The 72,089-nt window shown below is 33.3% G+C and overlaps 1 protein-coding gene across 1 annotated transcript; it reads right to left on the bottom strand.

The window, feature by feature from the left end:
* Positions 1-49,035: 49,035 nt before the first annotated feature.
* On the bottom strand, positions 49,036-68,633 carry LOC126880715 (SAFB-like transcription modulator). The gene is made up of 2 exons (XM_050644761.1): positions 68,223-68,633; positions 49,036-49,143 (listed from the first exon to the last, which is right to left on the bottom strand). The coding sequence occupies exons 1-2, from the start codon at positions 68,514-68,516 to the stop codon at positions 49,036-49,038; spliced, it is 402 nt and encodes a 133-aa protein (XP_050500718.1). The 5' UTR covers positions 68,517-68,633.
* Positions 68,634-72,089: the final 3,456 nt, after the last annotated feature.

Raw genomic sequence — 72,089 nt, 5'->3', positions numbered from 1 at the left:
TCCGGGAAGATGATGAAACCCTGTACGGAAACTTTAAACAACCATCTTGGGTCACGAATGTCTGCCAAGTAACTTCACTTAGATGGATGAGATGTATATGGATGGAAATAAAACAAAAATTCCATTTTTATTCAGTTGCAATGCGAAGGCAAAACAATCTTATTTTTTACTTAGAATAGGGAGCGCAGACCTGCACTCTGAATCGACGATTTTCGACTCTTGTTGGAGTCATCATCGGAGAGCCGTAGGCCTGATGCTCTCTACTCGAAGTGACCAACCATGAAAGCTTATCCCCACATTGCAACTGACTTATATGGAGTAGGTGACTAGCGTCATCTGGCAACTGAAAGGTAAAGTTTTCAATCCTAATAGCAACATTAATAATAATTGAAAAATATTAAAAATATTACTAAGAGATTTTTAAATGAAATCTTTTTGGTCCATTTCCTTGGTAACACCTCCATGGGTCCATTTTCTGTTGGAATTTACCAGCTGAACAGACGGGGTCGTGAATTGTAAATTTTTGAATTCCCTCTCGTCTTCTTCGTTTCAGCACCCATCTTCCTTGCCAATTGTAGAAGCCATGGAGGTGTTACCAAGGAAATGGACCAAAAAGTTTTCATTTAAAAACCTTTTAGTAATATTTTTAATATTTTTCAATAAGTATTATTAATTTTTGCTATTAGGATGAAAACTTTACCTTACCATTTTTTTTTTGTATATGGATGATTTAAAATTAATGGCTTCCACTCGAAACATTCTAGATCGGATGCAAAAAACTATAGAAACTTTCTCTAATGATGCATACTATATAGTATGCGTCAGAGTCAGGGGACAGGTCCTTGGGATTCTATATATGCAAAATGGCCAGAACATCGAGGCCATGGGTGAAAATGACATGTATACCTAAATATCTCTGAGTAAAGCAAGCGCGGAAAATTGACCATAAACAAATAAAAAGCAAACTATCTTATCATCTGAGTTTGTACGAAGAATAAGACAGCTTAGTCGGTCAAATAGTATTAATTTGTTTATAGTCCAAGTAATGAAGCTTAAAATAGGACAAAACCAGTGGCGTAGCTGAAGATTGGGGGCCCCCCGCGACAATTTTTGAGAGCCCCCGTATTATAAACATAACGACACCAAATAACAGTATAATTACTAAAATATGTGTAAAGGACAATATTTTGCCTTTCTTTAATCAGCCTTCATCAGTTAGTGTTAATAGATTTTTTGGGAATAGACATGAATACATGTCTCTTAATCCGAAAAACCTACGAGTAAGTTGTTGCAATATTATATCTAAATTTACATTGAAAACATTAGCTTCAAAACTTTTTTGCTGTACCTTTTTTCGTTATTTTCCGTTATTTTTCATCGCAGCTGAACTCATCGTAAAATTTTTTTTATACTTTTATCCGTTTATTTTTAAATTCTGGTATAATACCTCACTATTCTGCTATTCCTGCTGCTTCTGCTAAAGTTTTTGAAAACGAATTTCTCAAAGATTATCACCAGTTTTTTCAAAAAGTTGAAGGGCGACCGTTAACTTTGCCTTTTCAGATTGCAAAACTTTTGATGTTAGATTAATAAAGTCGAGTATTTTAGATTGAATAGTACCTATCTAATGTTAACGACAAATTCAAAATTATTCATATGCTCTAATAATGCATTAGCTTCTAATTTTCATCGTTTTTTTTAGATAGCAATGAAATTTTCATTAAGATTTTATTACCTGTCGGAAAGCTCGACGCAAAGCCGTAACAGCATCATGTCTGGATGACCACCGGGTTTCACATAACTTTTTAAGTGTTGGCAAAGGCGATGAATCCAAAGTCATAATAATACATCCCATCTTATACATCGCTAAAAAACATATAATCTTTAAACCATATCGTAAAAAAAACAACTGTTAGGGATGGTCACAAGCTCGAGCTTAGCTCGGCTCGGCTCGTTTGACAAGCCGAGCTTCAAGCTAAAGCGGGTTTGTTTCTTGCGAGCCGAGCCGAGTTGAATTCGAAACGAGCCGAGCTTTCCTCAACGAGCTTGTCAATATTTTAGCTACTGCTTAAAACTTTTTATAATTCATTTATTTCTGCTACGACTGATACTTTTGTTTGAGAATAAGTAAGTAATTCAGACTACAAATATGTATTTTTAGTATACCTACATATGTGTCCGTAAAATATGAAATAAATTCCACCTGGCTCAAAATATCGAGTCGAGCCGACACGAGCCAAGAGCTTATCCGGCAGCTCGAAGTTCAAGCCTAGATTCTATCTCGAGTTCGGCTCGACATTCCGAGCCGAGGCGAGCTTTTGACAAGCTCGAGCTAAACTCATGTACACCAGCAACGGCATCATTCAACACTAGGTTCAGATTATGGGAAGCACAATGAACATAGGAAGCTGTTTTTTCAATGTCAGTTATGCGCCTTTGTACGCCTTAATATACACCACTCATAACGCTTGTCCCAGCATACCCCTTTGCTTTGCAGTTGTGTACGGAAAGGCGCTTTGATTGTATAAATTTTAAAAATTTATTTGCAAGACTTTGGTCCAAAATGCGAAAAAATTCCAAAAAACTTTCAACAACTTCTACTTTGGAAGGTAAATTATTTTCATCGCAAGTTAGTTTTACATAACGGAAAACAAAACTAAGTAAGCTGATCGTGTTTTGAAAAATCTTGAGTGGTATCAAGAATTACTGAATAAAATCAACTTTTTTTAATTAAATTGATCAATTTGTTTTCAGTTTCTTAAGCCAGCAAATTTATAATTTCGTTTTGTATTTGGGGGCTCAAGTAATTTGTTTTTAAGATATTGTTTTTATCGATTAATTTAGCTGAAACAGGATAATATTGAGCTAGTAAAAAAAACCACCGACAAAAAATTATGTTTTTGGGATTCACTTTCATCTAAACTACCAACATGTCCACGAGACGCTAAATTGCACCCGGAAGGGTAAGAATTACGTCAATTACCGCTTCATTACTTTCTTCCAAATTTCCTATTTTGATGCTTATTAGGAAAATATGTTTTGGTTCCTAATTTAAAGAAAGTAGAAGTATTAAGCTTGAAGGCTTTAAGGGGCCCCGACGTTAGGAGGGCAATTTTTACAGAATGGATCGATTTGCTTGAAAATTTAAGAATAAGTAGTGGATGGTCCAAGGATCAAAATCTATATAATGCCGAAAGGCGCTTTTACCATGGGGGTGGTTACCAACCCATCTCGGGGGTAGAAATTTTTTATTATATTTTGACCACAAAAGTTGGTAAAAACATTCATTCTAAGCAAAAAACGTTCTATACATTTTTTTGATAAAATTAATAGTTTTCGATTTATTCGCTATCGAAAGTATTAGTTTTATATCGATAAAATCAATGTTTTTAATCAGTTTTCTGCTAATAACTCAAAAAGTTTTCATTCTGTTAAAACAACTTTGCTTAACAAAAATGTATCTTTTGAAAAAATAAACAAAATAGTTGTTTCTAATTTTCTTTAAAAACCAATAGTAATCGAGCTATACTTTATTATTATGTAGCTCTTCTTCGTCAAATGCTAAATATTGTAGTTTCAAGTCAAAAGACGAGAAAACTATGCATTTTTCAAGGATAACATGTTTAAACCAATAAAATATCTATCTCCAGAAATAAAAAAAAATCTCTAGCTCAATAATTAAGTGACTTATAATGAAAAGAATGTCAATCCCTATTTTTTTCAGCGAAGAAGTGATCCGACAGAACCTTCTAATCACCACCATAATTTAAATTAGCCTTTCACCTTATTTGTTCTTCGTTATTTGTGTATGATTAATAGGTTCTAGAAGTTTGACCGGCTTAGAATGATAAGTTTAAAAAAAAATGGAGTTTAAAGCGAATAACGAATATGTAAAAAATGGCCTCTGGGAGATACGAAAAAATGTTTGAGCATGAAATTGTAGCTTATTTAATTTACAAGAAGACAGTTTGCAAAAAATTTTTCTACGGCAAAAATTGAGTGAGCTATTGACAATTAAAACTTGTAATAACATGCAAAAACCACCTTTACCAACTCTTTCAAAGTCACCTCTTTTTGCGACTGAGAACTTTAAAAGGATTTAATATTAATAGCCTTATATACCTTGTAAAAGCCTACAAAATTATTTTTTACCAAACTTTCTAAGACAAAAAATGAAAAAGTTACGGTTACAGAATCAATATATTTTTTTGAAAAAAAAAAGGAGAACTCCAATTGGAAACATAATAATCTAAGTTAGCGGTGTTTTTAGTCATTAGCCTTATTTATGCTTATTTATTTATGTATTATTAATAGATTCTGGAAGTTTGACTGGATTAGAATGATTAGTTTTTAAAAAAAACTGGAGTTAAAAACAAATAACGAATTTTTGTAGTTTGGTAAAAAATGCCACTTTCTTTAGAATAGAAAGATTAGCATCAGAGATTGTAGGTTATTTAATTTCCAAGAACTTGGTTCGAAAAAATCTTTTCTACGGCAAAAATTGAGTGAATCGTAAATGAGTATAATATTGAAAAGCATTGATTTTTTCGATATAAAACTAACACTTTCGACAGCGAATAAATCGAAAACTGTTGATTTTATCAAAAAATGTATAAAACATTTTTTGCTTAGAATGAACGTTTTTATCAACTTTTGCGGTCAAAATATAATAAAAAATTTCCACCCCCGAGATGGGGTGCCAACCACCCCCAATAGCGCCCTTCGGCATCATATAGATTTGATCCTTAGACTATCCACTACTTATTCTCAAATTTTCAAGCAAATCGATCCATTCTGTAAAAATTGCGAGGTGAAAAGCTTCAGTTCCTGTACTACTAAGGCATTAAATGCGTACGCCTTTTCCTTGCATCTAATTTTGTATTATAAAGTGTTCAAAAACGGATATAAAAAGTCCCCAGCGTAAAGCAAGAACACTTCTCACAAAGGCACAAAAACACGTCATCCACGCAGTGCAGTAGACAGAACAACAATACCGCGGTATCTAGGGGGAAGAGGACTAGAGTACTCATGGAGATAGGTTGCATAGGACGCAGACTGAGACATATATGTAGGTACTTTAGATCGTGCAATCTGCGCAGTTGTTGACTCAACGCCGCTTAAGCTGAGGGAACAAGGAATGTGTATAAACCACCTATATCTACAAGGAATAAAAAAATGCCCACCTCGATGGGCAAACCTTAGCATGAGCAGCATCTCAATGAGATCAACCATGAATAGGTCGACAATACAGCGTCGAACATTTTAAGCTTAAATATTATTCTTATTTGACCCAATATCACCCTGTTTTTTTATGAGCTTTCTGTTCTATATAGTAATGGTCTTTCGGAAAAGGCTATAATTTTCGGTTTGATGATGCAAATTTGGCTTTAAATAATTCGTTAAATGAGGAAGAAATAAAATAATCCCATAAATTGTCACTAAATTCATCCTAATTCATTACCACATATCGCGATTTTACCGAACTTCCCCTTGAAACGTAAAAAGGATATAAAAAATGCTCGTGTAGCCAATAAACCGTTTATTTTTATTGAAGCAAAGGCTTACGTCTGTGGAGTTAACGTCACCTTAGAACCTGTCTTATCTCAATGGATCTGAATCAGGACGTATTCGGAATCTGCATTTTAGTATTATTACGATTATTATGTTACAGCTAAGGGACATAAAATGGAAGTTGTATTAACCAATCCAAGGTCTTTAAATGAACACAATTATCGTTTAAGATAGTTGGGAGACTACATAGAGAGTTTTCATGTTATATTATACGTTATGTATAAAAAGTAGCGATTTGGAGATATTAAAACCTGTTTTATTTTTAATGTAAAGATAAATATAAAAGTAAACAAACTATTAGCAAACTTTTCGAATTTCAATCAACAATGAACATTGAACATATTTGAAACCACTTATTTTAATTTCTATATGCGATGTAGGTGCCTATTATTATACAGGGTGTTTGGTAAAGAATGGCCCATAGCTTAACCCAAGATTCCTGAGGTTAAAATAGGTCGATTTAAGCTAACTTACCTTAGTACAAAAGTTGATAATAACCGAAATACAGGGTGTCAAAGTTAAACTTTTATTTTATTTATTTATGAATATTTCCTGACAGGTATGGGACAACAACACGAAATTTGGTAAGTGGTGCTGGTATTGTACAGTCTACTAAATTATGTTAAACAAACGTTTCTGGCTACCACCAGAGGCGTACGACGGGGGAACGTGAATGGTTGACCCTTCTTAAATTCTACGCCACTGGCGGAATTTCTATTTTAGTGCAATTTTTTGATTCTTCAATACTTTTTATGTAAATAACATACTCTTTATTCGTAACGAAAAAGCCATTAGTTTTCGAGATATTTGAAGCTAAAAACGAAGGAGCATAATACATTAATCAAAATAAGTGTGCCTTTTCATTTTTAACTTCAAATATCTCGAAAACTGATGACTTTATCGTTACGAATGAAGAGTACATTATTTGCATAGAAAGTATTGGAGAATCTAAAAATTATGCTAAAATATCAGTTTCATCAGTGGCGTAGAATTTGGGAAGGGTCAATCATTCACTTTTCCCTGTCGTACGCCTCTGGTAGTAGCCAGAAACGATTATTTAACATAATTTAGTAGGGTGTACAGTGCCTACACTTTCTGTCAAGTATTACACGGATATGTCAAATTATTTTAAAAGTATCCTTTTTTTTAATAATTTATTATTTATTTAAAACTTTAAGAACTATGTGTGCCCGGTACTATAAAACTATTTCACATATCCTTATGGTACTTGACGGAAAGTGTAGGTACTGTACACCCTACTAAGTTATATTAAATAATCGTTTGTGGTTAATACCAGAGGCGTACGACAGGGGAAAGTGAATGGTTGACCCTTCCCAAATTCTACGCAACTGATAAAACTGCTATTTTAGCATAATTTTTAGATTCTCCAATACTTTCTATGCAAATAATATACTCTTCATTCGTAACGATAAAGTCATCAGTTTTCGAGATATTTGAAGTTAAAAATGAAAAGGCACACTTATTTTGATTAATGTATTATGCTCCTTCGTTTTTAGCTTCAAATATCTCGAAAACTAATGGCTTTATCGTTACGAATGAAGAATATGTTATTTACATAGAAAGTATTGGAGAATCAAAAAATTGTACTAAAATAGAAATTCCGCCAGTGGTGTAGAATTTGGGAAGGGTCAACTATTCACGTTCCCCCGTCGTACGCCTCTGGTGGTAGCCAGAAACGTTATTTAACATAATTTAGTAGGGTGTACAGTACCAGCACCATTTACCAAATTTCGTGTTGTTGTCCGACGCCTGTCAGGAAATATTCAAAAATAAATAAAATAAAAGTTAACTTTGACACCCTGTATTTCGGTTATTATCAACTTTTGTACTAAGGTAAGTCAGCTTATATCGACCTATTTTAACCTCAGGAATCTAGGGTTAAGCTATGGCCCATTATTTACCAAACACCCTGTATATGTATACAAAATTAAAATAGTGTATCCTTACGAATTAATAGAAATAATAATTGTTAGATCGTACTCAGATTCAACAATGATATCTTGTATTAGGAACATTTATTAGTACCTCATATAAAAAGTCGATAGTGTTTAAATCGATAAACATTTAATGAGACATTTTGCAACATTTTTCAGCAGTTTAAATCAAGTCAATTTACCTTTCAACCTCTGTCTTTCCTGCCAGTCAACATACCACTCGCTTCCTTCCATTTCGTCCATCCAACCCTAAGTCTGCTGCATGTATCTCTATTTATTTCCTCATTACTCTGTAATACCGATTCTATACTAAATTTACATTCAATATGCAGTCTTCTTCTTAAAGTTCCCTCTCCTATCAGAGGTTGGATATCATAATGGCTGTGGTCACTTTGTTGGCTGCTGCTCTGAATAGTTGTAATGAACTAAAGTTAAACCATTCTCTAAGGTTCCTCAGCTAGGAGATGCGTCTTCTTCCTATGCTTCTTCTTCCTTGGATCCTTCCTTGCATAATAATTCTCAACAACTCATATTTTTCTCCTCTGGTAATGTGACCCAAATATTCCAGTTTTCTAGTTTTTATACTTTTCATAATTTCTAACTCCATATTTAAACGTCGTAACACTTCAACATTGGTAATCCTTTGAACCCACTGGATTTTCAATATTCTTCTGTAACACCACATTACGAACGCTTCTATTCTTCTTATGTGTTGTCTCTTCAATGTCCAAGCTTCCATTCCGTATAGCAATATAGAAAATATGTAGCATCTGAGAGCCCTCAATCTGAGAGGCAACTGAAGGTCTTTGTTTGTAAGCATTGTCTTCATTTTTATAAATGCTTGCCTTGCAGTTTTAATTCGGACTTTCATTTCTTTGCTTTGGTCATTTTTGGCATCAAGCCAGGTTCCCAGATATTTGTATGTCTTAAATTTTTCTATTTGGGTTTGCTCTATCATTAACCTTTCATTTCCATGTTCTGTTTTTGAGACAATCATAAATTTAGTATTTTTCTTGTTTATTTTTAGTCCGTAGAAATAAACAAACCAAGACCAATTTACAATATATAAACTTTGGAAATCATGATTTGAGATTTACAATGAATATATTATTATGTACATTGTAAATTATAATTCGGGAGTGCTCCTAGTAGTATTTAACGTGTCTTGGTTTGTTTATTTCTACTGCATCTTGATTGTAAATTTAATATAGGTACCTACTTAAAACTATTACTTTTCACAATCAATTTACCATATTAAAATATAGTTTTATTCGTAGTAACTTCATCTTTCAATGAATATTCCAAATACTCTGTTTTTGTCCTACTAAGACCTTTTTTCTCACTGTTAAACCTTTTTTCTCAGGAGCTTGCCTTCACTGTTCCAGTTTTGTTCCAAATTGCTTTCACTATTTCTTACTACCAACAGATTATCAGCATACATGAAGCACTAGGGAATATAGTAGTTTGGTCGTTATCTGATCTGATCCAACACTAATGAGAATAAATAAGGACTAAGCACCGAACTTTGATGAAATCCTACTCTCACATGAAGTATATCAGTCTCCCATATCTGATCAACACTAGGACAGGGTCCTCATACATGTCTCTCAGAATCTTTACATATTCACCGGCGACTCCTTTCTTCATTGAGTACCCACCACAGAATTTCTCGAGAATCATATATGATTTCTCAAGATTAATGAATACTATCCGTGTTTTTCTTTATTTCTGTATTTTTCCATCAAATAACTTATATTGAATGCCTCTAACTTTTGGATTCTGTTTATTTCCTTTATTTTCGTTTGTGTGTTAATAGACGGAGAGGCAGCGCTGAAAAATCTCTTTGAATTTACTAAAGCTAAATTTTTCACAACTCTAGCACAACACACTAAACTACAGAGATTACGGTGGGCAGGGCACGTGGTCCGCATGCATGAGAATAGAATCCCCAGAAAATTGCTGAATGCAAGAATGCAGGGAAGAATACCGGTTGGAAGACCTAAAAAGAGATGGGAAGACGAAGTCGATGAGGATGCCAGGAACTTCCTGGGAACGCGTTCATGGAAAAGAACAGCGGTAAATCGAAATGATTAGAGAAGCTTATTGAAGGAGGCCAAGGCTCGATTTGGGCTGTAGTGCCATTGGATGGATGGAAATTTTTCACAGTTGATTACTATGATTGTGTAGAGAAACATACTGCGGTCGGTCAAGGGAAACGTAGAACAGGGCTTACTGAGAGGGTACCAAAGATGCTTTCCTACGAAGGTAATTAAATCCATTTACTAAAGCTGAAAATCCGTACACACATTCTAAATTGAATAAAAATAAAAGCTATTATAGTCGGTCAGCTGTATGACAGGACAGAGCCGGTCGGTCGGCCCCAGTGAATATACAGGTTTATTCACTATATTGTGTCCTCCTTGTAAACTGCTCTATTTAGAGAATTTGAAAAAAATGTAAAATACAAAAGTTATTCGATTTTTAAATTATGATTTTTTGACATATATATCGTACTAGTGACATCATCCATCTGGACGTGATGACATAATCGACTATTTTTTTAAATGAGAATAGGAGTCGTGTGCTAGCTCATTTGAAAGGTTATTCAATTCTCTATACAGTACTATAAACATTAAGCTCATTATTTATACACGGTGTCCAAAAATTTTTTTGAATTATTAATTAAACAATTAATTTAATTTAAAAAAATTTTTTGGACACCCTGTATAATTAATCATGTTAATGGTTATATTACTGAATAGGGAATTGAATAGCCTTTCAAATGAGCTAGCACTCGACCCCTATTCCCTTTTAAAAAATAGTCGATTACGTCATCACGCCCAAATGGATGACGTCACTAGTACGATATATATGTCAAAAAATCATAATTAAAAAATCGAATAACTTGTGTATTCTTGTTCTCATGATCATTTTTCAGTGCGTCACAGTTTTTCAATTTCTCTCTAATGCATTAAGTTAGATGAGACGGAAAAAGCGGTAGCTCCGTGATTAAACACAAAAATAATGCAGCATTACAATGGTTATACACATAAGATGTCTATTCCTAACCTACGTTTGATTCGTTGATATTTAGAATGCGCGTTTTTTCTAGCCAATCAAATACACGTATTACGAACATTTGACGAAAACTTCGTTCATTTTGGCCATTTTTTAGAAGTGTCAAAGAGTCAAGTGACGGTTATTATTCAGGTCAGTATTTTGTGTACCTGTCATTTTGAAATTTCGAATTCGACTTCCCTTGTGTTTCACAACGTCTTTGTGCATTTTTTGTGTTTTGGTATAGAATTTAGTTCGTTAAAAGTTAGTCATTGGCGTGAGGAGACTAGAGACATTTGAGATGTACCGAAGAGTGCTAAATATCTCATGAGTAGATAGAATAGCCAACGTGGAGGTAATGAGACTTACGCATAAGGAACGAGAAGAACTAACAAATAAGAAGAAAACTGAGATATATGGGACATGTGATGAGATATGTATATCTAATACTCCAGGTAATTATGCAATAAAAAGATCTATAGTAAGAAGACGTAACTCATGGCTGAAGAACCTTAGGAACTGGTTTGGATGTAATAGCAATGAATTATTTAGAGCCGCGGTTTCAGAAATAAAGATCGCTCTGATGACTGCCAACTTTTGAAGCGGAGACAGCACCTAGAGAAGGAGATAAAAACACAATTAATAGTTAGTTTTGTGTCATTTTTTAATGTTTCCATATTTATAAATTTAATTAACAATATTGTTTACTTTTTAATTTTATTCCCCTTTATAAAAAATACCTACATGTTAACATATTGTGTAAAAATCAAATATACTAAATTACTAATTAGTTTAATTCCACCAGCTTTTCACCTATGGCTAAGTACGATTCTAGCATCTGTCAGATTCGTCAATAATTACATGAAATAAGTCTCGACACACCCAATACAGTATATGACGTCATAATTAATGACGCACTGAAAAATGATCATGAGAACAAGAATATTTCACATTTTTTTCTTATTCTGTAAATAAAGCAGTTTACAAAGGGGACAAAATATAGTGAATAACCCTGTACATTCACTGGGGCCGACCGACCGGCTCTGTCTCGTCATTCAGCTGACCGACTATAATAACTTTTATTTTTATTCAATTTAGAATGTGTGTACGGATTTTCAGCCTTAGTAAATGGATTTAATTACCTTCGTAGGAAAGCAACTTTAATACCCTCTCAGTAACCCCTGTTCTACGTTTCGCTTGACCGACTGCAGTATGTTTCTCTACACAATCACAGTAATCAACTGTGAAAAATCTAGCTTTAGTAAATTCAAAGAGATTTTTCAGCGCTGCCTCTTGGATTATAATGTTTTTTATATCAGTTTATGATCACATAAAATTTTTACACAAATCATTTAAACAAACAAAACATTTATATGTCATTTTTATTATACCAATATATTTATAATTTTGTTTCAGTGGCTAAAACGTCAACCCAGCTAATCTCAAATTGGTAAGTTAATAACAGTACATACATTAAAATCATAAGATAATCAGGCCGTCGGAGCAACAGTGGCCTAAGCCACAAATTGAACATTTTTAGATTGATATATCAATAAAAGCAGCAACATTAAATCTTCGAATTAAGAGGGGCCTACACAACCTAGCTCTATATTTGGTAGATGGCGCTACATAATTTTTAGCGCCATCCATAAACATAATGGAAATACGAATTGGAAAGGAAATATTGCATTTATCTCAAAACTTCGTTTTTGAGCTTAGGCCACTGTTGCTCTGATAACCTCAATAGTAATAAACTTAAATTTGGTGCAGTATTTTATATTATTTACTTAAAAAGACTTTGAAATGTATTTACTTGCTTTAGTGCCTCATTGGTTTAAATTTTAATTTAGTTCTTCGCACAGCTTTTATTTTTATCACATTTGTCATACTAAGTAAATATTATGATATAAACTCATAAAGAACGTAAATTAGAGGATTGTCTTGCCAATATCGGTTGTAGGCATTAATTTGTAGTTTTTGAAATTTATTACCATAGTTTATTCCATGTAGGAAAGAGTAGATATATTTTCGTTAAATTTTGTGAACAATGAATGTAAGTACCAATAAGGCAGATCATCAATTTAATGAACGATATCAAGATAAACAGGACAGTAGGAAGTATGTTTTGAAGTTAGTAAACAAATTTCAGGAAACTGGGAATGCAGGTAATAAAGAACAAAAAACTGAAGGGTCTGTTGTTATTGTGGGATTAATTGTTATAACCTAGTGGGTTGGTAGTACATGTTCATCATCAAAATAATTCAAATTAAAAATATTAATCAAAAATGAATAACTATTTTCAATTTCATTGCAACACGAAACTACAGTCGCATCATTATTCCAGTTGAATCAGAGAGTGCAGCAAGCACCTCTACCGGTTTCGAAACTTATTAGTCTCTCATCAGGAGGCACATATGCTGCTCTCTCTGACCCAATTAGGACAAACCCCGGCGTGCAGTCACGGATTGCAACGAACGAAATAGCAGGGATGCCCTAGCGGCAACTGCTAGCAAAAAACTAAGTTTTCAATCTAATAGTACATAAAACAACATCCAAAAATGTTATTCTAGATCCTACCAGACTGAAAACAATGAGAACCTTCTCTGGTAACACCTCTGAGGCTTCTACAATTTGCAAGCCATAACGGATGCTGAGACTAAGGAAGATGAGGGAGGAAGTTTTTTTTAGTGTTTTTGAAATATTAATTTTAAAATCTTTTTTTTAATAAATCCAATAAAGTATTGGACCCAATTTAAAAATGTAAAGACTAATGTATAGGGAATTGCACGGGCTTCCAAACTATACATTATTTGACCCCCATTGATATTAAAAAATGTTGGGCAGATTCTTTCCCTGGCTTAGGGGTCAAAGTAAAATCGAAAATGTGCCCCCTCCAATAAAAAATTTACCAGTCACTAGGTTTTTCAGAAATATTGTCTCTGTTTAGTTTTCGTCCGACCACCTTCTCTTAAGTTTTAAATTAAGTTTAAAATTTTACATATAAAATATATTCTTAATAAGGCTGACTTATTTTTTCCTTTTAGTACTTGAAAAAAACGGATATTCGTTTGGTTTTGCATAACTGTTCTGTTGGAACGAAAAAGCATCGATTGAACAAACTTTGAACAATCGCAATTTTTTAAATTGTCTGAATTCGTAGTTCAATAAACGGAAGAAATCCCCTCTTTATACGTATGCAACAAAATCAGGTGTCTTTGATTTATGGGAATACTTTGAACTTTAATATGGTTTTCTGAAATATTAGGTTTGGTCCATATGTTATAGTCAAAGTCCGAATTTCAGGCACTCCTAGGTTTGACTAGGCAATCCTCAGGTCTGACTGACGGTCTTAGTCAAAGCCAGAAATAAATTACAGTTTCGGCCTTTGACTAGTCAAACCTAGGAGAAACTACGTTGCTCAGGCAAAGGTCGAAATTTACTTTTATGAAACCGAGGTTTGACTAGTCAAACCCCGATCAGCTATTAAAATGTCGTAATTTGTTAGATTAGGTTTAATAGAACGTCATTTTTTAATTGTAATGTTTATTATTTTTATATTGTCCTAATTAAAATAAAAAGATAGTGTTTATTCTCGCACGTTGAGGCATTATGGCATTTAGAGTTGGACAATACGTTAGACCTTTTACATTTACATGGTTTTGAAGAGCACTTCTTATTGCAGTGGTATTTTATAAATCATTGACCTGCAAATTTAGAATCTCTTGTACTAATTTCTCTTAGAGACAGCTTAACGTCTGGAACATCTTCGAAATTAGGAAAATTCTTTTTGCATTCTCTTATTTGATTTCTTGAAAAAAGTAATGTTTCGTATTTCGTACCAACTCTATATAAACCGTCGAATTATTATTTTATCTTGTATGATACCCAAAATATTTCGAGCATCTCCTTGGCACGCGTTCGAGCATGCGTTGTGCATAGACAGAAAAGATTAAAATAAATAAAGGAAATGCGATTGAAGGTCTTCATGCCCAGGCTAATGCTATGAAACAATTAAGTGAAAAAAAAATTTCCTCCAATTTCGATCGGAAAAACTGTAACAATACCTATCCCCAGCTTTGGTTGAGCCAAAGAGGATGCTCGAAATATTTTGAGTAGCATACAAGATAAAACAATTGACGGTTTATATAGAGTTGGTACGAAATACGGAACAATAAACACACTTTTTTCAAGAAATCAAATAAGAGAATACAAAGAGAAATTTCCTAATTTCGAAGATGTTCCAGACGTTAAGCTGTCTCTGTCTGTAAGAGAAATTAGTACAAAAGGTTCTAAATTTGGAGGACAAGGATTTATAAAATGCTACTGCAATAAGAAATGCTCTTTCAAATTACGTAAGTGTAAAAAGTCTAACGTATTGTGCAACTCTAAATGCCATAATGCCTCAAAATGTGAGAATAAACACAAATTTTTTATTTTAATTACAACAATATAAAAATAATAAACATTAAAATTAAAAAATGACGTTTTATTAAACCTTATCTAACAAATTACGACATGTTAATAGCTAATCGGGGTTTGACTAGTGACTAGTCAAACCCTGATTTCATAAAATTAAATTTCGACCTTTGCCTGACCAACTTATTCTCTCCTAGGTTTGACTAGTCAAAGGCCGAAACTGTAATTTATTTCGAGGTTTGACTAAGACCGTCAGTCAGACCTGAGGATTGCCTAGTCATACCTACGAGTGCCTGAAATTCGGCCTTTGACTATAACACATATACCATTTGTACAAATAAGCGCAATGTTAGACATGACTTTTTTCAAATCTGTTGTTTTTTCACCTTGGCAAATAGCTGTCTATGCAGAAAATATTCTCCTAGTCAGTTAAAATGTCCGTACTTAATAATTAAAGTTCTAAACTAAAGTTGAGAACTAAAAAACTCCTTAGTATTATTATTATGGTGTAAGTAGTTATTGTGCCTGTTTTTGAAGTTATACTTCTTTAGGCGCGATTGAGAGTAAAATTTCATAAGACTGCGCGCATGCGCACACAGACAGTATGGCGTTTAGTTGCTAAATCTTTCAAGTTATGTATAAATATATCAGTGCAAGAAAAGGTGTGAAAAGAATATATTAGTGTTTTTAGTAAATATATTTATTATAATTTTTGTGGCTTTGACCGATACAGACACAGTCCTCGTAGCGTATTTGGTTCAGCATTCGGCTAGAGATCGAGAGGTCTTGAGTTCGAATCCGGAGCAATCCTATACTTTTTTGTATTTTTTTGAAAGCGGTAAGAACAAAATTAGTTTGGTGTTTAAAAAAAATTAAAACAAACTGTTTAAAGTATATTTATTTTTAGGAAATCATAATAATAGAAGTATAACTTCTTACGTGCGTACAAAGTATACACACACATTCTTTTTTTCAATAGGGCTTTTCATTCAGTCATTTGTTTCAAACTTGTGTCATATGTCGTATAATCCGTGTATATTGATATTATACACAGATTATACAACATATGACAGAAGCTCGAAACAAATGACAATCGATGAAAAGCCCTATTGAAAATAATTTGCACGGGTAACAATAAACAGCTTTAACACTCCTCCTTGCCTCCATTGGGTTTTACTCAAGAGTTGCTTTCATTTAATCTTATATAATAAGTTTTGTCTCCAGCTTCATACATTTTTTTACAATTTTCTAAGGAATCGCTCTTTGGTTTAAAAGTTGTCACAGTTCTTATTTATCAGGCTATATCGAAATCAGACCATATCTAAAAATAAATCAAAGCATAAATCGGACCATATCGTAATCGCAGGTACTTCGTAGTCTTTTTCTCTATTTAAAAAATATGGTCCTCGATTATTTAGCGGACTTTAATTTGTTATTAATAAAAGGAAGGGTCTCTACGGGCCCCTGGGCGCCCGCCCCAAGCGCCCAATGGATAAAACTGCACTGAATATTGTATATTAGTTTTTGTTGTTGTAAAGACAGAGAAAAAACAAGTTTATAATTGTAGTGACTTTTTAAATAGTTTTTAAAAGCAACAGGTACGTAATTATTGCAGTGGTGTCATGGTGCGGTAACGCTTGGGAACGCCGTTCCGGCACTGGTTAAGAAAAGAAAGAAAATAAATAGAGAATTTAGGTTTTGTAAACAAAAATTAGCAGTGCGCTCCGACACTGCGTTCCGGCACTGCTAATTTTGCCATGACACCACTGAATTATTGTAAATGTTTCAGTATTGTAATAAAAAATTACATAGGTACTTACCTATTTGGAAAATGTATGTACCTACTAGCAGATAGGTAATGTTTGAAATACATAATTTGATTATTAACAAAATTTGTACCACTCTTCATATAATATACTTATTGTTTTCTTACTCTATGTTTTGTTGTTTTTTAATATTTTAATTCCCTTTGTGAACACACACACACACACACAAAAATCAAACTAATTTGATTAAATTCAGAATTTTCAAACAGTAAAACGTTCAGTTAGCCTACCTTCCCACAGGACAAATAAGTGTAAGTGGTCAAGTCGGGTGTCGGGTGTGTGTAAGTGGATTTCAAGTCTAAGCACGCGGGTTCGAATCCCAATGCAAGCTTTTATTTTTTTATTTTTTTTATACCTTTTATGATTGTGAATATATTTGTTATATAATTTTTTTTTGAAAAATACGTACCTATTTAGTTAAAATTTTTGCCAATAATAATTATTGTTCAGAAATCATTTCTTTAGTGCATTTTTCAATAATTTTGTGTGTGTTTTATTCTTTTATTTGTTTAATTTTTGGTATTGTCTTAATAAAAATGTTTGGAAAGTAGTAAGTATTAAAATTAGTTTAATATTTAAATAAAATATAAATAAACTGTTTAAAGTACCTGTATTAATTTCGTTGGAATCATATAATAGAAGTATAACTTCTTACGTGCGTACAAAGTACACACACATTCTTTTTGGAGATATAAATGTATTGATGTTTTTAAATCGCCATATAATTTACCAACAAACTAATAATACGTTCTTTAAAGGTAAAATATTGCAAAACCTTTAAATTTTAAAGAACCGCTTGGATTGACATGAAATTTGACATACACGTAGCTAACAAGTCAAAGAAAAAAGTGATATTGTGCCGATGTGTGCTTTTGCCATATTCATATTCGTTAAATTCCAAATCGAATATTTTAACGTGCCATAACCAAAAAACGAAGCACTGTTTTGGGGAAAACTCATTTTAACTTTTTTAAAGCTTTTAAAAAATGCTTATTTTTGTTTTAATAAAAAAATTTAGCATCAAAAGTAAACAAGTTACGCTCAAAATAAAGTTGGTTCCTTTTTTTGGTAATAAATCAGGAAAATCATCCCCTAATTAGCATTTCAAATGAACTTAATTGTTACTACTTCACAAGTTTTCTACTCGCGTATGTATTGATCATATGATCTGTTAAGTTTCATCGGTTCAAAGTCCTTATTTTTGAAATAGCTGTAGTTAAAAGGGCTTGAACGAGTCATTTATCACGAGTGTATGCAAATTTAGAAACACCGAATCTTAACCAATTTTTGTCCAATAGAAAAACAAAAAAATACAAAATATTCAGAAAAGTGAAGCCGACTTTTTTTATTGTTTAAGATTTTTGGTATCTCTAATTTTTAAGTTATTTTGAAAAAAGGCATTTTTTTTAAATTTTACTTTAAAACCAAATTTTTTCAAAAATAAGCACTTTAAATCAATGAAACTTACAGATCATAAAAACACAACATAAGTGAAGTAACTTGTGAAGCGGTAACGATTAATTTCATTTAAGTTGCTAATTGGGTAGTGATCTTCCTGATTTTTTTTGCCAAAACTAAAGGGACCATTTTTATTTTGAGCGAACTTGCTTATATTTGGTGCTAGAAATTTTTTTTATAGAAACATATATAAAGCTTTTGTAAACACTTTAAAAAAGTTGTAATGTGTTTTCCCCAAGAATGCTTCATTTTTTGGATATTTCACATCTAATTATTCTATTTGAAATTTTTCGAATATGAACCTATTTTTCATTAGCTATAAATCTGCTTTTGCTAGTTATAAAGACCTAGCATATACACCGTTTTTTTTTCACTTTTTTGTGGGCTATAGTTTTGCTAAAAATATTTTTTCGACAAAATGCTTACGTTTTGAGTTATTTGCGAAAAAACCGTCTAAAAACGTGGTTGTTTTGTTGAAAAATGGACATAGTCACTTGCAAATAACTCGAATATTGATTTGGTGAAAAAACTCTATAGAACAAAAGTTACTTAAAATTAGTCAGTTTATCCATTTTGGGACTTATCTTGGAGATATATTTTTTCACCCCCCGAGATGGGGTGAAAGTCACCCCCAGGGCAAGAGCACACATCGGCACCATATCACCTTTTTTCTTTGACATTTTAGCTATGCGTATGCCAAATTTCATGTCAATCCAAGCAGTTCTTTAAAATTTACAGCAAAAACCGTGAAAGAATGTATGTACTATAATCAAATTATCATTTTATTATTGAAGTTATACTTCTTTGGCGCGATTAGGAACAATGTTGGGATTGGGAGTAAATGTAAATATACACGAATTCATCAAAAAATTCTAGCCCTACGCGCAGATGAGCATTATACGTTTGCTCATTAAAGTATTTTGTTTTAATTAAATTTTTTTTGAAGTTATACTTCTTTAGGCGCGATTGGGAAAATTGTTGAGAGTGAATTTTTATAAAAACGATAGTATGAAGTTAATAATAAATCTTTCAATTTGGATGGGTGACCGACCTCTTGGGAAAGCCGCATGTTGTAGCCTTACTTTTTTTTTTTAATTTTTGGTATTATTTTAAGTATTAAAATTATTAGTTTAGTATTTAAATAGAAGTACAATTAAACTGTTTAAAATATACAGGGTGCGCCAAACCTCTGGTTTTCTTTGATTATGGCTAAATTATGAAATATACAAACAAGAATGTGTGTGTACTTTGTACGCACGTAAGAAGTTATACTTCTACTACATATGTGATTTTTAAGACAATACCAAAAATTTTAAAAAATAAAAGAATAAAACGCACACAAACACATTGAAAAATGCCACAAAGAAAAAATGATTTTTGAACGATAATAATTGTTGGCAAAAATTTTAAATACGCATTTTCTGAAAAAAAAAGTTATATAACAAATACACTTACAATCATAACATGCATAAAAAAATAAAAAAATAAAACCTGCATCGGGAATTGAACCCGTGAACTTCGTGGCACTTTGATTCGTAATCGAAGCGTAGACTCACTCGTCCAATCCCACATTATTTTTTATCGTGTGGAAAAATACAGTAACTTAACGTTTTACTGTTTGACAGTTGTTTGTAAATTAAATTATGTAATTCAAATTTTGTGGAAGAAGATATAAAAATATAAAAAAAACAGTAAGAAAACAATATATTAGATGAAGATTGGTAGAACTTTTGTTGGTAATCAAATTAAGTATGTAAATCAAAGCATTGCATACCTACTAGATAAATAAATCTACGCCAAAAAATCATAATTTAAAAATAAAAATCGAACCTAATTTGGGATTTCTCTCTAAAATCCGCATTATTGAGAAAATAAATGTATGTATTTCAACCTAATCCAAATGTATAATTACAATATGATTAAAATAAAAACTACTTACCAAATTAGAATGAGTTTTCCTTGTCCAAAATAGTCCAAAAGTCCAAAAATATAGGTATATGAAAACTATTTAAAAAGGCAGTATAACTATTAACTAACTTTTGTTTGTTGTTTATTTTCACACAAATTTTAAAACGCAACAACCATAAATAATCTAACTACAGCTGTGCCACAGCCGTCATATTGAATAATTTTTGACATGTCATTTGAAAATCCAATCAGAACAAAGTTATAATGCGCATGCGCCCGGTCGCTAGGTTTTACCATATAAAAAATTCACCCTCTATCGCCGGTAAAGAAGTATAACTTATTTTAGATTATACAGGGTGAGTCAGAACGACGGTAGGAACCAAAGTTGTGTTTTTTTAAACGGAACACCCTATACAGGGTGAGGCAGATAAAGGGCCTATTAGAAATATCTCGAGAACTAAAGAGAACCTTGAAAATTGGAATACAGGGGTTTTGAGGTATGAACTATTTAATGGAAATATTTTCTTCTCTTTGCTACTTCCGGTTATACCGGAAGTTGATTGTAACTTCGATTTTTTAAATGGGACAACCTGTATATTTTTACATTTTTGGATTCTAATCGATTTCTTCTTTCTTAAAATATAAGGTTTTGTAATATTATACAAGGTAGGTTCAAAGATAATTACGTTTTCTTATTATTTTCGTAGCAATATTAACACCCTGTAGGATTGTAGTAGATTGGTATAATAAACTCTATTAATGTTCAAATGATTTTTAATATAGTCTACTATTGTTAAGAGTTATTGGTATAGTTAAATTTTTCATTTTAGTATACAGGGTTGTTCGAAACTCGGAATGAGTATTTTCTGAGTTTTCTTAAATGGAGCACCCTGTATTTTAGTATTGTAATGAAAGGCTATTTTATGGTACTTTTTAATTTTTTAAGCATTCCCTATACCTAACTTCTTTAATTTGTCAGTTATTGGTGATTCAAACCAAACATTAATTGCAACACAAAATAGGTGAAATTGTATTAGGTTGGCCGTGAAAATATTCAGTCACAAATAATTTTTTGAAAATAAACACATATTAATCTATACTGACACTTAAAATTGCCAATAGTGGTTCAGGTTTCAAAATACCATCGAAGTTAAGATTGTTGGTGCGATTAACAATTAAGCACAAACTAAAGCAGTTAGGTATAGGGAATGCTTAAGAAAGTAAAAAGTACCATGAAATATCATTTCATTACAATACTAAAATATAGGGTGTTCCATTTAAGAAAACTCAGAAAATACTCATTCCGAGTTTCGACCCACCCTGTATACTAAAATTAAAAATTTAGCTACACTAATAATTGTTAACAATAGTAGACTATATTAAAAATCATTTGAACATAAATAGAGTTTATTATGTCAAACTACTACAATCCTACAGGGTGTGAATATTGCTACGAAATTAATAAGGAAACGTAATTATCTTTTAACCGACCCTGTATAATCTTACAAAACCTTATATTTTAAGAAAGAAGAAATCGAGGAGAATCCAAAAATGTAAAAATATATAGGGTGTCCCATTTAAAAAAACGAAGTTATAAGCAACTTCCAGTATAACCGGAAGTACCAAATAGATGAAAATATTTTCATTAAATAGATCAGTCTTCAAAACCTCCTTATTCCAATTTTCATAATTCAGCTGTTTTCAGTTCTCGACATATTTCTAATAGGCCCTTTATCTGCCTCACCCTATATATGAAATCACTTTTGAATATATTTTTTAAAAATATTAATAATTTATATAAGGTATTATAGGCCTAAAGTTAAACATTTTCGAAATATTAACACTTTTATTGAGAAAAATGGTAATATTCAAAGGGCTGTGAATTAGGCTTTCAAGGTAATAACATTTTTTATGACATGTCAAAGTTTTTTTAGTATACTGTTATTTTTAAATAAATTAACATATTTGACATATATCCATAAAATATACAGTGTGATCACTATTTGCAAATATAAGATTTTCTCATTTTTTTAAATAGGACACCCTGTATATTAGTATTGCCTTTTGTAGTAAATATTACAACCTTTCTTTTGGTATAAGGTTGTATGCACATAGCATGTCTCGTTTTGTAGATATTTAAAGAAAACTATAGACTTTACCTTTTTGGGGATTTTTTATTAAAAATTTTTTTGCAAAAAAAAATAATTATAATCTTGTTTTAGAAACATACATTAAAATATTAAATATGAAAATAAAAACGTTATTAAAGATTAAAATAAATCGTATACTAGTACAATTCAATTGAATTTAATATCTTAAAATTAATTTACAAAAAATATTTTACCATACTAATGAAAGCATAAATTAGTTACTAAATTAAACAACCAAATTTGATATCTAAACCTAGTAATTTTTCTACCACAGCAACTTTCTTGTACCAAATTAATTGTTAGTTGTATTGTATTTACGAGTAAGATCAGTTAAACTTTTAATTTACCTTTTAAATTTACTTACATCTTGAGAACATAATTATAAAGTATGCTTTGAAACAAATGAATGTTAAATGTATCAGCCAAATTATTAATATAAATAGTATTAACTGGTGTCACAAAAGCTGGTAATACTTTTGTAGTTGAAATTTTTGTAACAATTTTTTATATTTTCAATTTTAATTTTTCAACCGAACAATTGGTGAATGTGACATTTGTTTTGGGCGAAACCATTAGAAATTATTACCAGCTTTTGTGGCACGACTACAATGTAGATACTATTTACTTCATAATATTATACTTCTATAACGTTCATTTGTTTCAAAGCATACTTTATACGTTATCAAGATGTAGGTAAATTAAAAAGTTATTAACTGATCTTACTCGTAAATACAATTTAACTATCAAAATTGGGTACAATAAAGTTACTAGGGTAGAAGAATTTCTAGGGTAGATTTTAAAATTGGTTGTTTAATTTAATAATTAATTTATCCATATTAATTACTTATTAGTATGGTAAAATATTGTTTGTAACATAATTTTAAAGTTATTAAATTCAATTAAGTTGCACTTGCATACGTTTTATTTTAACCTTTAATTATGTTTTTATTTTCGTCTTTGATATTTTAGTGTATGTTTCTAAAATCAGATTATAATTTTTTTTTGCAAAAAAAATTTAATTAAAATTATCGCGGATATAAAATATCCGCGAAACGTAAAATCTATAGTTCTTTTTTAAATATTTACAAAACCAAACATGCTATGTACATAAAACCTTATACCAAAAGAAAGGTTGTAATACTTACTACAAAATGCAATACTAATATACAGGGTGTTCCATTTAAAAAAATGAGAAAATTTTGTATTTGCAAATAGTGATTACACTGTACATTTTATTTCTATAAGTAAAAGATATTAAATTATTTAAAAATGATACTATACTATAAAAACTTTGACCTACCACTTAAATTTTTATTACTTTGGAAACATAATCCACAGCCCTACAAATATTACCATTTTTCTCAATAAAAATGTAAATATTTCGAAAATTATTAACTTTAGGCCTATAAGACCTTATACAAATTTTTCATATTTTAAAAAAGTATATTCAAAAATCATTTAATATATAGGGTGTTCCATTTAAAAAAAATAAAACTTTGGTTCATACCGTCGTTTTGACTCACCCTGTATAATTAAAAATAATTTTAAATTATAGACGGTTTTGATATACATTAGTTTTGTTAAAAGCATTTTTTTGTAGATCCCATAGTTTAGTCGTAATCAAAGAAAACCAGAGGTTTGGCGCACCCTGTATGTATTTCGTTGAAATCATGTCTAATAATAGAAGTACAACTTCTTACGTGCGTACAAAATACACACACTCTTTTTTTATTTTGACATTAGAAAGACATTAAGTAGTATGTTAGCAGGTACAACTAAGCAGTTGCAACCTGTCATTATCCATGTTTAACTAAAAATTAAATAAAAGAATGTTAAATTTTATAGATTACGTCTTATCCAATAACAACAATATGTGACCTAAGAGTCCCATAAAGGTAAGACACAATCTTAAACGCATCCTCGTCTGTATCCCCTTTAAATCGGTCGTTCAATTTCCTCCGTGCCATTTATTTTGACAAAATGAAACCGTTGGATACACATGTGACAATGCCATTTCGAGAAATACAATTTTTCGAAACACGCACACGAAAACCAACAAGATATCTCTTGGGTTACTCTGCCGCCCCCCAAAGTCGTGTTTACGGAATAGTCACGGGGTATTTGTACGTCTGCTTATTTCCCAAGAGGTGAGAATAACCAGGAGTTGTGCATTGCCAGGGACATATAGATAAAAAACATCGGTGGTCAGGGCCGGATCCAAGATTCATAAAAAATGTTCAAGTCAAGATATAAATGTATAGTAGTCGTAATCTGAATTCTCTTATCGGCAAGTTTACAACATTTTTACGTTTTTTGACATGTAAACTACAGTATAATGAAATTTTAGTAGTAGTTATAGTAGTATTTGATAGTCCCATGTTTTAATAATTTTCTAAAAGTATGTCATTCATCTTCTTCTTCTTCTTTTTGTATAGATATGACTGTCTGTTTTTTTTTCAATGTGCCTCTAGTAAGTTGTCGTTCCACCGTTTTCGTGGTCTTCCCACTGATCGTCTTCCTATTGGGAAACCGTCTCTCGCTGTCCTGACTACCCTATTTGTTGTCATTCGGCTTATGTGGTCATTCCATTCTATTCTTCTGTTTCTTACCCAGTTATTAATGTTATACACCTTACATCTCCGTCGTATATCTGTACTTCTAGCTCTGTCCCATAGAGTCTTACCATCGATTTTTCGAAGGGTTTTCATCTCCGCTGTTTCGAGCAATCTTTTTGTCCTCTCGGTCGTGTTTCTGCCGCGTATGTCATTATTGGTCTGATGACTGTTTTGTAAATTCTGCCTTTCATTTCTTTTTCGATATTTTTATTTCTCCATATTGTGTCATTCAGGCAACCTGCGGCTCTGTTTGCTCTATTCACTTGATCTTCCACTTCTGTTTCGAGCCTTCCGTAGCTAGGTAGTCTGATGCCTACGTATTTAAACTCCATCACTTGTTCTATTATATGACCTTCCAGCTCCAATTTACATCTTATTGGATCTGCTGTTATAACCGTGCATTTTGTCTTTTGTGAGGAAATTAACATGTTAAATTTTCTGGCGATTATGTTGAATTGGTGCAGCATACGTTGTATATCATCTTCACTTTGAGAGATTAGTATTGCATCGTCCGCATAGCAGATTATTAAGTTGTTTTTCTCCCATTTGGTATCCTTTTTTAGTTCTTACTTTTTTTATTATTTCGTCCATAATCAGGTTGAACAATAAAGGACTCAAGGAATCCCCCTATCTTGTCCCATTGCCGGCTTCAATTGGGTCAGTTAATTAATCGCCCACTTTTACTTTTATTGTGGGACTAGCCAGCAAAAACGCAACTATCTGTGTCACAACGAAAGAGCTGAATAATTCATAGTAACACAAAATAAAATATTTTTCAATCAAGCAGCAAAACGAATGAAAATGTGCAGTCCATACCATGAGACGGAAGGGCGATAGATAAAACAAAATACATAAGATTACAATTCACAAAGAGAAAGGCCAGAATAGATGATGAGATAATAAACAACATGCTGGATCTAGGTAGAAGCAAATAGCCCAGGATAAATAACGAAGAAACAAAGCTTCAAAAATGATCGATTGGTATTTTTCTTTTGTTGTTGGTTTTTCTCGTTAAGCCGCGCCGCGCCGTTTCGGTTACGCCTTTTTGAATATTTTGTTACATTATTTAAGGGGATGGGTGCGTATTTTCGGCTGCAATGCTATTCAAATGTGGATTCATTTTTTTCGAATCCTGAGAAAACTAATAAGTATTTTTGAAAAATTTTAACGCAGAATGAAAGATTACGTTATTAACGAGGGCCGAAAGTCCCTGAGAACTTATATAATGTTTATTTTAATAAGTTACAGGGGTGAAAAACTAATAGAAAATTTAGTGTGATTTTTAATTTCAAATAACTCATTCAAAATAAACTTTTTATTTATTCTAAGGAACTTTCGGCCCTCGGTAATAATTTAGTCTTTCATTCTGCATTTAAATTTTTCAAAAATATTAATTGGTTTTTTCAGGATTTGAAAAAAATGAACACAATGTCCGTGGTAATATTTTCCAAATCTACCTTTGCCTTACAACGCACTCAGTCGAATAGAATATTATCAGCATATTGTCAGTCAGACAGTGACAATCAGTGACAATTTTAAATATTTGACATGGCATCGGGAATATTTTGAGTTGTTGATTAAATTATATTGATATATAGTGTATTTGATAAATAATTGATTTAAGACGTGAACTTAATAAAAAGTTATTTATTGTGTATTATTTGTGAAAGATCCAAACACAGAATACATCAGGATAATATACAGTGATGAGCGCGCTAATAACTAGCAAAATAGCGCAAAAGATGGAAAACGTATTAAGTTGTAAGATAAATAGAAACGAAACTAGTCGAGCTGGGAGAGTTAGCGATATTAACATATAAATTCACATTATATTGATTGTTTCCCACCTTTACACGTATCAGAGGAGTAGGTCAACTAAAACTGTCACTGTGACAGTGGCAGTTGCCAAACTCGTCCGATACGTCTAAAGATGGGAAACAATCAATATAATGTAAAATTTTTAGGTTAATATCGCTAAATATCCCAGCTCGACTAGTTGCATTTCTTTTTATCTCACAACTTAATACGTTTTTCATCTTTTGTGCTATTTTGCCGGTTATTAGCGCGCTCATCACTGTATTCTGTGATCCAAGTATTATGTTGTTAAAGATGTTCAAAATTGTAAGCGTTCCATAGTAACAATATATTATTAAAAAATCACTTTAACACTTTTCCTCTTTTCTCAATTGAGTATTAGTTTTTGTTGTACCTACATATAAATTATTACAATCACTGAATATATAGTTAGTGAAAAAATTATCAGTAGTAATTGCACAAGAGCTCTAAAATTATCAAATTTTTCCCGAGTGACACTTTGACAGTTTTAATTTCACGACCCGAAGGGGAGTGAAATTATGTCAAAGTGTCACGAGGGCAAAAATTCGATAATAATTTTAGAGATCGAGTGCAATTTGTTGCGATTATTTCATGAATAAAACTGTTCAAAACCAAAATTTTATTGTAATTTATTTATGTAAGTACAAATTAGTACAATTAAACACACAGTTATAAATATTTGACGGTTAAAAGTCATCACTTTTATAATTTTTAAAACATTAATTGTCATTAATGTCACTGAATGTATTTTTTCGTAGCAACGAAGGGCATCTTACGTAATATAAGTACTTGACGACGGGATATTATAAAAAAATTATCAGTTTAATTTTTATTTCTGTAGCTTTCTATTAGTCAGAATCTCCTATGAATGAAATAATCACATTTATTAACTGAATTAATAATTTGCAATTATACAAATAACAGTTATCCAAGAACATTCAAAAGCCATCTCTTTAAGTTAATGATGACATTTTCAAGTAGAGTGACATTCTAGTAATATTTACATATCCATACCAGTGTGAATTTTACTACAGGTAATTTGCCGTGTAAAGACAGAAAAAGTAGGGATAGCCGTAAAATATTTGCGAATTAGGTACCGATGGCCTTAACGAATCCTGCTTCCTGCAGTCGGTCCTGTTCATTAAGTCGTGTTTCATGTCATATCGCGATTACAAAAATGACAAAAGAAAGAAACGCCACGATAAGAAACTCGACCATGCAATTTTTCTTCCATTGTACACTTTTAATTTCTTCGTCAAACAGGTTATTCCATAAAAGCGGCCAGCTAGAGGCGGGGTGTGTCTGCTTAAAATAAGTAACTGCAGATTGGACCTATGTCAGCAATTGAAATGGAAAGTTAAAAGCAATATGTTTTGTAGTTAATGGCCAAATGCGATATAAAAATTATGCGAATGCATAATTTGTGGACGTTTCGGCCTCTAAAGAATTCCGATAACGTTATAAATTGTAATAATTTTACCATGTTGTTGCGTTGTTATTACGATTATGCTCGCTGTTTGATGGTTAGTTTAGAAATACATGCAATGATCATGGGAGTTTAAACATAAAATGTTTATTGCAAACATTGAATATGCTATTTTATAACAACCTATTAAATATAAAAAAGAAGAATAAAGTTTTCATAAATGGCATGTATTAAAAATGGAAATTAAACACTTTTCACGATCAGCTTTAATATTTAATTTGAGTAACCACTTTATTTGGGCAATATTTACATGAATACATGAAGTGAAATAATATTAGTTCAGAGAAATAAGGAAAAAATATCCTGTTGGTGACACAACCCCCTCCAGGCCGAAACCAAATTTTTTGAGTAGTATGGACATCTATATATTAATAACCTTTATGTTTTCTGCAGCCGGTTCTATACAAGAAAGGAAGACAACAACCAGAGGAACAGCTGACGGTACAGAACACCCCCATCGAGTGGAAAAACGAAGCTAAATACCTAGGAGTCATCATGGACAAAGGATTAACCTTCCAAAAACATGTAGAAGCCACAGTCCATAAGGCCAACATAGCAAAAGCAACATTAAGAGGACTTACAGGCAGAAAAAGTAAATTAAGACTAAAAACAAGGTTAAGATTGATAAACAGTATTATACTACCGGTATTAACATACGCATCTCTCGCATGGGGACAAGCATGTAACACCCACAAAAAGAAGATCCAAGCGGTCCACAACAGCAGCTTGAGAGAAGCCGCCAGAGTCCCAAGATACGTCGCAGAAAGATTCCTGTTCAGAGAACTCCAACAGGTGAGAGTCACCGAAATCATGACAGACAAAGCAAGGGTCAAATTCGCGGAACTGGAGCACCACCCAAGTCATATACTGCGAGAGATGCTAAGGTATGATGAGTTCCACCGATGGAAGCATAGAAGACCGAAACAGCAAATAGTGGAATAAAGTGATCAAAAGTGAAAAGTGATATAGTAGTCTGTTCGTAGCTCAAAACAAGTGCCGAAGATAGCGTTACATACGGAGATCCAACACCACGATCACCTCCAAGGTAAGACAATTTTAGAAAATTATAGAAGGGCGCAGGCCCCCAAAAAAATATATATAAAAAAATAAAAAGGCGTAAGCCCCCAAAAAAATATAAAAAACCATAAAAAACACATAAAAACTCGAGCAACAAGTCATTGGGCGGAGCCCAATAGGGCTCAGCACGATGACTTTTGTTTAAAATGCTTAGCTTTATGGTTATAGACGAAAAAAGCGAAAATTTACCGTTTTTGATCTTCATTTGTTTATAACTATGTAGGTATATCATCAAAATCGGCTGCAGGAAACATATAGGTTATTAATATAGATGTCCATACTACTCAAAAAATTTGGTTTCGGCCTGGAGGGGGAGTGTCACGAGAAAAATCTTATTTCTCTGGACTATATAGCCTGCTAGGAAAGAAGTTAAATATCTGGGTATCCACATAAACAATCACTTAAATTTGGGAAAACATGATAATGGTCGAACCGCAAACATACGAATTGGTCAGAACACCATGGAAGCAGTGAAAATACGATGTGGATCGAAGCAAGGGTGTATTTTATAGTAGTCCAGGGTAATAAGGTTTTTCCATGACACTTGAACAGCCAGGGTACTGAAGCGTTTTTTCGACAGGTAATACCTATAAGAGCAAATTGTAACTATTTCCTGCGTAGGATCTGGCAGCCATTTTTATTTATAAACAATTAAGTGTCAAAAAATGGCATTTTTCACATTTTTTCAAATCAATGGAAAACAGGGAAACTTATGGTTTTTGTAGTACAAATATCTTCGGGATTATGGAAAAAGCTTTAAAATGACGTATTACAAAGTTTGATATACTCATTTATTGTTAATATAATTGCGAAAAAAGTCGGAATTGCAAAAAAAATTATTTTCGCAATAACTGTTGAAAAAATTAGTGTGCAGCTTTGAAATTTTCAACAAATAAGGGTTCTTTGGTGGTTAACCTTTAACTACATGCGCTGGCGTATTTTGTACGCCAGATATAAAAATTCTACTGCAAATATATTTAAATAATTTTTGACCTTGTTTACCTCTCTAACCTATCACTGGAATGTGTTTTACAATTTGGTTTTAGTTTCGTTCTAATCGGCGTTCTGGGAAAATCGTAATTTGCACTTTATTATTTGTTGTTGCCGGTGGTGAACAATATATGCCACGATTATGTTAATATAAGTAGTAATATAAGTACATATTTCAATTGTTTTTTAGTTATTATGGCACAAAATATATTTTTCTTTTTATACAATACTTTTTTTCCTGTAAAAAATCACATTTCAAAAAATTTTTTATTAATAATTTTATTTATCATGGAATTTAGTTATTCCATGATTCCAGTTATAAATCCCAATTGGCTTACTGAGAAGGAACTCCAAGTATTCACTGATCCCAAATAAGGTTTATAAAAAACAACTAAGTGTATTTTTTCAAAAAAAAAATAAACAAATCTGCTGTTTTTAGTGTATTTTCTTGTGGCGTATAAAGTACGCCACGCGTGTAGTTATGTTATAACGTGATGCGCGGGTAGTTAAAAGTTAATATGTGATAAATTTTCAAAGCGATTTATTTAATTGTTTAAATTTTATTCAAATTGTTTATCCCAGAGAGCATTTTTTTGCAATAACATAAGTCAGAAAGAATGACGTTAGAACCATTCCACAGGTGTCAAATGAAAGAGCATGAGCTATATTTTCAACTTGGTTTAATAAGAGTGACTAAAAAATGCATTTATTAGTAATTAATAATTATGCAAAAGTGTCGTAAATCTTTCCTTATAAACTTTTTATTTTGTTATATAAGAAATTATACATATTTATTACAATTTTTTATCAATTATGATATAGATAACATTACTTGGTAGTTGTGCACTTAAAAGAGGGTAAAAAAGTTAATTTTTTTGGAAAAAGTTATTCAAACAGTTTATAAAGAAAAATTGACGAAACTTTTGCATAATTATTTATTACTAATAAATGCATTTTTTATTCACTTTTTTAAACCATGTTGAAAATGTAGCTCATGCTCTTTCATTTGCATTTGACACCTGTGGAATGGTTCTAAGGTCATTTTTTCTGACTTATGTTAATGCAAAAAAATGCTTTCTGGGATAAACAATTTAAATTAAATTTAAACAATTGAATGAATCGCTTTGAAATTTTTATCACGTATTAAGCACCAAAGAACCCTCATTTGACAAAAATTTCAAAGCTGTACACTTTTACAACAGTTATTGAAAAAATATTTTTTTTGCAATTCCGACCTTTTTTCGCAATTATATTAACAATAAATGAGTATATCAAACTTTGTAATACGTCATTTTAAAGCTTTTTCCATAATCTCGAAGATATTTTAACTAAAAAATCATAAGTTTCACTGTTTTCCGTTGATTTAAAAAAAAATGGGAAAATGCCATTTTTTGATAGTTAATTGTTTATAAATAAAAATAGCCGCCAGATCCTACGCAGGAAATAGTTATAATTTGTTCCTATATGTATTACCTGTCGAAAAAACGCTTCAGTACCCTGGCTGCTGAAGTGTCACGAAGAGGGTATATTTTTGTCTTATTAACCTGGCCTATAGAGACATGTTAACCGTAGACATGGCATACTGAGCAAAAAAGTGTAACGCGCGGCAGTCGATCGGTGGTCTATCTATCTCTTTTTACTAAACGATACCGCTCATATGACGGACAAAGATGGCTGACCACTCAAAATGAATATTGACCAATGGCGTCCTTGATATCGGCGTTACACCTCGATGCACAGAACGGCCCATAACTAGCCTAATCTACAGGTTCTTATATCTATGGTATTTTATCGCCTCTACTTTTATTATCTGCTCCGAATTTATTTTCAAAGAAGCCTTAGATGAAGATGCAGGCATTAAAATCAACGGAATTAATGTCAAAAAACTAAGATACGCAGGCGACACGGCACTGATTGATCCCAATGAAAAAGAGTTGGGCAAAGCAATGACTTGAAACAAGGTGATCGAAACATATGATAAATATGGACTAAAACTTGGTACTTTTAAGTCAAAACTTAGGGTTGTCAAAACGGGGTTACAATCAATGGGCATCAGAGCGTATGGAATAAACACTCAACGAAAAAGGTACGTAATATCAATAAAAATGTTAATTCAGACAACAAACGCAATTCTTAAAATTTGTCCAATTCTTGGTTTTATTGGAACAACAAAGCGATGTTCATTAATTCATTATTTTCGTTAGTTGAGCCAATGTATTACGTTTATTGAATGGACGAACATTTATTATGTATACCATAATATCACTTTGTTGATATTACGAACTCAGTTCATTGAGTCAACGAACACTATTTATTGAAACAATGAACTTTCATTATGTATACCATAATCTCACTTTATTGATATTACGAACTCTGTTCATTGAGTCAACGAACACTCTTTATTGAAACAACAACGTCGTTAATTGACCGACGAAGACCATTCGTTGTGCCAATAACAGTGTTATTTCTCCTAACGTATTTCGTTTATTTCTACAATTATTTCCGTTTATTGTTACAATTAATTCCGTTCATTGGCACAATAAATACGGTTATTCTTACAAGAAATTCTATTCATTGTTACAATCAGTTTCGTTCATTCCTACTATGAACGTATTTTTTATTAATAATTACTGAATGCATTAGCCCAATGTATCATATTAATTGATTAATAATAATTTTTTAAATCCCCTTTTTTGTCCTTAACCTTTAGGACTTTACACTGTGTGATTTCTCATAATTATTATATCTTATATCGCTTATACAGTGCACTGGAATAAGTGTTACACTCCGCCCCCCCCCCTTATTAACTTATTTATTTTTAGCACATAAGCAAAACGCTCAGACAGGTCGATTTTTAAAATTATCAAAGTATATTATAACATCAATGTTTCGAACTTTACACGATCCCTCTTCAGATGACAGGCGTAACTTTGATTTTTTTTAATGGGAAAGTACATCATGTGACAGCTCATTTAAAAGTGTTTGAAATGGTGATTTCAAAAATGTATAACACTTTAATCATTTTTGAGAGCACAGGGGCAAAATTTCGATCGAATTATTTTTAAACGCATTCATTTTTTTGGAATCCTGAGAAAACTAATAAGTATTTTTGAAAAATTTAAACGCAGAATAAAAGACTACATTATTACTGAGGGCTGAAAGTCCCTTAGAATAAACAAAAAGTTTCTTTTGAATAGTATATTTGAAATAAAAAAATCATACTAAATTTTCTCTTTTTCACCCCTGTGACTTATTAAAATAATCATTATAGAAGTTCTCAGGGACGTCAGACCCTCGATAATACTGTAATATTTTATTCTGCGTTTAAATTTTCAAAAATACTAATTATTTTCTTCATTCAGGATTCGAAAATTCATTTTCAGTTCATCTTATAAATAACATCACAAGACAATATTAAAAGTAAACACTTACAAACATAAGACACAGACAAGTTTATTTTTAATTAGAATGTTCTCCCGTATTTACCTTATCAGAAAAAACTTACTTTTATTCAAATATAACAAATAAGTAATATCTTATCCTAATCTTCCTTCTACTACGGACTACACTTGGAAACAAAATGCAATTATTATTCGGCACTTTCAAGGAAAAGCCGTTACATTTCAAATGGTCAAGCAAAACATTTATTGTCTCAACAACCACGATTATTGTCACAATTAACGCATTGATTGTGGGAATTAAAGGCAGTAGTAGATTAATTAATGCATTCGTTGGCACAACAATCAGTGTACATCTATTCAATAATCATATATTACTCTATATTAACAACATTTGTACATTGTTTTAATGAAATCTGTACGTTGTCACGATAAACCAAGGTAATTGCTTGTCATCTACGAAATCAAGAACGTGAGTTGCTGCCACAATTAACAGTATTTATTAAATATACGAAACTAAGTTATTGGCTGAATAAATTGAGTGTTATTGATTAATGTACTCTAGTTATTCTCACAATTATTATTCAATCATTGTGACAATAACCAAGTACATTCGTCAATGTCTAAAAGTTCGTTGAAACAACAAATTAAATTGTTGTGAGAACGAAATACTATTCAATAATCATTGTTAATCAATATTACGAACTAAATTTTTTTGAGTGAAGTTAGAAAGAGTTCACAATATCTATTTGGGCGCCAACGTTAACGATAACTGGGATATAAACAAAGAAATGCGAATACGCTAAATTCTTATTAATAGAGATATTACATCAAACCTTAAAATCAGATTAATACGCTGCTACACATTCTCCACATTGCTGTATAGCATGGACCCTTACAGAGGCTCTCTCTTCAATCCTGACCCCCCCGGAGGGAGTGTAGTGGTCGACGTGATGTCGTGTATTGTCCGTCTCCAAAGATCTCTGTCTCTGGTCATTTCTTTTAACTCACGCATAGGTCTTTTGCATATTCCCGTAATTTGATCGATCCATCTTGTTGGGGATGTTCCTCGTGATCTTCGGCCTTCCACCTTTCCTTGTATAATGAGTCTTTCCATGTTTTCTGTGTTTGCTCTCATTAACATGTCCAAAGTATTTTAATTGTTGGAGATGGACTTTACTGGACTTTACTGGAGAGTCGTTGGCTAACTTTTAGCTCTCTTAAAATTGAATTATTTGTTCTATGGTCGGTCCAAGGAATTCGTAGCATTCGTCTCCAACAGAACATTTCAGTGGCGTCTATCTTTCTTTTTTCCGAATTTCTCAGGGTCCAAGATTCACATCCGTAGGTCAGTATTATTGGGAATATTAAGCAGTTGATCAACCTCATCTTTAACGCTCTTGAAATTTGACAGTCCTTCCATATTGTGGTCATTTTTGCTGTGGCGACTTTTGCTAGATCACATCTACGTTTTATTTCTTCCTGTAGTGACCCTGTGTTTGTGATTAATGATCCCAGATATAAGTATGAGCTCAAACCGATCAATTGTGATTATGTGTGGATGATTGTTATGTAGTCTATCAACTATCATGATCTTTGTCTTTGATGTGTTTAATTGCAGACCAAATATTTGACTTACGTTTTCAACCAGTCGTATAAGATCAATCAGCTCTGCTTGACTATTTGCAAGAAGGGCTGTGTCATCTGCGAAACGTAGGTTGTTTATTTTATGACTATTTATTGAGATGCCTTCTTCCCATCATTCAAGTGCTCTTTTCATAATATGCTCTCCATATATTGAATAATTGTGGAGATAGTATACATCCCTGTCTGGCACCCCGTTCTGGATGAAATTCGTTTAAAAGTGTGTCAAGCACTTTAACTGATCAGGTAGTGTGTTCGTATAGTTCGTAGATAAGCGAAATAAGGTGTTGGGGTAAATACGCCTACTTCTTTTAGTATTCGCCATAAGTGTCTCCACTTGACCTTGTCGAACGGCTTACGATAAATCTATAAAGCATATGTACAGTGGAATATTGAATTCCCTAGGTTTTTCGATTATCTGTCTTATATTCAACAGGTGTTCTCGAGTACCTCTACCTTTGGTAAATCCAGTTTGCTCTTGTGGAATTTCTCTTTGAAGGAATGTTTTTATAGTGTCTCATTGATTATATGCACCATTATTTTACTGGCATGTGATATAAGAGAAATAGTTCTATAATTGTCGCATTTATGGAAGCTGCCTTTTTTTATGATTTGTCGTTATTGTAGATTTTGTCCAGTCTTCAGACCATTGTTTAGAATGCCATATTTGGTTAGAGAGTAGATGAAGTAATTTTACGCCAGTTTCTTCTGTGGCTTTGAGCATTTCTGCTGTTATCATATCTGGACCTGGTGTTTTATTATATTTGAACTTAATGATTGCGAGTCTTACTTCATTTTCAAGTATATCAGGTTCTTCTTCTACCTCATCAGAGATTTAGTTAACAGGTTCTTGGCGTTGATCATCTTTATGCTTTCCTGCAATACGATCTCCATGTATCTGCTATATCTTCTCTGTTTGTTCTCAGAGTTCCAGTGTTGCCTTCAATGGCCCAAGTTCTGGCTTTGAAATCTCTTGTTAAGTAGCGTATTTTTCTAAATAGAACTCTCGGCTGATTATTCTGATCATGTCTCTCAATTTCTTTGCATATACTTTAATAGTACAGTTGTTTATCTGCCTTGCATCTTCGTTTTATTTATTTATTAAGATTTCTTAAACTAGCTTTTTCCCTTTCACTATGCACACCACTTTGACAAAGATTTCTTCTATTCTCAATGATTTGAAAGGTTTCATCTGTTATCCAGTGCTTTCGTTTCACAGGATTATTTATCTTTGGATGATCAACTGGTGTTGTTACACAATGTTTAAAAGTCTCCCATATTTCTTGTGATGTTCCGTTACGAATAGAGGACATTATTTTATGTACTTCCTGGAGAAGGTCGTCCTGTACAGAGACACTAATGTAAAAATTGGAGGCCTTTGAGATGAGTATCTATCAACAAATATTGTGGATAAGTTGTATTGATGGAATAAGAAATTAAATAGTTTTGCATCGAATGAAGAAGAGCACAGAAATAACAAAAACAATAAAAATTCGAAAATTGCAATATTTCGGCTATATGAGACATTCAGAGAGGTATCCACCTAGATTAAGAGAGGTATTGTCACCTCATAATCAGGGCGAAAGGAAAAGGCCGAAGAAAAACATGCTGGCTCCGAAATCTCCAATAGTGGTATCAAGAAGAAGATTTTCCCTGTTGACCCTTCCTAAAGGTTAGAATTGTTAGAACAATAAAATTTGGGATAGGTCGCCAATGCAAAGTATGAATGATATCTCCCGACTGGACTAAAATGTTTCTAGAAAAAGAAGTATGTATATTAAATAAATTATGCAGACATTATAAAAGTCACGTGGATATGCATGAAACATCAAGCAATATTAATATTTTGCTGAACACCTCTTTTAATTTACACAGAGATTATAGAGATATAGAGATAAGAGATTTAATGTATGAATAATTTAAAATTATGAAGGCATGCAATAACTAAGGCGTATAAATTTTGTTTTAATTGAACCGACAGATTAAGTTGAAAATTATTTCACATAAAATATACTCGTATGCACACGACTAATTTGAAACATTTAATATCAGAATTTATTGGTGATCTTTCTTAACCCGACAAGGTTGATATAGTAGACCTGGAGGATTGCTTGCTCATTACATAATATGTGGCTATTTCCATTTGCCACAATTTCAATTTCTCTGTCAATCAAAAGTATTACCCGTGTTGAGCTGCCCCCCCCCCCCACTTGCAAAAATTAAAAAACAAATAGCCCTGATTTATGAGCTATTTATGAGCTCTCATATTCCGCAAACTAAAAATTTTGAGCTCGTTCCACTGAGCAGGAATTTAATACCCTAGTGGGGGGGGGGGGCTGAGTCAGCCCCCCCCCCACTACTTAAAAATAGGAATATTGAATCGGTTTTTGCGGCAGAATTACGAACTATTTATGAGCTCTTGAAATTATATAGGTTCGATTTTTGAGCTTATCCCCTTCACCCCCAAACAACCCTTTAATTGATTTAACTTAAGAGAAAGATGCTGAGAATACTTAAAATATATCGTTTTGCGGATATAATTCCTATAGCTTATATACTCTAGGAATAAACTATTAAATCAAGGGCATTTCGATTATTGAGCTACAACCCCTTCGCAAGAAAACCACCCTATCTTCCCGGCTTAAGAGAAAGTTGTACTTAAAATGCGTTAAACTAATTATTTGGCGACTACATATCATTTAATAATTTATAAGCTTCCAAATTACGCGCATTTAGATCAGTAAATTGCAATTTATTTTGTATAGTGCAGTCACTGAAGGTAAAAATCAACGATTACCTTCAATTACGGTGAACCTTCATCGATTTTCACGAAAATTGTGTCAGTGGTTAGAGGATACGTCAAGAAACAAAGGTGACATGGTACCACCTTGCGCCTTTACCCTGAGGGTGACAAGGGCGCCCATATAAAAATTTTTAGGGGGGGGCCAAATGTGAAGATGTTGCACATTACATTTTGTATATTTCGGATGACAATATATACAGTAGACTCTCTCTATAACGAACACGGATATAACGAGGTTTCGCTTATAACGAGGTACATTAGGTGTCCCATGAAATTCCTATTGAACTATAACGCTCTATAACGAGGCATATTTGGTTATAACGAGGAAAATTTAAATCGAAGAATACTTGTCTTTACCTGTTTTTAGCGTTGTAATGGTCATAAATAAATAAATGCCCCAACTACCTGTACATAGAAATGCCCAACATCTGTCTTATTATCGAGGTCAGTGCTATAATAAACTCGGCCACCTGCTGTAATAAACATCTGCCTGTTTATCGACCGATATTGAATACTATAGGAAATTTACAATTTATGGCGGCGAAGTCTCATTGTTCACTGTTCAGGTTGACCATCGACACATAATAAACTACGTAAGAGGCATCAAAAGATTTCAATATTATTATTGTTTGATATAACGAGATCCGCTTATAACGAGATAATTAATTCACCATTTCAGTTCTCGTTATAGAGGGAGTCTACTGTAGTTTAAACCACCTAAAAAACCTAGTTTGAACCCTGTTGTGAGGAATTATTCATAAATTTAAACACTAGACCAAGTTTTTAAATCGAAATGTCATGGGTACCACAAAAGTTGAGCCTCCCTTTAAAACCCGTTTGAAAAGAATACAATGCTTGCAAAGCCTTCCCTTCAACTTTGGCGAGCAGACTAACCAAGAGTATGTGTCGAACCAAGTTTTTACTTTAAAATCTTAAAAAGGAGCCCCCTTTATTCTTGCAGATATAGAATCCTTATGAAAAATAAGGCACACATATTCCAAACATTTTTAGAATTGTTGATAGATGGCGCAAATAAATCGCATTTTCCGAATATAGCGCCATCCGTCAACAATTCTAAAAAAGTTCGAATAAATGTTACTTATTTTTTGAGGAGGAAACTGAATCTGCAAGAAAAAACGGGGGTTCCTATTTAAGATTTTAAAGTTAACTCTCACCCCACCTCCAGAGTGTGGAATGAAAAATCCTGTTTGGTGTCATTCTATAGATTTTTGAAAAATATTAAACACGTGTTTTTCAGTTTTATTTGGAAGTACATATATTTCTCGAGATATTAGACCGTTTCTATAATTTTGCTGTGGTATCACGATATACCGTTTTTTCCGATTATAGCGCTATCTAGGTATCCACAATTCGCAAAATGGCTCGAATAAAATTTGCTTATTTTTACAGGGAAAATCCAAATCTGCAACAAAAATTAGGGGTTCCATTTAAGATTTTAAAGTTACCCCCCGCTCCACACCCAGGGGTTGAAGTGGTGGACTTGTTTAGTGTCATCGCATAGATTTTTGAAAATTATTGAACACGTATTTTTCAGTTTTTCTATCCGATGTTCATTTCGCGAATTATTCGGCCTTTCCGCTACTTTTGGGACACCCTGTATATAACACTCATTCATCATGAAAGATCACCTGTTTTTCATTTAAATAAAATTGTTCTGTTCATCATAATGCACACTTTAAAAATAATCTACTTACTAAAAAAATACTTTTGCAAACTAAAATTTGACTATGTTCAATAAATTTTAAAAATTATTTTTCAGTATGAATTTTTTCAAAATATAAAATATAATTACTTTATAGTATACCAGTTGTTAAAGACAAATGGCTCATTAGTGATTATCGATCAGAGATCGGAATTCTTGCTGATATGGTTTTTTTGGAGTATAAATGATTCATTTAATTTGTAATTTTGGGTGTCGATTACAGTGTATATGTTTCCCACGCCTCTAATCTCTGTCAATGTTTTCGTTAGTAGCATACCGTGATTGTGGGAAATGTGTATTATGCACATTCCATACAGACCACTGTCGCTGACACAAAGATTTTCTGTTAAACTATTAATAACTACCCAATATGTGAATTTTTTTTATTAATAAATATGTTGTTTCCAATTTATCTCTCAAAATTATCCAATAATGTTTTGACAAAAATGCGTTTATGTAATATAAATTTAATTTTTTTCTTTCCCGAAAAGCTAGGGGGGGGCCACGGCCCCCCCCTGCCCGTGTGTATGGGCGCCTATGAGGGTGGATACCGCCCCTTTTTGGGGGTGAAAATTATTTTATAAAAAATAACTGCACAAATCAATAAAAGAACAAATTAAAAGCAAAATTTATTATACAAAGTTAATAAAATAAGTCAATACTTTTTAAGTTATTAAAGATCAAAGATTTTAATTATTTGTGAAAAAAATGCATGTTTTGAAGAGGTTTTTTGTAAATCACTGAAAAACTGTAAGTTTTTACAAAAAAGTTAATAGTAGTTTAATTCGTATAGCTTATATTCTAAGAATAAACTCTAAAATCACGCGCCTTTCGACTATTGAACTACAACCCCTTCGCAAGAAAACCATCCCTTATTCCCGGCTTAAGAGAGGGTTGTACTTAAAATAATTTAAATTAATTATTTGTCGACTATATATTGTTTAATAATTTATGAGCTCGCAAAATATACGCATCTCAATTATTGAATTGCCATTTTCTTTCTATAGTGCAGTCACTGAAGGTAAAAATCAACTATGACCTTCGATTTCGGTAAATCTCCATTCATTTTCACGAAAATTGGTGAGCGGATTTTGATACTATCAACTTTTTCTGGATCTTATTTTTGATGGGTATTTCTAAGTACTTTGACAAGTATTTAGTACCTAAGTGTTATAAAATGCATCTTTTTCCCGTTATTTAAGCTTGAACCCTTAGATTTGAACAGTCGCGGAAAAAAATATACATTTAATTACCAATAACTTACTTTAAATTAACATTAAAGGTTTTTCAAGTAAGCAATTTATTATATTCTTTATTAGCTTCAATTTTAGTGATGAAAACTTTTTTGTAAAAACTTACAGTTTTTGAGTCATTTATGAAAAATCGCTCTAAAGCATGCATTCTCTTTCCAAAAATTAAAATATTTGATCTTTAATAACTCAAAAAATTTATTTTAATCACATTATATAACAAATTTTGCTTACAATTTGTCCCTCTCTCGATTTGTGGGGTTATTTTTAATAAAGTAATTTTCACTCCCGAGAAGGGGTGACATATACCCCAGGCTAAAACCCCAAGTTGTCATTGTCAATTCGTGAAAATAAATGGAGATTTACCGAAATCGAAGGTAATAGTTGATTTTTACCTTCAGTGACTGCACTATAGAAAAAAAATGGCAATTCAATAATTGAGATGCGTATATTTTGCAAGCTAATAAATTATTAAACGATATGTAGTCGCCAAATAATCAATTTAAATTATTTTAAGAACAACTCTCTCTTAAGCCGGGAAAATGGGGTCGTTTTCTTGCGAAGGGGTTGTAGCTATGTAATCGAAAGGTGCGTGATTTAAGAGTTTATTCTTAGAATATAAGCTATGCGAATTAAACTACTATTAACTTTTTTGTAAAAACTTACAGTTTTTGTAAAGTGATTTACAAAAAACCTCTTCAAAACATGCATTTTTTTCACAAATAATTAAAATCTTTGATCTTTAATAACTTAAAAAGTATTGACTTATTTTATTACCTTTATATAATAAATTTTGCTTTTAATTTGTTCATTTATTGATTTGTGCATTTGTGCATTTGTGCAATCATTTTTATAAAATAATTTTCACCCCCGAGAAGGGGCGGTATCCACCCTCAGGGTAAAGGCGCAAGGTGGTACCATGTCACCTTTGTTTCTTGACGTATCCTCTAACCACTGACCAATTTTCGTGAAAATCGATGAAGGTTCACCGAACTTGAAGGTAATCGTTGATTTTTACCTTCAGTGACTGCACTATACAAAATAAATTGCAATTTACTGATCTAAATGCGCGTAATTTGGAAGCTTATAAATTATTAAATGATATGTAGTCGCCAAATAATTAGTTTAACGCATTTTAAATACAACTTTCTCTTAAGCCGGGAAGATAGGGTGGTTTTCTTGCGAAGGGGTTGCAGCTCAATAATCGAAATGCCCTTGATTTAATAGTTTATTCTTAGAGTATATAAGCTATAGGAATTATATCCGCAATACGATATATTTTAAGTTTTCTCAGCATCTTTCTCTTAAGTTAAATCAATTAAAGGGTTGTTTGGGGGTGAACGGGATGAGCTCAAAAATCGAAACTATATAATTTCAAGAGCTCATAAATAGCTCGTAATTCTGCCGCAAAAACCGATTCAATATTCCTATTTTTAAGTAGTGGGGGGGCTGACTCAGCCCCCCCCACTAGGGTATTAAATTCCTGCTCAGTGGAACGAGCTCAAAATTTTTAGTTTGCGGAATATGAGAGCTCATAAATAGCTCATAAATCAAGGCTATTTGTTTTTTAATTTTTGCAAGTAGGGGGGGGGGCAGCTCAACACGGGTAAAAGTATTTAATATTTTTGAAGTTATACTTCTTTAGGCGCGATTGAGAGTAAAATTTCATAACCTGCGCGCATGCGCACACAGACAGTATGGCGTTTAGTTGCTAAAATCTTTCTAGTTATGTATAAATATACCAGTGCAAGAAAAGGTGTGAAAAGAATATATTCCGAACCGATACAAACACAGTCCTCGTAGCGTATAATTTGGTATAGCATTGAGTCGATGCATTGAAGGATTGAAGAGTCGATTTTTCGAATGTTTTGTTTAAATGTACCTATTTACGAATATTTCTTCTAGAATTTAGGAATATATTAATTTTATAATACATTTAAGTATGTAGTAATTTTCTTTACAATTTTTACTTACCTATTTGTTTTTGTTTATACCTAATATCGCCCCTGTCTAGCAAGTGTCTGCTTAGGCTAGCGGTATGTGTATCTAGTTACGGACGTGTTAGTACTTGGTTCGATTTGACATCTTAGACTATTATTATATGGACTTAAAAATGATTAAAAATACGCTTTACTTAAACTGCCGTCAAACGGTCTTGCACTATAATGCCGTTAACAGCTATGACGTCATTCGTATGATGCGTCTGACGGCATTTTCTTCGGCTGCCGTTCGCTTTCACTTGCAGTTCAGCATATATACACGTGGTGAGTTAATGCACGAGTTGACGATTCTCTTCTCTTATCTTATTTTATTATAGTGCCCGTCTCAGTATATAGTTCTTCTTCTTCTTCTTAGCCTTCTATCGTCCACGTTTGGACATAGGCCTCTCCCAACTCCTTCCATCGGTCTCTATCCTGAGCAACATATTTCCAATTCGTTCCGGCTACTCTTTTAATATCATCAACCCATCTCATCTGTGGTCTTCCTCTCGGTCGTTTACTTTGGTAAGGTCTCCAATGTTGTATCGTGGCATTCCAACGTTGGTCTTTTTGTCTAACAGTGTGGCCTGCAAAGCTCCATTTAAGTTTGGCAACTTTTGTTGTTATGTCCTCGACTTTTGTTTTTGATCTTACCCAGTCGCTCCTCTTTTTATCTGACAGTCGTATACCTAACATTGCTCTTTCCATAGCTCTTTCTGTTGTAGCTAGTTTATTCATATTTGCCTTGGTTAGGGTCCAGGTTTGACACCCATATGTCATGATAGGAAGGATGCACTGGTTGAACACTTTGGTCCTCAAATATTGAGGTATTTTGCGGTTCTTAAGTATCCAACCAAGTTTTCCAAATCCTGCCCATGCTAGTCTTGCTCTCCTATTAATTTCCGCACTTTGGCTTTCTTTGTCAAGTTTCAGAATTTGGCCTAGGTAGATATATTCCTGGACTTTTTCTATCTCACTGCCATTTATAGTTATGCGTCTGGGGTCATCTGTGTTTGTCATTATTTTTGTTTTCTTCATGTTCATTTTTAGACCGACGTATTGGGAGCTGCCTGCGTATATAGTTACAATATATAGCTGTATATATATGCTATATATAGTTACAAGCGTTATATTTGTACCTAATTGTTAATTATTGTGGGAATAATAAGTTTGAATTTGGAAAACTTGAATGACTTAGGTAAGTGTCATTATTGTGCGTAGTATTGCACAACGTACGGGCATGTTATTTGAGCAAAGGTTTAATCTATTAAAAAATCTCAAAACACTGTGGGCCAATGATACTGCTGTTCTACTTACACCCTATAGATGTTACAGAAGAAAATGACACGCAAGTTATTATTGACAGTAATGATGAAGTTGTATTTGAAAATGACACGCAAGTTATTATTGAAAGTAATGATGAAGTTGTATTTGAAAATGACACGCAAGTTATTATTGAAATGATGAAGTTGTATTTGAAAGTAAAAATAAGTTGTGTGGTGAGGTGGTTCGTCAAGAGATAAGTAGGGCAGATAACGTGGAGGGGAATATACAGGAGTCAAGTCCAGAAAATCAACTTCCTATTACTCACCAAACTCTTCAAGTGAACGATGTTGCTTTGTCGACAATTAAAATGCCAGTGGCAGTAAAGAAACGACAACGCCCAAAAGGACAAGGCCTGACAGCAATAGGACTCTACCAAAGAACAAGAAAAGGAACCCCAAAACATTTCCAAATAAATCCAGGATTCCATTCCAAAGAAAGGATTAAATTTCTATAATTAATTTTTTTTTTTTAGTTTACAACAGGTTTTACAAAAAATAAAGATTAATTTAATTATGTATTTATCATTACCCATGATTAAAATACGTTTTTATACTTCACTTTGTTTTCTTTTTTGTTTATAAGAAAATCTTCTAATATTAATAAATTCTTTTATCAGAAATTGATACTAAGATGGCCAGCCTCCAAGCGAACGGCATCCGAAGAAAATGCCGTTAAACGCTTTATGATGTCATAGCTGTTAACGGCATTATAGTGCACTACCTTTTGACGGCAGTTTAAGTACAGCGTTAAAAATAATTAAAATAATTAATCGGGATGTTGCCCAACTATTTACCGAGTTGCAAATTTATAATAATTGCCTATTTCAAAATGCACTTTTGAAATGCATTTTTCTTATGCACAAATGCAATTTCAGATTTCTTATTCATTACATTAGTTCATAAAATTTCCTGACAATTTCACGAATCCAACGCACCAAACTGCATCAAAAACCCGTCTTACTGCGCCAAAAATCGACAGTAAGGCCTTTTTTTGTGCTTCAATGCCTCGACTAATTCGGCCAGAGATCGGGAGGTCTTGAGTTCGAATCCAGTGCAATCCTATACTTTTTTTTATTTTTTTGAAAGCGGTAAGCACAAAATTAGTTTGGTGTTTAAAAAAAATTAAAACAAACTGTTTAAAGTATATTTATTTTTAAGAAATCATATAATAGAAGTATAACTTCTTACGTGCGTACAAAGTACACACACATTCTTTTTTTTTTATTTAAAAATCCTTTATAAAAGGGAAAAGAAAATTATTAAATTAAGGGCTACATAAGACAGTTGCCATCCAGCATTCCTCATGTAGAGACAGATCCACCTGTTTAGCAACCAACATGATGGGGGGAGTCATGCAGTGCCCAAGAGCCTTATCTTTATAAATTTTATTCATCGTTTGGAATTTTAAATCATTTTGTTAATGTAACAAATTTTTATACCATTTAAAGGGTTCATACCCTGGTATTTTTTTGGTGGCTCAACATGACGTGATCAACCAGTTCTAAACACCGATGATGATATTTTATATATCGAAAACGTTTTGTGATTGATGTAGCCGTTAAAGGGATTTTAATAAATTTTATATATTTTATAAAGGATTTTTTTAATTTAAAATTTTGTGTGATCGATGGTATACAGCCAGCCACAGGAAAATTCTTTCCTTGTGTATTTTATTTAATATTTATTTTGAAATTCGGTATAAATTTCATGGTATGTATGTAGAAAAAATTGTGTAATATTAGTTCTGTTCTCTTTTTAGCACTTTTTTATTTACATTAATTGGTCATTATTTGTTGTTTGCAATGTTCATTATTTTTTTTTTCTTTTCTCTCACTCTTAAAATACTTTTCTTTTTACATTCAGTCGTTTCACTTATTTTTTCCCAACGTTTGTGTTTTCAATATTGTTTTTACAATTTTTGTCGCTTGCATTTATACAGTGTAGCAAAGCGAACTGGAATAAACTCATCATTTGGTAAACCTATCTCATTTGAAAGGTTATTTAATTCTCTATTCAGTAATATAAAACAAAATTATACTTGCCAAAATAACAAAATTAACTCTGTTGTTGGTCTGTGCCCATTGAATTGGCAAGTACCTAGCATCTTCGAGCAGGGAACCATGGCACCCTTTTAGCATGTGTTCCACTATATCTATTAACATCGACTTGTAGTCATAAAATTTTAATATATTATATTATGTAAACCATATATGATGGGGTTAACACTATATACAGTGTGCTAGTTTCAAACTACTCGCCAGGATGCACTGAAGATATTCTGTATAGAACGAAAACGTTTTGCAATCCATGACATTTTAAATAGTTTTTAAATAAACGATTTTATACCAGGATACATCTTGAAGTTTTTACTGCTGTATGAGTTTAATAATTTTTTTCTGATTTCTGAAAGCAGTAAAATGTATTTTAAATTAAATAAATTACACACATTCTTCTTTTTGTGTCAATTAATTTAATTCAATCAAAATTTTTTTCGATACCCTGTATAAATATAATGATGTTAATGTTTGTATTACTGAATATATAATTGAAATACCTTTCAAATGAGCTAGCACACGATCCCTATTCTCATTTAAAAAAATCATCGATTACTTCATCACGCCAAGATGGATGACAGTATGTCAACAGTATAATATGCAAGAAAATCATAATTTAAAAATAAAAACCGACCTGTTTCGGGTTTTGTCCTTAACGCTGGTTTACGAAATAATGATTTTATTCCATTTGGCTTTGCCACACGGTATACCTGCTACTTTTGACCACAATTATGGTATTATAATATATATATATATATATATATATATATATATATATATATATATATATATATATATATATATATATATATATATATATATATATATATATATATATATATATATAATCTATTCATTTTCTCTAAAATGGACGATTTTGGAGAAAAATCCCGAAACGGGTCGATTTTTATTTTTAAATCACAATTTTTTTGCATATATTTCATACTAGTGACGTCATCCATCTGAGCATGACGACGTAATTGATGATTTTTTAAACGGGAATAGGGGTCGTGTGCGTGTGGTAGCTCATTTGAAAGGGGGCTCAATTCTCTATTCAGTAATATAAACATTAATATCAGTATTAATACAGGGTGACCAAAAAAAAAATTTTTTGAATTAAATTAATTGACGCAAAAAGAAGAATGTATGTAATTTGTTTAACACAAAACACATTGTACTGCTGTCAGAAAATAGAAAAAAATGTTTATTTCATAAATAGACATTCCTTTTCGCTTAAATTAACTCGTCTTTTTCTCTTTTATGAATAAATTCGCTCATTTCGTTTTCGATGCTCGAAAATAACGAAAAATCCTGAAACAGATCGATATTTATTTTTAAATTTCAATTTTTTGGCATATATTTCATACTAGTGACGTCATCCATCTGAGCATGATGACGTAATTGATGATTTTTTTAAATGGAAATAGGGGTCGTGTGGTAGCTCATTCAAAAGAGCGTTCAATTCTCTATGCAGTAATATAAACATTAATGTCATTATTTATATAGGTTGGCCAAAAAATTATTTTTGAATTAAATTAATTGACGCAAAAAGAAGATTGTATGTAATTTATTTACCTCAAATTACATTCTATTGCTGTCACAAAATAGAAAAATCATGTTTATTTAGCAAATAAACATAGCTTTTCGCTTAAATTAAATGTTCAAACTGCCAAGAGGTAGGTGGTTGGCTGTTTGTGATTTAATTTAAGCGAAAAGAAATGTCTATTTATGAATTAAACATTTTTTTTCTATTTTCTGACAGCAGTGTTTTGTGTTGAACAAATTACATACATTCTTCTTTTTTACGTCAATTAATTTAATTCAAGAATAATTTGTTTTGGTCACCCTGTATTAATGAAGTCACACTGATATTAATGTTTATATTACTGAATAGGGAATTGAACCCCCTTTCAAATGAGCTACCACACGCACACGACCCCTATTCCCGTTTAAAAAAATCATCAATTACGTCGTCATGCTCAGATGGATGACGTCACTAGTATGAAATATATGCCAAAAAAATTGTGATTTAAAAATAAAAATCGACCCGTTTCGGGATTCTTCTCCAAAATCGTCCATTTTAGAGAAAATGAATGTATTCCATAATTTAGCCCCTCTCTGTGTAGGAAGGACTGGGTCATAACAATTTAATATCGAAGAAGACAATAGAAAGGCATATTAAAGGCAATAGAAAATTATTGTGATAATAACTTTTGACCGTGTTTGTATACAAATTTCATTTTAATTAAAGTAAAGTAAACCGGCGCCGTTAGCGGTGCTCCTCCAGTTCCTAGAAAAATTACGAGGCAGCCTCCTCTTCTCTTTTAATATTAAAATTTGAGGCTTCGGGAAAAGGAACATCACGAGTCACGTATTTGCGGTCTGGGACAAACGAACCATGTTTAACTTAGCAGAGACATCTTGATTCAATTTAACGACGAGCAGCGAAATTGCTTTCCTGGAAACTTCGCTCTTGCAGAAACTCCCTCCAAGAGTCAATTTCCTCGAGCGGTTTTATTCGAAGAAGGCCTTTTCTGGTCCGACCATCCTTTTGCGAAGTTTCTCTCGAGGGTTACGTTGTTGCAGCGTCGGTGCCAGGAACTTTTCTGCAGGATGTCTCACCTGTAAATAAAAAAATGATATAATAACAATTTACAATATTGTATTCGAAATAAAATTTACCACACTCTATAGTGGTGCAAAATTTTTCAAAATTTTGCAAAAAAAGATAAACATTTAAAGTTAGCTTACTAGTGCAGTTACCTCCGTTTTTCACCTCCGATTTCGTTGAACCTCCATCGATTTTCATGAAAATTGGTGAGTAATTAGAGGATACCCCAAGGAACAAAGGTGACATGATGCCAACTTGCGCTTTTACCCTGGGGGTGGATGCCACAATTTCTCGGGGGTGAAAATTATTTTATTAAAAATAATACCATAAATCGATAGAGGGACAAATTTTTAGTAAAATTTGTTATTGTTCGTCCGCTATAACTTTTCCCATGCGTCACGATTCATTTTCAAACAAATTAAGTCAAAACATAAAGTGAAACGTACGCCGATGTGTGTAGTATATAGTATACAGTATACAAAATGTATATACACATCGACGTTCGTTTCACTTTATATTTTGACTTATTTGTTTGAAAATGAATCGTGACGCATGGGAAAAGTTATAGCGGACGAACAATATATAAAGTTATTAATATAAATCAATACTTTTTGAGTTATTAAAGATCAACGATTTAATTTTTTCGTAAAAAATGCATCTTTTAAAGCGGTTTTTCATGTACAACTCAAAAACTATAAACTTTTAAAAAAAAATTATTATTACCGAAATTGAAGATAATAAAAAATTGAATACACTCGTCACTTAAATAACTAAAATAATGTTAATTCAAAGTGAGTTATGGGCAATTGAATGTATATTTTTTCCTCGAGTACTCAAATCTATTTATTCAAGCTTAAATGACGGGAAAACGATGCATTTTATAAAATATACTTTGCTAAATACTTGTCAAAGTACTTCTGAATACGTATCAAATGAGCTACAGAAGAAGTTAATAGCATCAAAATTAAGCAAGTTATGATGAAAATAAGAGAACCCTTTCGAATTTTTAGGAAAAAGTGAAAAATACAACATACGCCATTTCCACAAAAATTTAAATTTATAGTAGTCCTTACAAGAATTTCTTTATATTAGCATAAGTCTTGATTTCAACAATATTGACCGATTTAAAATGCATATTTTTGAAAAAAAGATATAATTTAAAAAAATCAGTATTTTTTAAATTATCGTAATTTTCACATTATTTTCATAATAACTCCAAAAATACTGAATATACGAAAAAAGTGATATATAACCAAATTTTAGTTTTTCCTGTATCAAATTTCACCTGTTTTACTATTTCTGCAAGGTAAAAAATAGCCGAGATAGAAACGTTTAAATCTTAAATTTTGCTGTGAGAAGCATGTAACCGGGGCCCTTTAACCTTTTATTTTTAAAACAGTAAGGGGTTTAAAATATTAAATTCTGCGTGGCTTATTAGCCCTTGGAATTAACTTTCAGATGGGTTTTAGGTTAATCTGATATCGTAAAAATTAACGGAGTTATTAAAAAAAAACAATAACATTTTTTGGAAAAAATTTTAAAAGATAAATTTTGAAAAATTTTTGGAACGTAAATTTTAATGCTATCAACTTTTTCGGAACTCACTTAATAAATATTTTTAAGTACTTTGACAAATGTTTAATAAGTTTATTTTATAAAATGCATAATTTTGAATACTTAGATTTGGTTACTCGCCGAAAAAAATATACATTCATTTACCTAATTACACTTTTAATTAATGTTAAAAGGTTTTTCTAGTAAGGAGTTTATTTTCGTTTTTTATTAGCTTAAATTTTGGTAATATGTAACAACTTTTTTGCAAAAACTTATAGTTTTAGGTTGATTTTTATTTTTAAAATATGATTTTTTGGCATATATATCATACCAGTGGCGTCATTCATCAGGGCGTGAAGACGTGATGATTTTGGCATGATGACGTGATGACTTTTGTAAATGAGAATAGGGGTCATGTGCTAACTAATTTGAAAGGTTAGTCAATTCTCTATTCAATATAAACATTAACCCTAATAATTATTTATACAGTTTACTTTTCAAATAAACATTTTTATCTGTTTTCTGACAACAGTAAAATTTATTATGAATTAAATAAATTAAATACAATCTTCTTTTTCTGTTAATTATTTTAATATAAAAAATATTGTTTTGGACACTTTCTATAAATAATTATGTTAATGTTTATATTACTGAATAGAGAATTGAATTGCCTTTTAAATGAGCTAACACATGAGTTTGTCATTTACTATTCGTTATAACACATTTAATAAAAAAACTTATATGTAAGTAATATTTCTTATACAGTTGAGTCCACGAATCTTTACCCGTGCGCCATTAATACCTGGCGAGATAAAACACATATTTGATAACTCAAATTTTAATCCATAATAGGAGCAGTAGCTACTTACTCTCACTTGCTGTTGCGTTTAGTAAATTTCAATTTCCGACTTATCATCGACTTTTTCGTATGATTTAAGTGATGACGCACGCGGGTAAAGATTCGTGGACTCAACTGTATAATATGTACTTAAAATCAATTCGAAATACTGGGTGATAAACATAATAATGTGTCATTTGAAATGTAGAAAATGTACTGCATCAATCATCTTACCTTCGTTCTCTTGAACATTGCTCTTGAATCGATCTAATTAGTTAGTCCGTTTTTGATGTTTAAAATTGTCGTGCTCAACTTTGATTTAAGGAAATATGGAACACCTAAAAACAATATCAGTTAAAATATTAATTTCTTGATTACTTTTATTTTTGAAACATTCACATTCGCTATGATTGGAAAAGTCAATAATAATGCTCTCAAAGAATTGAATGTGCACATTTCCTTATTGATGACATCATTGTATTCACGTTTACTTTTTTTTTTGTTTACTTTAAAAAGTGAATTAATTTTTATAATAGGTAGTTATTTGATTATATTGACAGTACTAAATATTGCTGTCTAAAACAGATATGTACGACTGGCAGCCAAGGCAGTCAGTCAATCGAGCTAGTCAATCCTGTCCGCAAATCCGCAACATGGTTTTGAGTAGCCACTACAATAATAATTATACATATCATCATCATCATCCAACCAATTTACGTCCACTGCTGGACATAGGTCTCCCCCAATTGTTTCCACACTTCACGGTTTTGTGCTGATTTTTGCCAGTTTTTACTAATCCGCCTGATATCATCTGTCCATCGTGTAGGCGGCCTTCCTCTACTTCGTTTATCTTCTCTTGGTCTCCACTCCATCAGCCTTCGTGCCCATCTTGAATCTTTCAGCCTGGCGACGTGTCCTGCCCAGTTCCATTTGAGCCTGGTGATACGTTCTACAACATCTGCGATACCGGTTGTTTGTCTGAGATCTTCATTTCTTATATTATCCCGTAGAGTTACGCCCAGCATGGATCTTTCCATGCATGCGCCTTTGAGCAACCCGCATTTTCGACGCTGTTGTCTTGGTTAGAGTCAGTGTCTCTGCTCCATATGTCATTACCGGTAGAACACATTGGTCAAACACTTGTCTTTTTAAACCGATCGGTATACTGCTCCTAAATATGTCTCTCAGAGCTCCGTAGGCTGCCCAAGCAAGAGTTAATCTTCTTTTTATTTCGCATGTTTGGTTATCTCTGCCAATTCTAATTTCATGACCCAAGTAAATGTACTTTTCCACTAGTTCTACTTCTTGTTCGCGTATAATCAGCTGTCCGCTAGGAATTAGATTAGTCATAAATTTAGTTTTAGAAAAGTTCATTTTCAGGCCTATTTTCCAGCAGATAGCGTCTAACTCATTTAGCATTTTCTTTACTTCTCCTAGGTCATCAGTTATAAGGACTATGTCATCTGCAAAACGAAGATGATTTAACTTTTCTCCATCTATTTTGATCCCTTTATTGTCCCAGTTGAGCATCTTAAAGGCATATTCCAGAACAGTTATGAATAGTTTTGGCGAGAGTGTGTCGCCTTGTCTTACGCCGCGTTCTATGCTTATTTGTTTGGTTTTATCATGTAACTTAGCACTCATTGTTGCCTCTTTATAAATATTATAGATGAGTGTACTGTAACGGTAGTCAATGCGGCATTCATTTAGAGCTTCTAAAATGCTATCCAGCTCTATCGTGTCAAAGGCTTTATGAAAATCCACGAATGCTAGGACAAGGGGTTTATTATATTCTACTGACTTCTCAATTAGTAACTTGACTGCCTGCAGATGGTCGTTTGTCCCAAAGTTTGATCGAAATCCAGCTTGTTCTTTTGGCTGGTAAAAATCTAGCTTCTTTTCTACTCTTGATGTCACTACTTTTGTAAAGAGTTTGTATAAGTGGTTTAGCAGGCTAATGGGTCTATAATGTTCTAAGTCTGTCTTATCTCCCTTCTTATGCAAAAGTATTGTTACTGCGTTTTTCCATTTTTCAGGTATCGACTTTTGATGAAGGCATAAGTTGAAGAGATTTTTTATTTTACCTATAAGAATGTGGCCTCCGTTTTTAATGGCCTCTATTACGACTCCATCTTCACCTGGTGCTTTTCCATTTTTCATTTTTCTCAGTGCTTGATGGATTTCGCTAGTGGTTATCTCTGGTAGTATTTCGGAGCCTTGGTTTATTATTTTCTTTGAAACCACTTCCCTCAGATTATTTTGATTCAGCCTTTGGCTCCTATATAGTTCCAAATAAAATTCTTCTACGATATTTAGTAAATCTTCTCTGTTTGATGTTATTTCGCTGTTTTTATTTTTTAATTTATGTATTTCGCATTTTCCGTTGGTCAATTTCCTTCGTAAAACTTTCAAACTTTTATTTTCTTCTATGGTTTTCTGGATGCTTTGAGTTTTATACTTCCTTAGATCTTTTCTGATTTCCTTTGACACTTTCTTGTTGATGTCTCTTAACGCACTTTTTTCAGTATTTTCGCTTCCTCTCATTTTACTTCGCGTTTTGATGAGTTCTCTAGTTTCTGGGCTTATTTTTTCATCTCTCTTCTTTTTTGGGCAGTTTTTTCGTTGACTTTCTTCAATGGCTCTAATTATGTTTTCATTTAAGTTATTTATACTTTCATCTGAAGTTGTATTTCTTTCCAAAGCAGCGTTTATATGGTGTTGGTATTTATCAATATTTAATGGGGGAGTCCAGGCTTGCAAGGTTTTCTTTTTTATCAAACGATTTCGTTCTTTTTTGAGGTCTATTTTTATTGTGGCTCTTACCATTCGATGGTCACTTCCTGTAGTAAATTTATTTAGGACGCTCACGTCTGTGATAATCTGTTTTTTGTCGCTGATAATGTAATCTATTTCATTTCTTGTTTTACCATCAGGACTTTCCCACGTCCACCTTCTATGTAGTTTTTTAACGAAAAAACTGTTCATTTGGAACAAGTTATTCTGTAGCAAAAAGCCTAAGAGTGTTTCTCCCCGCTCATTTCTACCTAGAGTTCCAAAATTTCCTAGTGATGTCTCTGCTTCGTCTTCTTTAAGGCCTAATTTTGCATTAAAATCCCCACACAGGATTGTAAAGTGGGTGGGTGGTCTTTTAGAGCTACAGATATATCATCATAAAAGTCTTCAACTTCTTCGTCTGGATGTTGTGTTGTTGGAGCGTATACCTGGATAATTTTCAGTTTATACCTGTTGTTGAGCTTTAGGGTTACATAGGCAACTCTTGTAGACACACTTTTTATATCAACTACGTTTTTCTTATGTTTTTTATGGATGAAGAAACCGACCCCTCCAACTGATTCGGTTTCGGAGCCAATGCTATAGAAGAGGTGTCCTGATTTCAGCGTCTTTAAGTTTTCACCACGGTGTCGTATTTCGCAGACTCCTATTACGTCCCATTTAATTTCTTTGATTGCATCTTCCATTTCGAAGAATTTTTCTTCTGACAATAGAGTTCTGGCATTATAGGTGGCAACGTAGAACGAAAATGGTTTTCGTATTTCTCGTTTCGTCAGTTTTTTGTCCCCCCCAGAATCCTTGGGACAGACTGATAAATCAGTGTGAGACTCTGGATTTATCCTACTCACGTGGGGTCTTTCCGTCTTTGTTTTAAAATCTGACATTTCGATTTATTTGAGGGGATTATAATTCGAAAAAAATAAATAAATCGAATTATACATATACATAAGACAAAATGTATATTTACGTAGCTATAGTAGTAGTAGTAGATGTATGTAGATCGCCAGATCGGTAACATGGCGATGTGGAATACTTTATATGTATTGCCCGGCTAAACCGAAAGAATCGGATGCTACCATTTTCGTTGAGTCGCAAAGCCAGTGGAAATTTGACAATCATCTAGTCATGTCCAGTTTTTAGTTTTGTCTCCTAAATTTTCATATAAAGTTTTTCTTTCATTCTCACCCAGTCCTCTTTGAGGGGCACACACATCCAATATTCAATGCTTCTTTATTAATTCCAAATTTCACTGACATTATTCTGAGTGAGTACACACACCCAACATTCAATGCTTCTTTATCAATTCCAAATTGTACTGACATTATTCCATTACTCGTTCTTAGAACTTCTACTACGTTATCTTTAATTTCACTATCAGTAATTATACCAACTCCATTTCTAGTGTTACCCTTCCCTTCATACCACAATTTGTATCCTTCACCGAGTTATTTGGCCTTTGGTCCTTTTCGCCTAGTTTCTTGAATGCAATCAATTTGTACTTTCCTTCGTTTAAGCGCATCTAATAACTCCATACTGTTACCGGTAAGACTTCCAAGATTTTAATTTTTTCGCTATCCTAATTTTTCTGCGGCTTTGGCCATTGCTGGCGCTGTTTGACTTTGGTCCATTGTGACTCCTAGGTATTTAGCTTCGTTTTGCTATTCTATGGGCCTGTCTTGCACTGTTAGCTGTTCTTCTGGGTTATCTCTGCTCTTCCTGAACATAACTGCTTGGGCCTTTTTACTCTGTAATGGTGTTCCCCCTGAAATCCGAACGGAGGCTCAGTTTGTTTTCGGAACATCTCAGCAGATGCCTTCATTTCAGCATAATTTTTATTACATTGGAGAAGGTACAATACGTTCATTCTTATGGACATTTGATGCCTGAATGCCTTTTCTATCAGCAATCAATTTGTAATCTCCTTCGTTTAAGCGCATGTACTAACTCCACACTCTTACCTGTTAGATTTCCAAGAATCCAAGGCTCGATCGTAATTTTCCTGCAGCTCTGCCGTTGCTGTTTTCTGCACTCAAAAAAATTTAGTTCGTAATATTGATTAATAGTGATTATTGAATAGTATTTCGTTGTAACAACAATTTAATTTTTTGTTTCAACGAACTTTTAGACATTGATGAATGTATTTGGTTATTGTCACAATGATTGAATAATAATTGTGAAAATAACTAGAGTACATTAATCAATAACACTCAATTTATTCAGCCAATAAGTTAGTTTCGTATATTTAATAAATAATTGTAATTCTTGCAGCAAAACACTTTCTTGATGTCGTAGATAATAAGCAATTACCTTGATTTATCGTGACAACGTACAGATTTCGTTAAAAAAAAGGTACAAATGTTGTTAATATAGAGTAATATTTGATTATTCCATAGATGTAAACTGATTGTTATGACAACGAATGCATTAATCAATCTACTACTGCGTTTAATAACCACAATCAATGCGTCCATGGTAACAATAAACGCAGTTGTTGAAACAATAAATGTTTTGCTTGACCATTTGAAATGTAACGGCTTTTCCTTATCGTGATACCCCGAGCTTCTCTGTGTTACCATTGTTTAAAAAATAATTCTTTGTTAAACAATGCTGTTACCTCTGCCGAAGTGCCGAATAATTTCATTTCGTTTCCAAGTGTAGTCCGTTTTGGAAGGAAGTTTCCGTGTTTCTATTATCGTATTCATTTTTTTCGAATCGTTAGAAAACTAATTAGTATTTTTGAAAAATTTAAACGCAGAATAAAATATTACAGTACATATTATCGAGGGTCTGAAGTCCCTGAGAACTTCTATAATGATTATTTTAATAAGTCACAGGGGTGAAAAAGGGAAAATTTAGTATGATTTTTAATTTCAAATATACCATTCGAAAGAAACTTTTTGTTTATTCTAATCTAAGGGACTTTCAGCCCTCGATAATAATGTAATCTTTTATTCTGCGTTTAAATTTTTCAAAAATACTTATTAGTTTTCTCAGAATTCCAAAAAAAATTAATGCTTTCTGTAAATGTGTTCCCGCTGAAATCCGAACGGAGGCTCAGGTTGTTTTCGGAACATCTCAGCAGGTACCTTCATTTTAGTATAATTTTCATTACATTGGAGAAGGTACAATATTTTCCTTATTATGGACACTTGATGCTTGGATACCTTTTCTATCAGCATTATATCCTGCACGGTTTAGCCAACACACCACCAATGGCACCAATGCAACCAAAGTGCAGTATTACCCCACACCTGCTTGCATTTTTTTGTAAAGAGATCTATCAGATTTATCACTTATAAAAATGTGTTATATTTCATTGTTTTTAGTCACTTAGATCTAGATCATTTCTTAATATATTTGGTTTAAAAAATCTTTCGTTTTCATGTAGGTATCCGCCACTGCTTTGGACAAGGATGGGGCGTTTTGCAGATAAGAAACAGAAACTGTCTCTCATTTTATTCTCCATCTAGAGGTTAAACTGCAGACATAAAATACACGAAATACTGGCTACTGTATACTTTTCAAAGAGATAAACACATTTTTTCGAGCGTAATCAATAATTAAAGTAGAATATTGGCACAGCGATCCAATATCATCGATTTTGCGTAAGTGGACGATTGTGGAATGGACGTTGGCAATGGTAATGTCAATTTTATTAAACCAGGTGTATTGATATCTTAAATGATAGCTTAAATACTACAATTATGTATAATTTAAATCATTAAATGAATATTTGTATAATAAGATACTAAAGACTGTTTTTATAAAAAGAACACGCTGTCTGAGCTGATCTTTTGATGTAATTTTATAGGAAAGGGAATAATACTATTATCCACAGGAACTCATTATATAGTTACCACACACCACACACAGACAAAAAGGAATAACTAATCAAAAAGACATCACTTACAGTAGTTAACATAAAGAGGAACAGAAAATGTTTTCTTGTGGTATGTTTTAGTTAAATATGTATTATGTTTATATGGGATTTTTTTAACATCCCATTTATTTACAATCTGTAATAATGATTACAAGAAGTAAATTGTTTAATTCAATTACCAGAGACTGTCCAGTGACAATAACCCATGTTCCATTGAAGCATAATTTTATAACAACACTATTTGTGACTTTGGAATAAATATTTATAATAAATTTAAAGAAATGTTTGCAGTCGTGTGTCGTATTTTTGGGAGTAACTGGCAATTTCTTCTTTGACAGTCTTCATTTGAAGATTGCGATTAATGTATTCATTGGGCATGTACCACGGTTCATTTGTGATACTGCAGAAGATCTTTGATTGGAATCTCTTCAGGACCAAGATATCGATATTGTATCTCGACGCATATCCCCACAGTTCGATTCAGTAGCTCATTACTGGCTTTATCACTTGTAAGTATACTATACTAGAATTTTATTGTACAGATTCAGTTGTGGCTCTTTTCTATTAACCAGTACATTTTACTTGTTAAGTTTCAGCCCCAACTGTTTTCTTTTCGTGAATATGTGTTTCTTCCACGTTATTCTACGGTATAAGTGCATACCCAGGTATTTTACATAATCATTTTGTTGTAGTACCTACCTACTTGGTTACAAAATGAAATGGTTGGACATGTACCTTTTCGACTAGTGAACGTTATATTATGTATTGACTTGCTTTCGTTTACGGGTAATGTCAATCTTATTAAACTAGAAATCGAAAAAGCGACCATGATAGGTGAATTGCAAATTTTGGTCATTCTTTATGTTTTCAAGGTCGCTGAATATGAATATGAAGTTTATTTTTATCTAGAATTGGTGGAACATGTTCAAAAATCTAATTGTAAGCAAAGATGCGAAAAATCAATTTTGATGATTTTTCAATTTTAACTCTCTGTATCTTTCGTCTCTATAAATATTATCTTTGAAAATTTTACTAAATAAATTTTTCTTTGAAGTATTTAGATAACAATGAGATTTTTCCGAAATGTTTAAAAAAAATTAAAAGTTGTTAATTTTTAAACATTTTGTCGTCGGATTTCGTTAGTTTCCTGTTTACTTAAAACAGTTGAGTGACAAACTGTTTAGTTTATATATAATTTTAACCAACACAGCATTAAAACATAACGCTTTGGCCACACGGACGATTTTTTACGGCGCGATAATTTACGGCGCCCATCGGTTTGACTACCTCCACCAAATTTCATCTAAAATATGGTGGAGTGGTAGTCAAACCAATGGGCGCCTGTCATGAAGAAGTTTTCTGGAAAATTTCAAGTGAAGATATACAATAGGAAAAAAATTATGTGACTTGATAGACGAGGGGCACACCCCAAAAACGCTTATTTCTCGAAATACTGACTACGGTGTATTAAATGGCTAATTTGGGTCATACTTTATGTTTTTGATGGTGCTGAAAACGAAAATGAGGTTTATTTTGAATTTTATGTGGGGGAGCATTGTCAAAATCGCCATTTTACCCTAAAAATAAAAAAAAAATTATCATCTTTTTTGCTTTTAACTCGCTACAACTCTGTTCCATTTTAATATTTTTTTCTGAAATTGTTAAAATATATAATATATTTCTCACATTTCTGAAGACAATGGCACTTCTTTAAATCCTTCAGTCTTATTATAATATCTAAAATTTAAATTTTCAAAGGAATTTTTTAAAGGAAAAGGTGCAGATTCCCGAATTGCAAAGTTTAATCGCAAAAGCTGAGAGACAAAATTTGATATTTACGTTAAAATATAGAGTACAAAGAACAAAATTTTTTATAGAAAAAAAGGTGAAGCTTTTAATTTTAAGAAAAACCTAATAATTTGAAAAACCTAGTGATTAACCTATTTTTTTTTATTTTTAGGTTAAAATTGAGATTTTGACAATGTTCACCCACTTAAAATTTAAAATAAACCTCATTTTCGTTTTCAGCACCATCAAAAACATAAAGTATGACCAAAAGAAGCTATTCACCACACCGTCATCAGTGTCTCGAGAAATAAGCGTTTTTTGGGGGGGGGGGTTCCACTCGTCTATAAAGTTACATAACTTTTTTCCTATTGCATATTTTGACTTGAATTTTTTCAGAAAACTTCTTCATGAGATGTTTTAATGCTGTGTTTGTTAAAATTAAAACTAAAAAGTTTGTCACTCAACTTTTTTAAGTAAACATGAAACTGACGAAATCTGACGTTTAAAAATTAACAACTCCTCTTTTATTTTTTTTTAAACATTTCGGACAAATCTCATTGTTATCTAAATACTTCAAAGATAATAAAGTAAAATTTTCAAAAGGAAATATTTACAGCGACCAAAGATACAGCGAGTTTAATAAATCATCAAAATTGATTTTTTGCATCTTTGAATAAAATTTGATTTTTGAACATGTTCCACCAATTTTAGATAAAAATAAACTTCATATTCGGATTCAGCGACCTCGAAAACATAAAGAATGACCAAAATTGGTCATTCACCTGAAAGTTGATTTTCGTGGTCGGTGTATCGTCATTTTAGGGGTTGTTGCCGCTTGTCTTAAAGGATAATTATGCTGCTTTAGCGATAGCTTAAATACTACATTGTGTAAAATTTAAAGCATTAAATGAATATTTGTATAATAAGACACTAAAGACAAGACTATTTTTATTAGTCCGTCCTTTAACGGTAAAATATTGCAAAACCTCTAAATTTTAAAGAACCGCTTGTATTGACATGAAATTTGGCATACACATAGCTAACAAGTCAAAGAAAAAAAATGATATTGTGCCGATATGTGCTTTTGCCCTGGGGTGGTTTTCACCCCCTATTGGGGGTGAAAAAATATTCGTCCAAAGAAAGTCAGGAAATGGATAAACTGGCTAATTTTAAGTAACTTTTGTTCTATAGAGTTTTTTCATTAAGTTAATACTTTTCGAGTTATTTGGCAGTGAATATGTTCATTTTTTCAACAAAATAACCACGCTTTTAGACGGTTTTTTGCAAATAACTCAAATAGTAAGTATTTTGTCGAAAAAACATTCTTAGCAAAAATATAGCCTGTAAAAAATTTAAAAAAAATGGTGTATACATCACGTCTCTACACCTAGTACAAGCAGAGTTATAGAAAAGGAAAAAATACGTTCATATTCGTCAAATTCCAAATGGAATACTTTAACGTGAAATAACCAAGAATGAAGCACATTTCGTGGAAAACTCATTACAACTTATTTAAAGTGTTTAAAAAAGCTTCATTTTTGAATTATAAAAAAAAATTCTAGCATCAAAATGAAACATGTTACGCTCAAAATAAAGTTGTCCCTTTTGGTTTTGAAAAAAAAAATCGAGAAAATCACCCCCTTATTAGTATCTTAAATGAACTTAATCTTTACGACTTCACAAGTTTCTTGACTCGTGTATATATTGTTTATATGATCTGTAAGTTTCATCGGTTCAAAGTCCTTATTATTGAAAGGGCTGTAGTTAAAAGGGGTTGAACGAGTCACTGATCACGAATGTATGCAAATTTAGAAACACCAAATCTTAATAAATTTTTGTCTAACAGAAAAACAAAAAAATACATGATATTCAGAAAAGCAAATCTGACTTTTTTTGTTTTTCGAGATTTTTGGTATATCTAACAATTTTTAAGTTATTTTGAAAAAAAGCATATTTTTCAAAATTTAAATTTTTAAAAATTTTACTTTGAAACCAAATTTTTTCAAAAATAAGCACTTTAAATCGATGAAACTTACAGATCATATAAACACAATATAAGTAAAATAATTTGTGAAGCGGTAACGAATAATTTCATTTAAGTTGCTAATTAGGGGTTGGTCTTCCCGATTTTTTTTTTGCAAAAACAAAAGGGACCAACTTTATTTTGAGCGTAACTTGCTTAAATTGAATGCTACAAACTTTCTGTAAAAACAGAAATAAAGCTTTTTTAAACACTTTAAAAAAGTTATAATGGGTTTTCCTCAAAAAGTGCTTAATTTTTTGGATATTTCACGTCAAAATATTCTATTTGAAATTTGGTGAATATGAATCTATTTTTCATTGACTATAACTCTGGTTCTACGAGATCCAGAGACCTAACGCGTACACCATTTTTTTACTTTTTTATATGCTATATTTTTGCTAAGAAAGTTTTTTCGACAAAATACTTACTTTTTGAGTTATTTGCGAAAAGCCGTCTAAAAATGTGGATATTTTGTTGAAAAATTAACATATTGTTACGCGATTGAATCTACTATTTTATTTATTTATATCTTTAGGCACTAAGTTTAATTTAAATAAAGGAAGACTTACTTATATTATTTTATTTACATCACTTATTTATTTTAATAATTACAAATAACACCAACTAACACATCTAATTTATTTACAACTCAAATTTATGATTTAATTAACTAAACATAATAACTTCCATAACTAATATATACATTTCATTAAATCCGAATCGAGTACAATTATTCTACGCGTCGCGGCTCGTTTATTGACTGACTGACTGTGATCGGATCCCTGTTCTTAAATACTCTGGCAGCGGTCGCCTCGAATCGCCGTGGAAGATCTGGCCTTTACTCGTAACGCGGAGAAATATCGAGAAGAATTAGGCCGGGTTGTGAGGCGTCACATTGCTCCCTCCTTAAAAGATGGTTCCTCCTGGAACCTTGTCGGGACTGGAACTGGATGCTGGTATCTGCAACTGGACCCTCTTTTACAACTCCCAGTTGTATAAAAGTGACAGGGGACGGTCTTCTCTCCGCACCAGTAACTATGCGGATTGCAACAGACTAACACCTGGACCTCGGTGTCTTTAAAAATTTCTTCTACCATATTTCGGATAACTCTCCAGTCTAATTGGCGGCATTCTAACTTTGGCATGGCTAACTTTTACACGTCGGACTCCAACACGTGCTCTCTCAATTGAATTAATGCATCCCATAAATCTTGGTAGGTAGGCTGGTCATGGACAGTGTCTTTTGTTACCAGATAGAATAGGTAACGTGATGCATCTTGGAGTTTCAATGCTTTGCCAGGAGCTGGCAGTTGGCATTGAAGTTCTGCAACTCGACCAAACTTCCTTCGGAAGGCGGATGCCAACCCTCGTGCGTCTTTGATACTGGCCGGGATGGTATGGGCCAGCGAGTAGTCATCGGGAAGTGCGAGAAGATCTCGCTTTTCTTCAGTGGTAACACCATGTCTTGCTTTACCGGTACCTCCGTAGGCACCCATGAACTCTTCAAAGGTAAGGTCAGGTATTTCTCGAACTTGGTTGACTTCCACTTCTTCATCTACGTCGTGGTCCCCCTCGTACGGCGCCAACCGGTTATGGTGGACTATCATCGGCTTTCCCCTAGGAATCTTGCTTATTCGGTAGATAACGTCATTGATTTCCTTGACAATGAGGTACGGACCTTCCCAGAACTGCTGCAACTTGGGAGAGCAACCTGTTCGCTTCTTTGGATTATAAAGCCAGACTTTGTCGTTCTCCTTGAAACATCCCCTCTCGGCTTGGGTATCGTATCGTTTCTTCATTCGGTCGCTAGCGATCTGAAGATTAGAACGGACCAACTCATGTATATCGTCCATTCTTCTTCGCAATTCATTCACGTAATCCTCACCAGCAACATCTTCTCCAGGTCGACATCCAAACTCTAGATCACAGGGTAGACGCATCTCACGTCCAAATAGGACTTTTGCTGGTGTTTGGCCAGTTGATTCATTAACAGCAGATCTATAGGCCATTGCGAAGAACGGAAGGTACTGGTCCCAGTCTCGTTGATGATTGGACACCATCTTTGTCAAATACTTGCCAACTGTCCTATTCATACGCTCCACCATTCCATCCGATTGCGGGTGATAGGCCGTGGTTCTTGTTTTCTTCATGCCTAGTTTATCACAGATTCCTTGAAATAGATCGCTCTCAAAGTTCCTTCCTTGGTCACTATGGATCTCCAGAGGTACTCCAAATCGGCTGATGCAGTCTTTGATTAACAGATCTGCAATAGTGGCGGCCTTCTGGTCTGGAATTGCGAAGATCTCCACCCACTTCGTGAAGTAATCCATTACCACCAACATGTATTTGCATCCATTGTCACTTTCTGGAAATGGCCCGGCAATATCCAAAGCTATTCTTTCAAACGGACTTCCAACATTGTACTGTCTCATAGGAGCCTTTCTTTTCCGGTAGGGTCCGTTACTTGTAGCACAGGTAGTACATTTCTTACACCAGTCCTTCGTCCTTCACATCGTCGGAACTATTCATCCAATAAAATCGTTCCCGGATTCTCTGAAGGGTTTTCTTTACACCAAAATGCCCTCCTGATGGACTGTCGTGTAACTGACGAAGTAGTTAGGCTATTCTGCTCTTTGGAATCACCAACTGTGTTCTCCTCACTGAACCATCATCATTTTCTATTACTCGTTTGAGCAAGCTGTCTTCCAAGATAAATGAGTCCCACTGGGCCCAATACGTCTTAACTACTGAGCCTAGGCTTGATATTTTTTGCCAAGATGCTCGACGATTTTCTTTTTTCCATTTTCGAATCTTCTGTAAAACTGGATCTTTTTCTTGTTCTTCCTTGATCTTGGTAGGCGTCCACTCGTCGTTGACCACTGTTGTTCTTAGTACTGCTGCTTCCTTTGACTCTGTTTTGTTACAATGGGAACATTCTGCTGGACACGGTCTTCTAGATAGAGAATCAGCGTTTCTGTGGCTAACTCCGGCCCGATGCTCGATCTTGAAATCATATTCTTGAAGTCGTTCAATCCATCTGGCTATCTGACCCTCTGGATTCTTAAACTTCATTAACCATTTAAGGGCGGCATGGTCGGTTCGGATTAGAAACTTCCTTCCGTAGAGGTATTGATAGAAGTGTTCCACTGATTTTACTACTGCTAGAAGTTCTCTTCTCGTGACGCAATAATTTCGTTCAGGTTTTGAAAGCACTTTACTAAAATATCCAAGGACTCGTTCCTGTCCTCCTTGGATCTGCGACAGCACTCCTCCAATTCCCACATTGCTTGCATCCGTATCTAAGATGAACTCTCCTTCTGGCAGTGGATACCCTAATATTGGCGCTGTAATTAAATGCCTCTTCAAAGTTTCAAAGGCCGTTTGGCAGTCTCCATCCCAGCAATAATTCCTTGCTTCCTCTGTAAGTCGCGTTAATGGCTTAGCAATATCTGCAAACTTCTTAATGAATCTCCGGTAGTATGTACATAGTCCCAGAAAACTTGACACTTGATGTTTATCAGTTGGTTCAGGCCATTCCTTAATGGAATCGATTTTTCCTTTATCCACGACCACTCCTTCTTTGCTGACTATATGACCTAAATAATTGACTTTACTTTGAAATAACTGGCATTTCTTGGGATTTAACATTAACTGGGCAGCTTTAAGTCGATTAAAGACGTCTTCTAAATTCTTCAGGTGGTCTTCAAACGTCTCTCCCAAAACGATTATGTCGTCTAAATACACCAGGCACGTCTTCCAAGATAACCCTCTCAACACATTTTCCATAAGCCTCTCAAATGTCGCAGGAGCATTACAGAGTCCGAACAGCATAACGTTGAATTCCCATAATCCAGATCCTGTCTTCTCTTTGTCCACTGGATCCATTTCTACCTGCCAATATCCAGACTTCAAGTCCAACGTAGAAAACAATTTACTTCCAGCCAATGTGTCCAACGTGTCGTCGATCCGAGGCAGAGGGTAACTATCTTTCTTGGTAACATTGTTCAACAAACGGTAGTCCACACAGAACCTCGTAGTTCCATCTTTCTTCTTGACCAGGACCACCGGAGAGACCCATGGGCTCGTAGAAGTTTCTATCACCCCGTCTTTCTTCATTTCTTGAACAATCCTTTCAGCTTCCTCTCTCTTCGCCTGTGGTAATCGTCGAGCTGATTGACGAATTGGCCTAGCGGTACCAGTGTCAATTTTATGTTTGACAACTGTCGTTCTTCCTGTCTTTCCTCCTTTCGGTACGAATATGTCACGATATTGCCTAAGAAATTCCGTTAATTTCCTTTTCTCCACTTGATTCAGAGACTGGCCTGCAACTGCAACCATTTGGTCGAACTTGTCGTTGGAATTATCTGATGTTGTCGTCTGACGGATTATGGACGTCACGGGTACACAAGTTCCTACTTTTGTCTCCTTCTTGATGGTCACTGGGTAGTCATTGACATTAATCAATCTCACGGGAATTTCTTTAGCAGAAGTAACCAATTCCTTTCCAATTATGATTCCTCGGCCAACCTCCTCGTCGTGGTTCCATGGCTCCATCATAATAGGTGTTCCTTCTTCCACAATTCCCTGTAGCCGCGCTACGATGATCGTTTCACTCCTCGCAGGCACAACTGTATCTTCTTTAATGGCTGCTTGCACAGTGATGTCATCATGTGGATGAAGAAATACCTCCTCGTTGCCAACTTTGATTACCCGGTTCTTAAAATCCAACTGAAATCCATGCAAATTCATTACGTCCATTCCTAATATAACATCTTCTTCGATGTCTGCAACTATGACAGTATGGACGAACTTTTCTGCTCCAATCCCTAATTGTATCTGGATTTCCCCGTGGATGTTGGCATTTTCACCGGTGGCAGTCCGCAGTCGCAACCGCGTTGGTAAGAGCTTCTTATGACTGTTTATAACTGACGGTCGTATAATGGTCCTGGTCGCTCCGGTATCCACCAACAATGTATACTTTTTACCATTTATTTCTCCATCTACATATACACTATCTTCACGACATTTCAAAGAAGCTATTAGTATGAGAGGGTCTTTGGAAAAGTTGCGGGTCGAAGCTGCCCCCTAAGGCCGACCCGTTCTAGTTTTCCTGCTGGTGAGTCTCTTGACTGTTATTGTACCTAGGGTACTTACATGAACTCCGTACGTGTCCCATTTCCCCACAATTCCAGCACTTTATGGTCTTTGTTTTCTTGTATGAAATGCCCTTTATCATATTGACAATCTGGTCCAGTTTGTCTTCATCCTCTTCCTCTTTCACAGTCCTAACTTTACTGTACCCGCCAGAGGCCTGGGTAGCTGATTCGTATTCGAGAGCGGCAGACAAGACATCAACCAGCGTCTTGTGACGAGCTAATCGCAGTGTTCTTTGCATTTCATGATCACGAAGGCCATCAATGAATGTTTGAACAGCCAACTTTTCCATCATGTCTTCGGGAGCTGTTGGATATGCATATCGTACCAACCTGGCAATATCGACCTCGTATTCTTGAAGAGCTTCATCTTTCTTTTGCCTTCGATTTTTAAACTGCGACTGATAGACATGCTCTAAATGTTCGTGTCCGTATCGCATATTCAGTCTCTTTTTAAGCTGCTCGAAGTCATCTGTCTCCTCTACGGCTATGGTCTGGAGGACATCCAAAGCGTCGCCTCGAAGAGCAATAGTGAGGTTTACAGCTTTTTCTTTTTCGGACCATCCGTTCGCTCTGGCCGCCGATTCGAACTGTTTCATGTAGTTGTTCCATGATGACTTTCCGTCGAAATTTGGCACCTTAACACGAGCAAGAGTCACACTCCCTTCAACTATCGACTGTGGCTCCAATTTGTATTTGGTTTCATCATTTTTAATATCTGTTAAGATGGGTTCCATACCTTTGTCTACTTTTTCCGTTTCCTGCATTTTCTTTTCTATTTCCTTGATCTTTTCTTCAAAAGTAGATTTTATGGACGATATCTTGTCGTCAAAATCCGAAGTGACTTTAGAGATCTCGTTAGTCATTTTGCTGTCAAGGGATGAAATATCACCCGAAACTTTCTTCTCTAACGATGCAATGTCTGTCGAAACTTTCAAAACATCCGAGGAAACTTGGGAAATTTCACTAGAAACCTTTTTCTCTAACGATGTGATCTCTGTTGAAACTTTGTTCTCTAGCGATGTAATGTCTGTCGAAACTTTCAAAACATCCGAGGAAACTTGGGAGATTTCACTAGAAACCTTTTTCTCCAACGACGTAATGTCTCCGGAAACTTTGTTCTCCAACGATGTGATGTCTGCCGAAATCTCTTTAGAAATTGACGAAATTAAAGCAGTTTGCCTGTCCTCAAACACGTAGGTTTCTGGATCATGACCCTCTTCTTGTAATGCGTTCTTCAGACGAACCACTAGATCAGCCTTTTTCCCCGCTGCGTCGAGCTCACGATTTTCCAGTTCTGTTCTGAGCTCCGTAAGGCGCAGATCAGAAAGTTTCGGCTTACACTGTGAAGACATGGTCACACTCTTTATTTATTACGATTTATATTTTATTTATTTTTAAAGGTTCCACACTGTATTTAAACCGAAAATTTACGTTGATATTTATTTCAAGTATCCTCACTTCTGCACCATTTTGTTACGCGATTGAATCTACTATTTTATTTATTTATATCTTTAGGCACTAAGTTTAATTTAAATAAAGGAAGACTTACTTATATTATTTTATTTACATCACTTATTTATTTTAATAATTACAAATAACACCAACTAACACATCTAATTTATTTACAACTCAAATTTATGATTTAATTAACTAAACATAATAACTTCGATAACTAATATATACATTTCATTAAATCCGAATCGAGTACAATTATATTACGCGTCGCGGCTCGTTTATTGACTGACTGACTGTGATCGGATTCCTGTTCTTAAATACTCTGGCAGCGGTCGCCTCGAATCGCCGTGGAAGATCTGGCCTTTACTCGTAACGCGGAGAAATATCGAGAAGAATTAGGCCGGGTTGTGAGGCGTCACAATATTCACTCGCAAATAACTCGAAAAGTGTTGACTTGGCGAAAAAGCTCTATAGAACAAAAGTTACTTAAAATTAGTCAGTTTACCCATTTACGGACTTATTTGGGACATATATTTTTTCACCCCCAAGAGGGGGTGAAAGTCACCCCCAGGACAAAAGCACACATCGGCACAATATCACTTTTTTTCTTTGACATGTAAGTTATACGCATGCCAAATTTCATGTCAATCCAAGCGGTTCTTTAAAATTTAGAGCAAAAACCGTGAAAGAATGGACTAATAAAAGATACACCCTATCTGACCGGCTTATTAACATGTAATTTATAAAATACTAAAAGTGAATAAATATGTCAATGTAATCTTTGCCGTAGTTTTAAGAAAAGGGAATAATACTATAAACCACAGGAACTCATATACCACACACAGAGACAAATAGGAAGAATCAGAGAGGCCATCCACTGACAGTAGGAACACAAGTACACCGTAAACCTATACATTAAAGAGGTTCTCAGAATGTTTTCTTGTGGCAAAAGCATTTTCCGGTATTTCACAATCCTTAGTAGTTATCTATCTTTGTTGACTCTCTTTAGTGTTTCCTCATTAGTTTCTCTTGCTGTCCATGGTATTTTCAGCATCCGTCTATGAATTCACACTTCCAATGCTTCAGTTCTGTTTTTGCTCGACATTTTTAGTGTCCACACTTCTGCACCATACAAAACTACATATGAAACATAGCACTTAGCTATTAGTTGTCTTCGTTCTAAAATGAGATGAACCTTGCAAAGAAATGTCTTTATTTTTCATAAAAGTAGTTTTAGTCATTGCTTTCCTGCGTTTTTTTTTCTATGTCTGGATCTAGTTGGTCTGTTATGACAGTTCCCACATAATGTAATTTTGTGACATTTTTAAACTTGATCTTCGTTTTAATTGAATCTCTCTATATGGTAGGGGAGCAAATTATGCTAAATTTGCAGTCACTCGAGCGTTATGGGGACATATTGGGTTATTAGGTCCTAAAACCAAAAAAAGTTAAGTAAAATTTTCCATTTTAGTGGGGACTTTCCATTTTTTAATTTAATTTTCCATTTCCAACAATCGTTTTTTCCGATTATAGCGCCATCTATCCATAATTCGAAAAAATGTCTCAAATAAAAGTTGCTTATTTTTACGTGAAGAATCCAAATCTGCAACAAAAATTTGGGTGTCCCATTTAAGATTTTAAAGTAACCCCCCACCCCACATCGGTGGGGGGTCGTGTTTTGTACCATTCGATAGATTTTTCAAAAACACTTTGAAAGTGTATTTTGCAGTTTTTCGATCTGATGTTCATTTTGCGAAATATCGCGGGGTTTGTATTTAAAATTTTAAATTTACCCCCACCCCTCTCCGTGGGTGGTCATGTTTAGTACCATTCGACAGATTTTTGAAAAATATTGAAGACGAATATTTTAGTTTTTCGATCTGACGTTCATCATTATCATCAGTAGCTCGGCAACCGTTTTTGGGTCCTGGTTTGTTAGAGGATTTTCCTCCATTCTGTTCTGTTCCTTGCTTTGTTCGTCCAGTGGGTAAACTCAAGTGTTTTCAGATCTTCTATCTGACGCTCGTTTCGCGAAATATTTAGCGCAAAAAGTGCCTCCCTGGTTCCCATAGCATTTCTAAAACCAACCGTTGTGGACAGTATTCTTAGGAAAATCTTAAAAGTGTGGCTCATTAGGCTATTTAATCGATATTCTCAGCATTCTTAGTCCTGTCGCCAGGGGGGGTACAACGGCCTCGTTAATTCAGATGGACTTACTCAAGTTTTTTTTATGTATTTTGACCCGTAGAACACGAATTTTTTGGGTAACAGTTGATCCGGATGTCGATAAGATTGTTATAGACCAAGAACTTGAGGAATCAAATAACAGCGATTTTTGGCAAAACAAAACAATATTTTGTATTTTTTGGGCCATTTTAAGTAAAAAATATTTCTACAAGTTTTTTCGTAGGATGCACAGTTTTCGAGATAAACGCGGTTGAACTTTAAAAAAATCGAAAAATTGCAATTTCTGAACCCGAATAACTTTTGATTAAAAAATAAAATAGCAAGTCTGCTTACCGCATTTGAAAGTTTAAGTCAAATTATATCGGTTTTGATTATTTGCATTGGTAAAAATTTATTTTTTTATTGTTTAACAAAGCTATAAACACGTAGGGTTTCCCGTGCTTTTACATGCGTTTTACCGCATGTAACGTAGAAATAGTCTTGATTGCACTAGTACCTATTCTACCTACTCGTTCGATTTTAAATGAGAAATCATAGAAACATCACTCACGCACTAGTTGTTTGTAGCTTTGTTTAACAATAACACAATAAATTTTTAGCAATGCAAATAATCAAAACCGACATAATTTGACTTGAACTTTCAAAGGCGCTAAGCAGAATTGCTATTTTATTTTTTAATCAAAAGTTATTCGGGTTTAAAAATTGCAGTTTTTCGATTTTTTGAAAGTTCAACCGCGTTTATCTCGAAAACTGTGCATCCTACTAAAAAACTTGTAGAAATATTTTTTGCTTAAAATGACCCAAAAAATACAAAATATTGTTTTGTTTTGCCAAAAATCGCTGTTATTTGATTCCTCAAGTTCTTGGTCTATAACAATCTTATCGACATCCGGATCAACTGTTACCCAAAAAATTCGTGTTCTACGGGTCAAAATACATAAAAAAAACTTGGGTAAGTCCATCTGAATTAACGAGGCCGTTGTACCCCCCTGGCGACAGGACTATCTCTAGCATTGTGTTTTTTAGGTATTGCGACAAAGATGGACTTGGGCCAGACTGTAGGAAAAATAAATATCAATAAGATAAAAACGAGACAACCTGAGATACAAGATACTATTGTGTTAGACATGGCCAATTCTTTTGTATGGAATGGAAGCATAGACGTTAATGGCCAGATCCATTAACAAACTTCAAGTTTTTAAAATGATATGAGTGCGCCGAATGTTTAGAATATCATGGAAGGGCAGAAATAAGGAGGTATTAAGGAGAGCAACAGAGCCTAT

The sequence above is a fragment of the Diabrotica virgifera genome, chromosome 2 (genome assembly GCF_917563875.1).
Source record: "Diabrotica virgifera virgifera chromosome 2, PGI_DIABVI_V3a".
Lineage (NCBI taxonomy): Eukaryota > Metazoa > Arthropoda > Insecta > Coleoptera > Chrysomelidae > Diabrotica > Diabrotica virgifera.
The sequence above is the reverse complement of the archived record's forward strand: the minus strand, read 5'-3'. Positions and strand labels throughout refer to the sequence as shown.

Bases quoted from the DNA above. Each gene is read 5' to 3' on its own strand.
- LOC126880715 (XM_050644761.1), bottom strand. From the start codon at position 68,516: ATGTCTTCACAGTGTAAGCCGAAACTTTCTGATCTGCGCCTTACGGAG. The intron at 49,144-68,222 runs GTTTCCTCGGAT...TTTTATTTACAG, and splicing joins TTTCTAGTGAAATCTCCCAA to GTGAGACATCCTGCAGAAAA.